The sequence below is a fragment of the Dermochelys coriacea genome, chromosome 6 (assembly GCF_009764565.3).
Source record: "Dermochelys coriacea isolate rDerCor1 chromosome 6, rDerCor1.pri.v4, whole genome shotgun sequence".
NCBI lineage: Eukaryota > Metazoa > Chordata > Testudines > Dermochelyidae > Dermochelys > Dermochelys coriacea.
Genome location: NC_050073.1, coordinates 101,723,006 through 101,795,094, shown reverse-complemented (window position 1 = coordinate 101,795,094; position 72,089 = coordinate 101,723,006). Strand labels below are relative to the sequence as shown.

At 40.8% G+C, this 72,089-nt stretch overlaps 1 long non-coding RNA gene across 1 annotated transcript; it reads right to left on the bottom strand.

Moving 5' to 3' along the window:
- Positions 1-23,225: 23,225 nt before the first annotated feature.
- LOC119856607 lies at positions 23,226-60,950 on the bottom strand. Its single transcript, XR_005293369.2, has 4 exons — positions 60,274-60,950; positions 59,536-59,615; positions 51,062-51,353; positions 23,226-24,051 (listed from the first exon to the last, which is right to left on the bottom strand). It is a non-coding gene; the product is annotated as an uncharacterized LOC119856607 (long non-coding RNA).
- Between the last annotated feature and the right edge of the window lie 11,139 nt (positions 60,951-72,089).

Below are 72,089 nucleotides of genomic sequence, written 5' to 3'. Positions count from 1 at the left end.
AATGAGAGAACACAGATTTCCAGCATGTACACTTGTAATAAGAATGTTAAAGGCTCTCAGGAGATGGGTTTCACTGTACATTAATTTGTACAGAGTGCCAACTTTCCTATATTGTTGGAGAAAGTACCCATAGTAACTCAGAGCTGAGGGTCAAAGTGTGTATGTAGGAAAATGGAGTTATGTAGGAATAGCTGGTTTGAGCTGGACCCAGAACCTCCCTGATGGAATTGGCAAAGAAATGGAGCAAGGCAGGATGAATTAACAGCATGTATTGCAGCAGTATCAGGAATTATAACTATCAGAGATTGGCCTGATCCAAAAAAGCTTGGGTCCAGGACACCCTAAATTTCAGATCCTATGTTTTTGTTCAGCTGATCATGGAGATATGGTTCAACTGTGAGATCCAGATCTGAACAAATTTCAGGAGGGTTTGAATGTGAGGGATTTGTTGGGACTTTTCTCTAGCAACAATGTAAAGACAATGTAGGCCAAGTCTACACTACACTCCTATATCGGTATAACTACATCACTCAGGGGTGTGAAAAATTCACATTTATGAGTGACAAAGTTATACTGACTTAACCCCCCCAAGTAGACAGCACTCTGCTGCTGAGATAGCTACTGCTTCTTGGGGAGATGGATTAACTATGCCAATGGGAGAAGCTCTCCCGTCAGCATAGTAGCATCTTCACTAAAGTGCTGTAGGCACACCACTATAGCACTGTATGTGAAAATAAGCCCGTAGTCTTGTTTTGAATATCTCTCGTATTCATGTAACTGATGTTGACAGAAGTGAGTAGCTCAGTGAAGGAAAATGGTCCAATTAGAAAGCTCTTCTGAATTTAATGACACCACCCAGTGGGTAGCCAATAACTGATCTCCAAGCACAATCACCTGAGTTTGTGTTTATCCCCAGTTGACTTTGAGAAAGAAAGAGGGAGCTACAGAGGGGAGATTAAGAGGGGAGGAAAGAAAGAGAAGAGCAAGAGATATGAAATAAGAGGATTGAAAAAAGAAAGAGGGAGCAAGAGGATATGGGAAGGAGTACCATTGGAGAGAAATAAGGCAGCTGACTTCTTGTAAACACACATAATAAGGTGATCATGTGCCCTTGCAACCTGGGAATGTCCCAGTTATGGAAACGAAAAATTGACGGAAGTTCTCTGTAAAGGACCACATCTCTCCTTCTTTGCCTCAGTTACTTAAAAACTTGCTCTCTGCTCCTTCTGCTGCTGCCTCTTCCTTCTCATTGCTATGTGACCATGATGCAAGGTCATTCTTCAGCCTTCGATAACAAGGGAAGGCTTTGAGAAAAGGAAGGTCTTGCTCTGAAAATGGTCATGTCTGTGATCATTCTGCTTTCCTGACACTTGGAGAATCACAGATGAGGGCCCTGTGGTGAGAATGCTCTATGCCCCTCAGTGTATTACCTCCACAATGCTCCTGTCTCACACAACCATATTGGTGGGTCCTGGATGGAGAGACAATTTCTAAGGGACAGATTATGACAGTTTTACTCCTGAATAATTCCTTACCCCACACATAGTTGCACTGGAATAACTGGGACTACATTTATGTAATAAGGAACTTCTCTGGAAGAAACTGAGGATGAGTACCAGAATACTGGCCTTGTGATAGCAAGTCTCTAATCAGTTACAGGCCTGAAAAATTATTCCAGAGACCTCAAAGTATCTGCTTTGCCTCCTGTAAGTGCAAGCTGCTATTACAGCTATGGATAAATCTTAAGAAACAGCAGTCTAAGGTATTTTACACTGCAAATAAAGGTGTGAGTGTAGCACAGATAGACATACATGTGCTGGCTTTATTCAAGATAGCCCAGGTAACAGTTTTTTTCCTGGAACTTTCTTTCTGGAACTTTTCTTATGGCAGCCACCCATGTGTAGATCACAATGTTAACAGCCTCGCAATTCTGCACAACCACAACCCTGACACTGGACTTTCCAACCTTGAAGTGGTTTGTAACAGACCTATAGCTGTCTGGTATTGCCAGTGTCTACAGGGCAATAGCCATCCACTTCTGCACCGGTATGGCTTCCCTGAATCAAGTGTTCTGGTACTGGGGGATTGGTGCAAGGTCCTCACACTGCTTTCTCATTTGGAAGTTTGCAAGCCACTGCTGGTCATCCCAGGTTTCCAGAACACTGTGATACCACATATGCTGGTTCTCCTGCACCAAAAGCAACAGTCCACCGAAGGACACACCATAGCAATAGCAGCATTCACCATATCTGTACCATGTGTGTTGAATGAATTGTCATTGACCCTCAAGATCAACCATCGTTGATGTGTTATAAAGTTATGCCCAAATTCTATCTCACCTATCACCTGTTTGACTGCATAAACACTTGTCCCACCATCGAGAGCTGGAGCTGAACCACATCATCATCCCATTGCTCAAGGTCTTCCACCCTGTTTGGGATGGGGGAGACATGAACAGGAACTGCCATCACCAAATGTGTGATGAGAGGGCACAGCAAAGTGGTTCCTACGTGATGCATAGAATCCTGGGATAGTGCTCCTGAAATGGTACCACTAATGCAGCATAACAACAGTGGCAGAGTGGACACAGGTATATGTGTGTTCACATTACACTTGTGTCCAGCACAGCATAAGGTGGACACTTGCAGATATCGAGAACATGTGCAAGCACACATACATGGTGTAGTAACTGAGTATGTGCGCCAGTGTAGACACAGCCATAGTGGCAGTATTGGCTGCAGCATGGGCTAGCCCCCTGAGCATGTACCCAGGCTCCTAAATAGACTTGCACTCAGGAGGCTAGCCTGAGCTGAAACCCATGCCACCACACCTAAAACTACTATTGTTACCTATACTAGTTAGATTAAAGCTAGTGCAGGTCTGCCTACCCATGCTACAGTCACTCCTTCACTACAGCGTAGACATACCTAAGGCTACATCTACACTGTGAGCTAGAGATGTGATTCACCTGCTCGCTTACATAAACGCACGCATGAGTATGAATAATAGCGTAGCCAGAACAGCAGAGGCACAGCTGAGCTGTGCTGATTACATACCCACTGGTTTCAGGCGGGTTTGTACTTGGCATAGCTAAGCCATGCCTCTTGCTATCGCAGCCCGAGAACATGGCTACATTGCTATTTATGCTTGCACTAGCTTAACAAGAGCCAGCGCAAACACATGTACACGAGCAGGGGAATCACATCCCTAGCTCATAATATGCATGTAGTATAAGAGGTGTTTAAAAGGAATGTAGTCAGGTATGTAGCCATCACTTTGTAGTATTTAAATTGCTACGTCTCACTACTACCCTCACTTATACCAAGGGTCTGATTCTCTTTTATACATTTCTGGCTGTGTGAAGGGGATTCGAAGTGTGTACAAATGGATTCCACTCCCACTTTGAGTCCCCTTCACAGAGCCAGAATAGGGCCTTAGTGCAAGTGAGAATCGGGCCCTAAATGTTAAAGAACTCATCTTTCTTTGGAAGAGAAGATGGATTATTTTAATATACAGGATTCTGTAAAAGCAAATAAGATGTCCAGCCTGAAATGGTTGACTAATTAGTGGATTGGGCAGAAAGAATTATTCCCATGTAGATTTTAACCTTGTATTGTAATAAAAGTTTTAGATGAAGAAAAGGTTACTTCATGTTGGCTTCTCTGCAATTTTGCTTTGTTCTAATGAAATATTTACCATGCTGTAATTACAGTCCATCACTCAGGCAGAGGTATCCCGGTTAGACATATCATAAATACTATACTATGTCTCAGTGGAGTTTTTGGAAAAAGAATCTGCCTTCAGTAGATAACAATTGTTTGATAATGACCTGTTTTGAGAAGAGCAGCGGGTCTCTGTTTGCTAACTGGATTCATTATCTTTAGAGGTGAGGGCTTAAACTGCAGATCACCACATCAGCTGGCTAATCATTTCTATATTTGGAAAAAGTATACTTTACTGTGCATTGCTGATGAGAGCTTGAAACAAACCACATGGGTCAAATTGCCAAATTACTTCTCAACTTCAGGCACTTGCTAAAACCACTTCCAAGAGATAAAAAGAAACTGTTTCTATGCTAAGCAGAAAAGCTGACTGGGAAAGCATTCAGAGCTAGGTCCTCAATTGGTGTAATTCAACATCGCTCCAGTGAAGTCCATGGAGGTGCACTGATTTACATCAGATGAGGATCTGGACTTCTTTTAAAAAGAAAAAGAAAATAAGGCATTCCATCACTTCATAGTCCAGAAGGGACAGTCATGATCATCTAGTCTGACCTCCTGCATAAAACAGCAAATTAAAGGAGCCCTAGATTTATCCTGGCTTACTGGGATTTGAACTCAAAGCCTTTAACACTCAATGCAGAAGCCATACTTCTAAATCATTAGCTCACCTCCCTGACAATTTTCCATTTTTTCTGCCACAACTGCCCCAGGATTTGAATCCAGGAACCTCTGACACCGCAGGGGCCATAACCTTAGGCCACCTTTGGAGCTTGAATCAATTTTCCATAAGCCTACAGATGATATTTTTATTAAACCACAGCAATTAGATTTCAAAATTCATACTATACCTTAGAAAAGGTCAGAAACCGAAATCATTCCCCGAGAATAGAAGACAATAAAATTTCAAGTTAAAAACTTGTCAGCGTTTCAGATTGGATCAGTTTCAGAATTTTGAAGGTAGTGCCTGGAAAGAGAAGCAGCATTAATAACTACATCAAAATATCTATCGAAAAAGGGAAGTAACCAAGAGCAACTCATGTTATAACAACATTTTGAAGCAAGAGAAGATCAAAGAAATGACCAAATTGGCATTCCCATATATTGAGAATGAAAATAAGGATCAAATAGGGAGGATCCGTTTGGAATGCTGTGATCAGACCTGGTCATCTTTTTAAAGAAAGATTATTATAGCAAGGGAGGCAATATTCCAGAAAGGAACTAAAATAATGCTGCTTCAGCTCATGGTTTTGCTCCTGCTTCAAAAGGAAAGCAATGGCAGATTCACTACTGACTTCAGCAGGACTAAAAGAAAATCCCATGTTTCCAAGGTGCCTTACTATTGAAGTCAATGAGTTGCACCAGTGTGGCTACAGCTAAATTTAGCCCATAGAATTCAGTGGGAGCAAGATGGGGTACTCTCTGAGGGAGACAGTTAGCCAACAACTCCTACAAACTGCCATACAGAGCCAAATTCTTCATCCCCTGAGCATCTAAAACTCTCCCAATACCATAACATTGCTTTGTATGTTCACTACTGGTCAGGATGGCTCTCTCATGGATATCTGCCAGGGGGAGGATGGGAAGACATTTGAGGTGAAGCTACTCAGCTATGTTTGTCATAGCCTTTTCCATCCCATAATACTTCTCACCCTTCCTCATAGGGTTTTGGTCTACTGATTAAACCTGTTTAAAACGAATATAGTATCCCCAAATGAGATGGAGATGAGTGTGTAAGGATATTTATTCCATCAGTTTCCACCTTGCTTCTTAGCAGATGGGCTTTGAACATTTATTGCTCATGTGGTTGAAAAATAACCAGATGGCAAATAATCCTCTGCAGATTCTCTTTTTAATGAGAATTCATGCTCTGTGGAAAGGTTGCTCAGGCTGGCTAGCACCTTATTCCACTAGTAGCACCATTGCGGCAGATTCTGCATGGACTTTGTGTAGCTGTGCAGCAGGGTCTGAGCATGAGGAATCCATGCTTCCACAGCTCACATAAGAGCCTGGCAGAATTGTAACCCAAGGAGGGAGAAAGCAGTGAGATGGCTGTCTCCGTTCCTAAATACTGGCTAGCAGTGCTGAGAAGTCATACAGAAGGGAGTCAGCTGCTCCCCACAAAAGGGATACATTAGTGGGCATGCAGGAGCTCCAAGAGGCATTCTGTTTGCCCAGGGTGCACAATCTAGCCCCCTGAAATTGATGGGAGTGAGTATGAGCAGTGGTATCAAGCCCTTATTAAATACATATAGGACTTGCGGGGTAAACACACTTTCAGTGGTTACATATGTTTGGCACTTCCTGGCACAATCTCTGGATATAAATTCAGTTTACCATATTAGAGGGACCTGAACTGGAATCACAAATGCAAATCTTCTCAAACTTTAAATAAAATCAGATTTAGACTCACAGCTTTTGCCTGTCCTGATGAGAAACCCAGACATCCTAACTTTCACCCAGTTTGTGGATCTGCAAGTTTCAGATCCAGATCAGACTCAATGTGTATTTTTCAAACATTTATTGCAGTATAAGAAGAAAAATTGAAGATATATGTTGCATAGATTTCTTTCAAAAAGCTGGAGAAGTTCTACATAGACGATTGCTGGCCCCATGCTATTTTTATTTTCATTGTTTAATGCAATCATCACAAAACTTCGGTTCATATTCAATGTCTGCCCTCTTAGCCAAAACACAAGGGATTAACCAGAGCTAAAACCACGAGCTACTGCAGCTTGAGTTAAAGAATCAAGCTTCTATAGTTATATGCTGTAGCAATTCATATCCTCTGAAGATTATCACAGGCAGGGGCTAATAATACACCTCCGCCAATGAGCTACACATAACCGATATTTTAGCACACACGTGACAAATCAGGGGGCTTTCTTTATATTATTTTGATACATTGGAGATTTTCTTTCTTTTTTGGGGGTACAAGTAGTAAGCATCGCTTCCAAAGCAGCAGCATCTTGAGACCCATAGTATGAGTTGGAGGATTAAGAGGCAGAAATACTGCAGGCAAAAAAATCATAAAAACATCAAATCCTTGATACTCTAAGTTACTTTAAAACAAAGAAGAGATTGTTTAACAGAGAGTAGTTTTATGCCATAAAAGATTATGGATGGTACATTTTAAAAAGTTGCAGACATAATGAAAAAATGCACAAGGACGATCTGCATTCTGTGAAAATGAAAGATTATGATCAAGGTTCCAAAACAGTAGATAAGAATAGCAGAAGGGAAGCCTGTAACAAGGCTAATGGCTAAACAAATCCAAAGCAGAAAAGGAGATGTGGCAAGCAGCATGGCCACACAAGCTGTTTTGTTCAGGCAAACATGCTGGAAAAGAAACAAGAATCAAAACGCTGGACCTGGCTTTCCTTTTACTTAGGCTAACTTCACACCATTGGATCTCCATTGTATTCAACTGAGTTGCTCCAGGGTGAGGGGATAATCAAGCTCAGCTTGTACATTGGACAAAACTGATATCTGGGGCCCGATTCTCTAGTGTAATGCCATTGGCTTAAATGGATTTAGACTAGTGTAATTAGGCCCTTGAAATGTAGAGAAAGAAGACAATGACAATTCTTAATTGCAGGCATTATGCAGAAAAGGATATTGTTAGAATGGCATGTTAAATTAACTATGAGTTGTCATGAGACATGGGTGCTTAAGTCAACAAGGCACGTGCAGCCCTATTGTCATTCCACTTCAGTGAAATTACAGCAAAGATGAATTTGGCCCACAAATGGAAATAGCTTCTGCACCTGCCATCTATATCACATGCATAAGGTCATAGTCACAGAAACCTGGCATGCCAGATGCTCGTTTGTTATCTTTCATGCACCATGCAGACAAAATATCCCCATTTTCATACATGAGCCTGTCTTTACTAACAGCTATGATTCAAGGCAGAAGGGAATCATGTGAATTACCCCAAGGGGCATAGGTATTTACTCACTTCACCCGGAGCATCAGGTTCTCCATTGCTGGGTGTGGTCATGCAGCTGTTTCCCCTCTGTTTTGTAGCATCCCTCTTCTGTACAGCCACTTCATGTAGTTTGAGTAGTCTGCTTTTTAGCTAAAGCAAAAGACTTCTCATTCCAGAGTAAACAAAAAAATCCAGACATAAAATAACACATCTTTGGCCCTCCTTGGCTAACCCCATTCACCCTGTAGACACAAGGCTGACACTAACAGTCATTTACCTTTTCTGGGCTAAATAATTCCTTTGGTCTCCCCAGTCTGAACAGTTCTATAGCCCTTTCCACTAAGGCCCACCCTGGTCTTTTCCCTGTGGAGGCAGGGGAATTAAGCAGCACTTTTTCTCACCCTTTCTGGTAGCTCTGGCTGGGGGATGTTAACACTCAATTCCCATCCCTAGCCTTATATGCTCCCTTTATCCACAGCCTCTTCCTTCACTCACTTCATTCCTCTCCAGTATTCTTCTATAGCTTGTCTTTCTCTTGACTGCTTTCCTACAACCTTCCCCCCTGGGTTATTTTCTCAGCCCTCTAGCCTAAGAACCCCACTCCAAGTCTTGCCTCACATATGATTTCTCAGACTGAGCAGGTAACTTGCTATAAGAAGTCTTGTCTTTCCCAGCATTCCTTGCTGACCCACACTGCATTTCCCAGAATTCACTTTTCCTGGCAGAACTGGGGCCATGCCTGGCTTGAAGCCACTTTTAAAGGGCTCAAGGTCCCATTACACCTAGCCTCACTTTAAAGTTGATTCAGATAGAGTTTGGATCAGGAACCTCTTATAAACACTTCAGGACTTGGCCCTCGGTGAGCGAGGATACAAGAGTTTGGCAATAGCTTTGTCTGATCCTGAATGTAAGTATCTGAAAATGAATCATTTGGCATCTACAGTGAAATAGATCTGCAGTATCTTTACAATGGAAACCTTGCATTTCACTGGCAGTCAAGCAGGGCTGGCCTTAGGGGTGAGTGATCAGAGCATCCACCCAGAGCACCGTAGTCAGGGGGCGCCATGGTGCAGAGACAAGGAGCTCAGGCTCCCTCTACTGTCTGCAGGGTGTGGCCCAATGTGGCATGAGCGCCCGTCTCCCTTGTCTTGAGCAGAGGCCCCCGATCATCACCCCATCTGGTTTCCCAGTCCAGATCCTAGTTCCGCGTCTGCATTCTGCAAGCCTGTGGGCTCTTTCCCCTCACCCTCTGAGACTGTCCAAGCCTGGGCTGTTCCTCCTTCCATGGGCGGCCTGAATGAAAGTGATGCTACCACTGGGAGTCAACCTTCCACCATCACCACCCACACTAGGTACCTCCAGTGCACTGGAGCATTTGCATTTTAACCTTCCCCAATAACACACCTTGGGACTGGGGAGGGGCACTTGAACATTGGCGATGCTCAGTATTGGGGTGTGGGGAGAGATCTGCCCTTCTGGAGCCCCCACATCACTGCCCCCCTTTGCATCCCCACTCCAGTGTGACTCTATCTGCATTCCTCTGGTTCCCTCCCCACTTTCTGGGGCTCTCAGGTCACCATGCTCCCCTGCTGCCACAGCCCTCTGGTGTCCTCCTGTTGCTGCATCTTTCCTTGTGCTGCTGACCCTCTGGGGCTCTGGCAGAGGAGCTGGATGCTGTGCTGAGTGGGAGAGGTTGGTAGGTGGAGGTGAGGTATGACTCTGCCCCAGAGCCCGCTCACCCGGTCAGACTGTGGAAGACTGCCTGCCATATCATCTTGGCTGTCCTGCTCAATGACCAGATGAGGGGATCCCTGTAGCATTGGTTGGGGGAGTCAAAGTGACTGCTGTGGGATTTCATATGATGCCCATCATCTTAGCATCCAGATGTGAGTCCCTGCAGGTCAGGGCCAGCCCTACAGGTGGATGCCATGGTCAAGAGGCAGGGAGCGGGAGTGGGCCTGGAGTGCAAGGATATGGAAGGGAGCTCAGGGCAATGGAGGGATGAGTGGGGAGGCAGCGGAGGCCAGGGGCACTAAAATACAAGTTCTCCCAAGGTGCTATTATCCCTAAGACCAGCCCTAAGAGAGCAAAGGATACAGATGAAATATATCACCCCACCATTATGTGAGTGGAAAGGTAATGGCCAAAAACATTGGCAGATGAGCCAGTGCTGTTAATTCCAAAGTGGAGCACCTCTCTCTCTCTCTCTTCAAGTTTACATTTGTGATTGCCGCTGGAGAACACCACTGAGCATGAGTGACCAAAGGCTATTTAAAAATAGCCACTGATCATTGAACAGAAGGCAGGCATGCTAGAGAAGATGTTCTTTTCAACATGCATTAAACCATTCTCCTTGGAGCATATTTAAACCACCAGATTTTAGTCCATCTCCAATCCACACTACTTTGCAGGTATTCTTCAGAGGCTCTCTTTGTAAAAAAAGTTATGGATTCTATAACAGGGCTCTACATACAGCAAGGAGAATGAAACAAATATTGCCCTAAATTAACTTAAAACCCCCCCAGAGAACTTAAACAGATGCACATGTAAAAATAATCAAGCACTGCATTAAACTTGGCATTTCACTAAAGAGTTTTTATTTTGCTCATTCTTGTTTCCAAGATTGCTTTGCAGCCCAGTTCTGTAACTCTTATTCATGCTAAATAGCACTTATTAGGAACATAAAACGGGAAGGGATCTCCTGGATTATTGAGTCTAGTCCCCTTCTATCATAGACAATTCAGTCATATAATCCTTTTCATAAGATTATCAAGATCCATTTTAAAACTAGTCAGGTTGTTTACCCCCATCAATCCTATTAGGAGGTTGTTCTTCACTCCTTTGATGGTTAGAAACCTTCTTCTAGTTTCCAATCTGAATTTATTCATGATCAGTTTATACTCATTTGTTCTTGTGCCAAAACTGTTCATCTTAAATAGTTCTTCTTCCTCTCTGGTGTTCATCCCCTTTCCCTTCCCCCTCATGTGTCTTGACACAGCAATCATATCCCCTCTCAGACTTCCTTTTCCTAGGCCAAACAAAGCAACCTTTTTCAGTCTCCTCTTGTGAGATTATTTACACAGATAGTTCCTCTGACTTCATAAGGAGGGCTTCCATGAATGAAGTACTACTCATCATGGCTGAAGATGGCAGCATCCCTTGTGATTAGGTACTTAAGAGTCCCAGACACTCCAACTGGATTTGATCCTAAGTTTTTCTGAGCCTTTCTTGATCAACTGAAATGAAAATAGTTCTTAAAAAAGAAAGAAAGAAAGAAAAAAAGAAACCCCCGCAGGAATCACAAGTAGGCAGCTTTATTGGACAGCATCTTCTTTATAAATTGCTACTAATGTTAGATTAGATTAGTCCTGGACTCCTTAAGCATGAAATCAACTTGATCAGCCGTCACTAGTTTAATGCTGTAAAAACTAAAACTGCCATAAGAGTATGACTGTACCAGAGAGCTACAGCCAATAAGGCCCAGTTGCATCATTGTTCTAAGTAGCTTTATCAAGGACCTTGGAGACCTTATTAAAATTGATAGTGAAATATTTTGCAATGCTTTTCCTCTTGACCAAAGTGTTCACAAAAGGGGAAAAAATGACCTGGGGACTGAACAGCTGTTTTTCTTCAAATAACATTGTGACTCAAGTACAAAATTCAAATAGGTTTGTTATTTATTTGCCAGCAATTCCAAAAGACTGTGGATGCTGATTATAGGCCACATTTTTCATACCTGTGTGTGTATTTTTGTGCCTGTGTCTCACTCATGTCCTTACTGCCATTTTTATTGAGCTAGCTAGATTAAAGCTAGCATGGGTACACCCATACCAGCTGCAAATCACACCCCCAGCTGCAGTGCAGATGTGGCTTAAGAGTAGGGTTGCCACCTGTCTAGGTTTTCCCAGGGTCATCATTTTTTTGAGGTAGCTGTCCTGGGAAATCTGTATGGGTGCTCATCGCACTGTGCCAGCTGCCCAGTTTTATGAGCTCCTAGATACCCCCCAAAAATGGGAGGTGGGGGTATCTTAGAGGTGGCAATTTTTCCTAGGACACAGATACAGAGAAGACAAAAACACCTGGGAAGCCCAAACAGGTGTAAAGAACTTGGAGGGGATTATTTGGTTCTGGTTATTAATTGCATAATAATTAACTTTTGATCCATTTCTTGCAGGCAACACAGAAGAAGCGAGTCTGTAGGAAGGATGTGAATAGTAGGGCCTGCTGAACAGAGATGCAGGGGAGCAGGGAATTTCACACATACAGGGGGCAAAATGGAAGATGACATACAGACAGGATGGGAGAAAGATGACAGGGCCTTAAGGCTGGTGCCACTTGCTGACCAAAGGCATCAGTGGAGGAAATGTAGGAGGATGGGACCTAGATCAGAGTAGTTGGGCTGGACTTTGAAGGCAAATCCAAGACAGTTAACTGCAGATGTCAAAGTGGATCTAATGGTGCAGTGCCAATGGTGAGGAAGATAATTTTAGCGGCTGTGTTTTAGATGAACTCGAAAGGGATGATGTGAGGATCAGGGAAACCAAACGGGAGGAGGCTGCAGTAATGACAAGAGGTGACTGGGACATGGATGAGTGTTTTAGGTCATCTTCTCCCTTTCTCTATATGAGAGAAGCACTCATCAAAAGGTACCAAAGTGCCTGGAAAGCACAGTAAGTGCATCTAGTGCATTACTGAAAATGCAGGACACACTAGCCCTGATCAAGCACAGCAATTAAGCATTTGTTTAATGAAATCAGTGGGACCATTCAGATGCTTCATGTTAAGTATAAATATAAATGTTTTCCTGGATCAGGCCCTATATTGTAAATTCTACCTCCAGTTACAACCATAGAACCTTGTTGACTTCAGTGGAGCTGAGGAATTTGACCCTGTATCTATCCCATCAATGTAATTTAAAAAAAAAATCTTTACAAAGGAAAGTTATTTTAATGAATGAATACATTTATCTTTTGCACAATGTATACACATTCTCCAAAGCAGCTTTTAAACAGCCTTTGGACATACACTCTATATTCTTCTGCTTCTACCGCTCCTTGGGACATAATGGGTTCTAAAAAGCTGATGCTGCTACCAGGAGTCTATACAGTTTGTTCTATGCAGCTTGAGTTGATCAACCTGGAACGTCACGTACTGCACTTTTATATCTGGACTATTTCATTTCTTTGTGAAACATATTTATTGTTTGCAGTGACACATCGACAATAATAGTATTATACTTGACTTGAGGGGCAAAGAGAAGCACAGAAGGAAGAAACCATCTGGTCAAAAAAAATTGCATCTTCTGTCCAGGGGACGAGGACTATAAATAAACACTTACTGATCTGAAAGGATATTTGAAAGTGCTGGTTGGACTCTGTCTTACTGTTAGTCACACATCAGTAAATCTTGCACTAATCCCAGCACAGACTGATGGAGGAACAGTCCACATGTTTATTGATTTTTTTTTCTGTATTTAGTTTCCCAGCATTGGCTCCCTGCACCATGGGTCATTGTTTTCAGGTGCCTTGTAATATTCTGGGAAGGAAGCAAAACACATGTGAGATTCTGTATGGCTTTTTAACTTCTTTGGTTTTGCAGAGATGGGTCAAAGCCAGCACCACATAGCTGAATCCCATCCCCATTAAAATGAGAATTAAAGTCAGTGTTCGGATAACATGGGACCTAGATCTAAAACCTCATGATGCTGGTTTTACAAATCCCAAACCACCCCCAGTTGTGTTCATCCTGGACACTAAGGCTTTAAAACTAATCATGGGCACAAGAATTCAAATGAATAGTCATTCTTATTCTATCTTCATCCTTTGTGACAGGCATCGGATGATATAAACATTCCAGGCTGTATGTCATGCATACAGGACATAATTCATCCCTGAGCACTATGCCGGTTTACCACTGAAGGGGTACTGAAGACCTATTACACCCATAGAAAGCCATATTTTATTGATACTTGGAGAAATCAGGACAGTGAGATCCATTGGCCATTGCCCTCTGTGGAATGGAGATGCTAGAGCCCAGAGACTGGGGCAGCAGCTGCAGAGTGGTCCCGAAGCCTTGGTTTCACAGGGTGCTTTACTCACTGCAGATGGGACCACCTTCTGGCTGTTCTGGGGATTAGCTCTCTTCCAGGGCCGACACCTTTTGTAGTCTCTCCCCTGTTATCCTGTCTCACTCTGCAGCAGCTCCTGGACTGAGAGAGGGGCAGCTTCCTCTCTGTGATTCAGCTCTCTGGCCAGGTCACTCTGGGGGTTTCCCCTTCTGGATATAGAGTCTCACTGGACCTGCTGTCCAGACATGACCACTCTGCCAGTGACTGGTAAGAAAACCCAGGCCCGCCCACTAGTCTGGGTTCCAGACCGGGGGCTGTACAGCATGCAGCCAAGATCTGCTCAATCCCCAATCTTGCTGACATTTCCACTGGGCTGCTTCCTACTCTGCCTCCCACAGGCTTTCTTCCCTCCTTAGGGTACACTCTTCCATCAGGGCCAGGGTCCTAGTCTATCCCCGGGTGGGTGGGTTCCCTCCCTAATGCTGTAGCAACAGACTTCTTCACTGCAGCCATTTCTTCTGCCATCTTCCTGGCTTTATACTAGCCCAGGCACCACCTGCTCAGCTGAGCTCCATCTTCCCATCAGGGGTTGCTTCGCCAACCTAAACCCCTCATGTGTGGCCTATTATGCTAACTGGCCTTTTTTCAGCTACTTTCACCCTTTCCAGGCTGGTGTAGGGAGAACATCCCATCACACGTGGGCAAGTCATATAATCTCTCTGGGCCTGAGTTTCCTCATCTGGAAAATTAGGCTAATAAAAGTTACCCACATCAAAGGGGCATTGTGAGGCTTAATTCACTAATGTTTATAAATCCCTGAGTGCTATGGATGGATGGTGCTAAAGAAATTCAGAGCAGCATTATTACCATACTACATGTCATATTAACAGTGACTCAAACGAAATAGATTTTTATTTTCTCCCTAATCTCTTTGAGAACTCAACGCCAGTCAGAATTGGATTTTACATAAATCTTGTAATGTACTTGCCATTTGTTCACAGACACAGAGAATGACTCCTGAGTGGCAGAGACAGTCTTTAACCCATCCTTTTGACAGAAGTCCCATCTTAAACCTTACATATTTTGTTGTAACTTTTAACACAAACCTCACACATTCAGTAGCTTTCAGTCAATTGCTTAGTGGCATACTGGTTTGCTGAACATTTTAAAATTCTTTATAAATAATGTTTATAGCGAGAAAGTTCCAGATGGCTTTGTGGTTAGAATATCTCAAATCAGAGATAGAAGAGATCTAGGCCAAAGTTTTCTAACATGGGTGACTGAAATTAGGGCTCCTAAATCCATATTTATGCAACTAAATAATAGCAGCCTGTTTTTCAGGGGTATTGAGCAACCACAGGTCCCATTGAAGTTAATGGGATAATACAATATACAAAAATTGTAAAATAGTCTTATTCAACACTGAGACTTGTTAAAATGTACCCAATACAAATTCAAGTTCCCTCAAATATATAATAGATAATAGATAATTCATTCTTTTCACAGAGAACCCAACACAAGCATTTCCGTATTAAAGTGCTTTATTGCAGATGTGAGTGAGAGACCTTCAAAGCTAAAACAGAACTGGCCTTTGGGAAAAAAAAAGGCAACACAATGAAAACTGAAAATGCATACAGGAAATTATAATACACATATTAAAAGTGACAAAGCCACCAATATTAAAAAATATGTGTTCCATTAAGATTGCAAGAACTATAGATGCCAAGTCACACCTAGGCTTCAGTGTAGCAGGGCTGGCCAAGGATGGCTCTGAGGCGCTCAGTCTCAATTTCCCATCTCAGGTAACCCCAGGACTCCGGGCAAGCTTATCCTTTAGGCCATCTATGTGGTTTATTACCAGAACAGAGTTCAAAACCAGAGACACCTGGTACCTCCTGAGAGTGTGGGGCGGGGGGGGGGGGGAAGAATGAAGGCCGCTGACTTCAGCAGTGTTACTGAGCATGCTCAGTCTGTGTGAGCATGCTCAGTAGAAGTCAAGCAGCAAACCTGGGGATGCATGTGACCCTGCATGCCCCCCCCCACATGTCGAATCTGTTCAAAACAGTCCATAATAAAATCCCAAACAGTCCGTCTATCACCCCAATGCAAGTAGTCATTGAAATCCCAAGATATCTCACCACTAGGTGTCCCACATATCGCACACTGGTGCCTTTTGCCAAGCCCAAACTCTGTCAGTCCTCTTCTATCCCCCACTGCCATGACAGCCACCCTAGCCCCTCCAACTGGAGACCAACCTTGCTCTCCCCAGCAGAAACTCCCACAGCCTCTTTGTTGGGGTCATCCTTGCCAGTGGAGCATCCCCCACTCCCTCTGGCCCTCTCACTGTGCCTCTGGGTCCAACTGTCCAGCATGGAGAAGTCAGCAGGTAAGCTCCTCTGCTGCTCCCCTGCCTTCAGCTCCCTCTGGCCCATGGGAGCCACAAGATGGGGAGAAAGTTCTGTGAAAGCAGCTGAGATACCATCCATGTGCAAGGTGGGACCTCCATGCACTGGGGGAATGCTCTGTATATGGTCTGGCTCCAATCTTTTACAGAAGTTATCATTAAGGGCAGGCAATTAGGGCCTGAGCCACAGCTCACTGAACTCAGTGTTTGTCTTTCAGTGATTTCAATGTGTTTTGGATCAGGCCTTGCGTTACCCTTTCTGTCTAGACATTCATTCTCCTTATAAAATAGATTTCTCCTCTGATCAGTATGTACATGTAACTCCCATTAGTGTAAATTGGAGCATACATGAATCTATCAAGAAGAATATGCCTAATTTTGCAAACCTGCAGAATTTCTAGTGAAAATAGTTGTTTCTTCCTTCTTTGAAAGTTTTCCTCCCTCCTACTCCCCAGTTGGAGGGGGCAAAAAACTAAAGGTAATAGCTGTTACTTACCTTTTCAAAGCATATTTATTGTAACTTATTTGTTTGAGCCACTGTTTCCCTATGTTTCCCTCCTTATTTCAAACCTTCTGCACTTCCCACCATCCATGGGACCAGGCAAGGTGGCCAGCAACATGCTCCAGACCGTAGTAAGGGGAATATCAATTTCATGTAACATCCACCTCACATGAAAACCTGCAGAAAGCCATTTCATACTCATGAAAATCAAAGAGATGCAGGGGACCTATAAGGACATAATAAATCCCTTCATGTGCAAAGGCATACAATGTTGGTTTTCAGTTAATATTAAGACGTTGTAGGCTTCAAAAATCACTGTACACCGGTTAATTTTCTTCCATCCTGATAAATGCAAAACTGAAGGCTCTTGTCATTGATGTGATGCTGCTTAACCAACAGTCAGACATAAGACTGTTACCCATCAAGTACCAGGTTCTACTTGGTAGGTAAACCATACAACATATAATTACCATTTTCCTGACCAGAGGTGGATATGCTGCACATTTCTTCTAGTTAGAGGCTTTAGTCATGAATTTTTGTGTATTCATCAACATTCCGTGCTATAAATGTTATCTAGTGAAATGCTGCATAAGGCTGTAGAAATAAAGCATATTATAGCTATATTTTTAAGATGAGATTTTCTAAGGCAATCAATGTTTGCCCAACTCTTTTTCCATTAACATTGATGGTAAAATGCTCGTTGACTTCATTGGGGCCAAAGTTAGTCCCACTCTGAGCGCTTTTGAACAGGCCACCTTTCCTGTTTACAATCCCGGTTAGGGCTTTTACAAAGAAATAAGTTAAACACAATACTGGATTTTCCCATACTGAGGGGCACCCAAATTTTGCTCCACTGAGATCCATCTTGGGAACTTGCTAATTTACGTAAAATGGAGCACAAAGCAGCAACTCTCTTCTTTAATAAGGAGGTGTGGTATGCAGGAACTACAGCTCCCAATATGCAGTGTTCCATCTTTATTTGTATGAATGAAGGGGCATGAGCTGCATTTGAACACCTTGCTAGATATTAATATATTGTTATATAACCAAAGTATTGTCTGTTAGACAGTAATCCAGAGCCTTTCAGTTATATCCCCATACTTATACTGTGTGCTGATAGGGTCTGGAACACATTCTGTTGCTTAAATAAATCATTAAATCCTGATTCTGACTTGGTTACTTATGCAAACAAACATTCTTGCAAACTTTTGCTCATGTCGATGTTTGTGAAAGCAAATAACTTCAAAACAAATTCATGTTTTTTATTTGAAAGATGTAATGAATCTATTTCAGCAGCATTTCCCCAGTTCTAAAAATATTCTATCTGCTAACAAAACCCAATAAATTGAAAATATTAAGGAATATATGGGAAATAATTCTTCATTAAAATTTTTACATGCTGGGATGAAGTGTTCTTCCTAGCTTGATGTGGGACTAGGTCATTAAAACACTATGGCAAGATATACAACATACAGCCATGGGATTTGTATATGGACATTGCAGATAGATGGCTGGCCATACTATAGATGTTATACCTATAAGACTAATACTACATTAACAAATCAAAGGTAATATTCAACAAGTTGAAAATGATTACTATTTGTCTTAATAGGGATACTACTAGTGACAAATGTGACATTGACAACACTAGATACTGAAATCTTCTGTTAACTCAAAAAACAGGTTCAGCACAGACATTAGCAGCATAAGCTTCCCCACACTGGTCCACTTATAGGGAGGAAGAGTGCAGAGTAGTTGAAGTTTCCATGGCTTTTTTCATCCTTGGGTTCTGCTGAGGCTGGCAAAGCTAGTTTCATTTGGGCAGTTGTTGATGTCTCCTTATGATGTGCATGCTGGTCTGGTGTCCCCAAGGAGCATATGTGCAACTAACAGAGCTAGCTAGTCTGATACTTGGATAGTTTTCTATGCTGTAGTAGAATATAGATATTGCATTTGCAGCATAAATAACAATGGTGTAAGCAGAACACCTTGCACTTCTATAGCATCCCCATCCAAGGTTTCCAAAGCACTTTACAAACATTTATTTGTTAGCCTCGGAACACCCAGTGAGAAGGATAAACATTATTATCTGAAGTACAGAGAGGTTAAGTGCTTTGCTAGGGATACAGCGGAAGTATGAATCAGAGCCAGAGCTACACCCCACTCTCTTGATTCTCAGTCCTACACTTATACCCCAAGACCATCCTTCCTCTCTTAGGGCCTGCTTCTGCTGCCGTTGAAATGGTTGGTAAACTTCCATTGACTTGAATGGGGCTGCCGCAGGCCCTTAACATGGAGTATTTGTGAAACAAACTCATCTTCCCCATTCATAAAGGCTGGAAAATATCACCTTTTCATGTCATCTCCATTGCTATTCTAATGTCTAAAATTAGTTTCCTGGAATTGCTCTATGGGGTAGGCAATATTAAATGTTGTAATGCTGACCTAGCGAAGATTGAACAATCAGCAAGACCTGGGAGCAACCCTTAAGGAGATAACAAAAGGGTATTGCCATGGTAAACAGGGCCATTGCTTGTAGATAGTCATCCAAGCCATGGTAAGTAGACTAGAATCTTTAACTTGTTTTCCTGTATTGTTAGAAGAAAAGGAGTACTTGTGGCACCTTAGAGACTAACCAATTTATTTGAGCATGGAAGACCTTGAACAGACTCTACACCTGAACTGCCTATTGGACTATGACCTTTTAAAATTATTCTAGAAAGACTTTTACAAATCAGCAGCCTCACCATCTCTGCTATGAAACTGACGTAAGGACTTTACATATATTTGTATGTATATTGATCTTTTGACCTTTTGCAACTCTTTTCTTTCTTTTCCTGTTATGACTAAAACCTTTCCTTTTAATTACTAAAGTACTGGCAGCAGCGTGATTATTGGGTTAGATCGGAGACTCATGTTAACCTAGGGATCAGTGCCTGGTCTTTTGGGACTGGTGAATCTCACATATGGTGAATCAGATTTTCAGTAACTATTCACTATATTAGAGTTGGCTATCTGGATGGAAGTCAAGGGCTGGAATGCTTAAAGGGGACTGTATTTGGATTCTTGGTGACCAGTGTGGTATTACAGACACTGTTTTGTCATTGTCTTCGTGAATCTAATTATAGAACAAACTACCAATCTGGGGGATTGTCTGCCCTATTCCTTGCAGTTTGCCCTGAGTATAATATTCCCAGTGTGGCCTATCCAGGCAACCGGTCACAAGTGTATTCTACAGTTTCATCAATTCTCATTATTTTATTGTGGGGCTTGTGATATTTGGTGGTTTTCTTAAAGTCCCAGCCCCTGGGGTCTTGTGATTACAAAATCATCTTGCCTTTCCTTTTAAAAAAAAAGTAAGCGTCTAGCCCTCTTGATTGTAAACATGAACCCTAACAGCTCAAAACCCAGATGGCATATAAAAAGAACCCCAAATGTATTAATTTTTACATTATTTTCGTGGGTTTTAAACCAATCTCAAGATTTGCTAGGCCCTGTCTCATGTTGTTTGCACATTTATGGTTGGCACGACTGATTCTATCTTACTAAATCTCCAAGAAGTAGATTCTACAAGTTCTTAGCTTTTGATTTTAAGATAAGCAATCACTATTTAAATACTGCTGGTTCAAATTAGAGGCTCCTTTCTTTTGGGGCTGGCCCTGGGTTTGAGATGCCCTGTGTCAAATAAGATATGTAAGCGCCTCAGACTTTCAGAACCATTCCTGTACATTTTGGGGAGGCACTGGGGAAGGGGTTCAATGCTGCCATATAGAAGATAGGTGTGGTTATCACTGATGGGAGCATCCCAACGTGGGAAAGGGGGCAAACAGATTTCATGGTGGGTAACACAGCTGTGGGAGTTTATGCATGCGTTTTGGGATGGCAGAGCCAATGGAGCAGGGATATGCTGACACATAGCGAAATCAATGGCAGTTTTTGCCTGAGTAGGGCTGGGGCCGATATTGTTTATTCATTAGCTTTTGATTCAGAAAAAAGAAAGAATGCCCATATACACTCTCTGAGCACCTTACCCATTCTTCAAAATGACAAAATCAGGATGCAGCACCAGCTCGATCCAGGTGATATCAAGCTGGTAATAAATACATTAATAATATTTTTTTTGCATTCCCAAAGATCAGCTGTTATCAAAACACTTTACAAGCATGGATGAATTATGCCTTATACTCCCCTAATTGCATAAGTCTCCTTCCTAGTCTGTCCTATTTCTATTCAAACCTCCGCTCGTCCATTGGCCTGTCATAGAATCATAGAATCATAGAATATCAGGGTTGGAAGGGACCCCAGAAGGTCATCTAGTCCAACCCCCTGCTCAAAGCAGGACCAAGTCCCAGTTAAATCATCCTAGCCAGGGCTTTGTCAAGCCTGACCTTAAAAACCTCTAAGGAAGGAGATTCTACCACCTCCCTAGGTAACGCATTCCAGTGTTTCACCACCCTCTTAGTGAAAAAGTTTTTCCTAATATCCAATCTAAACCTCCCCCATTGCAACTTGAGACCATTACTCCTCGTTCTGTCATCTGCTACCATTGAGAACAGTCTAGAGCCATCCTCTTTGAAACCCCCTTTCAGGTAGTTGAAAGCAGCTATCAAATCCCCCCTCATTCTTCTCTTCTGCAGACTAAACAATCCCAGCTCCCTCAGCCTCTCCTCGTAAGTCATGTGCTCTAGACCCCTAATCATTTTTGTTGCCCTTCGCTGTACTCTTTCCAATTTATCCACATCCTTCTTGTAGTGTGGGGCCCAAAACTGGACACAGTACTCCAGATGAGGCCTCACCAGTGTCGAATAGAGGGGAACGATCACGTCCCTCGATCTGCTCGCTATGCCCCTACTTATACATCCCAAAATGCCATTGGCCTTCTTGGCAACAAGGGCACACTGCTGACTCATATCCAGCTTCTCGTCCACTGTCACCCCTAGGTCCTTTTCCGCAGAACTGCTGCCGAGCCATTCGGTCCCTAGTCTGTAGCGGTGCATTGGATTCTTCCATCCTAAGTGCAGGACCCTGCACTTATCCTTATTGAACCTCATTAGATTTCTTTTGGCCCAATCTTCCAATTTGTCTAGGTCCTTCTGTATCCTATCCCTCCCCTCCAGCGTATCTACCACTCCTCCCAGTTTAGTATCATCCGCAAATTTGCTGAGAGTGCAATCCACACCATCCTCCAGATCATTTATGAAGATATTGAACAAAACGGGCCCCAGGACCGACCCCTGGGGCACTCCACTTGACACCGGCTGCCAACTAGACATGGAGCCATTGATCACTACCCGTTGAGCCCGACAATCTAGCCAGCTTTCTACCCACCTTATAGTGCATTCATCCAGCCCATACTTCCTTAACTTGCTGACAAGAATGCTGTGGGAGACCGTGTCAAAAGCTTTGCTAAAGTCAAGAAACACTGTCACTTTATCACTATCACACAATTCTCTCTGCCCTTTCAAATTGTGTTGGCTTTCATTTAATTTTGTTCACTGATCTTTTCCTTCTTCCTAATATGTTTGTAAGTTAGTGCCTGACTTCAGAAGATAGTGAGTACGTCCCTTCTGGGAGGTATTGCTGAGTGTCTTCTGGGGCCAAGCCCTTCTGGTGCAGGGTAAAGTTCTGCCTTCTTAAGGCCAGATTGTGCATCATGAAATCAATGGCAGTTTTATTATTTATTTCAGTGGAGCAGGATCTAGAATTAGGGTCCTAATCCAAAGTCCACTGATGTCAGTGGGAGCCTTTCCACAACTATGGATGGCTTTGGTCTACACCCTAGATGAGCTCACACAACTCCCATTGATTTAAATGTGGTTCCATGTGTCTCTGACAACCCAATTTGGTCCATAATTTAGTAAGAAATTTTCTGTCCAACCAATTAAGGGTCCAATTACATCCTCAGACAGACATGTATGCTGAAGTCAATGGGTGTTGTCCCTGGCCATCTGAGGACAGAAGTGGGATGTAATTTTTAATAACTCAGAGATTCATAAATATTACAGTCAGAAGAGAATGTTATGATCATCTAGTCTGATCTCCTGCAAAACATAGGCCATAGACTTCCACCCAGTGATTCCAGCATCAAGCCCACAACTTCTGGTTAAGTTAAAGCATGTTTTAAAGAAAGGTATAAAAATGTACACCTTCTTTCCAGTCTGAATTTGTCTAGCTTCAGCTTCCAGCCACTGGATCTTGTTATGCCTGTCTGTTCAATTAAAGATCTCTCTACTCTCAAATCTTCTCCCTATGTAGGTACTTATTTAATGGGATGGGGTTTAAAGAACCATATATTTGATGAGTTTTCAACTGTCATGAGAGATACCTTAATATCCTTTTCATTTGTCATTGTTCTATAAATAGAGCCATGTCCCTGCAACCAGTCTATAGAGGTCACCTTATAATGTTTTTCCATCTTCTGTATTAAAAAGCAATGCTTTTTAGCTGACATTCCAACTTCAAGTCAAGCATGATGTGAGTTTGTTCCAGACTACAATGAAATGGCTGCCAACAAAATTAGTATATAATTGCTGAAGAGCATCCCATCCATTGTCAACAAAGGGTACTTCATCAAACAGAACCAGGCTGCATGAATACCAGAGTGTCTCCAAATATTTGGTTCATGCTAAAAATATAGCACATTTATTAAAAATATATATTTATAAACATTGGTATGAACAGACACAAATGTCAAGCAAATGAGAAAGAAAAAATAATAGTCACTTATTTCCCCCAACATTTTGTTGTTTTTAGGCAGATCTTGCTCAACAGAATTGTTTTCCTATGATTGCACCATATGTTCATTCTAAATAAAAAGCCTGTCAGTTTCAATGTAAATAAAATTGAAAAGTCAAGGAGAAAAAAAATTGACCTAATGGACCCAAAATCGGTGCTATGTAGCTATCTTTAAGAGTATACAGTATACATTAGTAATTCTAAATAGTGTTCAGTCTCTTTCTATTGTGTTTGTATCCGAGATTGAGTTCTTCAAAGCTGCTACTTACATAATTGCAGTCATTTCTCTAAAACCAAACCCAAATAAAAAAGGAAAGGAGCAGGACAGAAGAGTTTAGCTTGTTACTGCGTGAAAAAGTCTTGTTAAATTAATCGTGCTTCAGCTTTTGCTGCCTGCAGGCAGAGCTTTTATGATGTGGTAATATAGTACAGAATCAATTCTGATTAAGCAACATGTCAATAGGCTACAATGTTTGTTGTCGCCATGGTTCTCGTGTGCCTTCTGGCTCACAATGTTGTGTAAATGTACACAAAAATGATCACAATGAGGTTCAGAATTGTTCCAATAATCCCAAGCATTGCCAGGATGGTTTCTTCTTTGCTCTCCTTTTCTTGATTGCCTTTATCTTCTTCATTTCCACTAGTGATTACCATCTTGGTGGCCAGTTTCTTTATCCTTCTCCTCAGGCTAACCTAGAATTAGAAAGTGAATTGTTAGTTACAATGACTTGTTTCTAATATAGGAGCCAATCCTGCAGTCCTTACCCCATCATATTTTATAATAAGGGTACATTTTAAAATAGTTTATAAAGGGGCTCACAAATGATTAATAGATGTTTTAATAAATGCTTAATCAATGCTATAGTCCAACACTCAGAAGGTTAGTTATAACTGCCTATAACGGTTTCTACTGATGTGCTTATGACAATTTATAACATATTTTCATGTCTGTATCATGATTATAATGTGTATTAACTTTATAAACTGTTTATAAATGTATCTTTCATATATAGTGTGTCTCCTGACTCAGACAAACTCCCACTGAAGTTCGTGGGAGCTTTGTCTGCATAAGAACAGCAAGGTACAGCCCATGAAGTGGTGGGGAAAGTTGGTTTATACTATAGGACTATGCAGCAAATGGGTAAGAGAAGTAAAACTGAACAGACCTTGTTTCTTTTAAAAGGAAAAACAAAAACATTTTGTTTCCTGACTATAAAGGAAGACAACAGTGACTGCAATAAGCAGAGACAAAATAGCGCCCCATTTTCACTTTTTTCCTTATTCTTAATACAAGATAAAAAGTTACTTGTAGCGCAGTCAACCAAAAAGTATCAGACCCTCCAGTGTGAAGGATTCAGACATTTCTAAGGAGCAGCCTCAGATCCTGTGAGGCTCCTACAGAGGGGAGTCTTCAGTTTGTGCCAGTTCCAGCTTTCCAGCTCTGGAAAGGGCCATTTGTGTGTCTCTGTGTAAGCCCCAAAGTCCCACAAACCTGGAAAGGGCCATTTTGTTCCCCAACACAAAATGACCCAGCAAGATCTAGGTTCAGATTACATGCTACCTGAGCTCCGAGGCTGCACTCTGCAATTCCTCCCCTGGGGGGGGGGGTGTCACAAAGTGGTGAAAATGCCCAATCAGCATATTTTATGGGTGGGCTTTACACAGAACAGAAGGGAGAACATGCACTGTAGATCAACTGTTTCCTGTCTCCTCCCCACAACCACCCACTTAGGGTACACTTCAACACTGCAATTTAACACCTGTGGCTGGCCCATGCCAGCTGACTTGGGCTCATGGGGGTTGGCCTATGGAGCTGTTTAATTGGAGTGTAGGGCTCTGGGACCTTCAGGTGCTCCAGCGTGAGCCCAAACATCTACACTGCAATTAAACAGCTTCATAGCCTGAGCCTGAGCCTGAGCCAGCTGACATGGGCCAGTCGCAGGTGTTTGATTGCTATGTAGACGTACCCTTACTGACCTGATCTCAGTGAGGCTGGTGAATCACACTGAGATAATGCTGAGGAAATGCTGGAGTGTATACAGAGGGGGGGCGAAGGACGAACACCCAGTTAACCACCTGTTGTGGTTTTTACATAGCTCTATCCTCCATGCAGCACAGGAGGGGAAGCATAAGGGTCACACCTTGCAAGCTGAGTGCAGCCTTGAATGACAGGAAGATCTGAGCCTAGGTGGGAGAAAAAGGTAGAAAAGATATGGTATAGAGGGGGCCTTTAAGGAACTGAGGAAGCTGGGCTGCCATGAGAGAGAGAGATTGGCTAGAGAGGATGAGTCTCTACTCTTTGTGATTTCTGTATATTTTCCATACTGTAACTACAGAGTGCGTTCTTAATGAATGCCTATAACAATATTTCAGGTTCAATGCTGGCAGGGCCATGTGAAAGGGGGTAAGCAGCGCCAGTTCCACACACAATTACTTGGCTCTACACACAAACTAGCATTAGCAGACACACATGATAAACACAATGGGCTTAGCATCCCCACATGGTTTCGTGGAAGATGAGAAAGACTGGGTCAAAATCTGGTAGGCATCTGCAGCAAGCACAAGACAGTAACACCGTGCACCTGGACAGAGCAGCGATAGACAATGTTCCACAGTGCTGTGACCCACCTCTGCTTCTGGTAACCTGCCCTAGGGCAGCAGAGATCCCACTTAGCACCTTTTGTGAGTAACTGCTGCTATCCACACTGTGCTGGCTTAACCAGGACTTGGCCCTGAAAGGTCTCAGTAGAATCTTTACAAAAAGCTTTTAAGATAAATTCACCTCAGAATGAATTTGTATCCTCCCATTGTTGTATCATCCCAAACACATATCAGTCTGACACCACATCACAAACCTACACACCAGGCCATCACATAAATATATCATCACACCTCCGAACCCGTGAATCAGTTGGGTTGCCCATCTGCTCAAACACTTTGGTAGCCATGATGCTTTCCCTATAATAAAGTGATGAAATTGGTCCCAGACATAAAATCCATTGCAGGATTTGAGTCTCTGATCAAGATAAAAGCTCCAAACCAAATCAAATAAAATCCCAGGCCTGGAACAAAGGGAAGTTGCAAATCAATATTGGGGATGTCAGGTTGTGGGCCAAAGCCGTATACAGTAGCTACCTATAGTGGGTTCAATTCTGTGACATACTAAGCACCTCCCCCATGGTGTTGAGCACTCTCCATTCCCATTGAGTGCAATCAGTACCTTGCAGGTTCACGCCCATTCTGTCTAGGGCTAGCCAGTGCTGTCCACCCCTCATTTTTAGCAGCACTAAATGCATTAACTTTGAAACAAAAATAATCATAGAAGGTAGTGGTCTTGATCCTGCAGGCTGCTAAGCACTGCTGGCAAAATGACAGAGATCTAGAGTTTCAGAGTAGCAGCCGTGTTAGTCTGTATCTGCAAAAAGAAAAGGAGTACTTGTGGCACATTAGAGACAAACAAATTTATTTGAGCATAAGCTTTCGTGAGCTACAGCTCACTTCATTGGATGCATGCAGTGGAAAATACATTGGGGAGATTTATATACACAGAGAACATGAAACAACAGGTGTTACCATACACACTGTATGGAGAGTGATCAGGTAAGGTGAGCTATTACCAACAAGAGGAAAAAAACCCCAAATCTCCCCACTGTATTTTCCACTGCATGCATCCGATGAAGTGAGCTGTAGCTCACGAAAGCTTATGCTCAAATAAATTTGTCCATCTCTAAGGTGCCACAAGCCCTTTTTTTTTTTTATAAAGAGATCTAGAGTGCCGCTACTCAGCACTCCATGTTTTCTCAATACAGCCCTGATTTCTGCAATGAGCTAATCATGTGCTACGAGGTGTTGAGCGCCTTCAGATCCCTTCAATGTCAATGAAGTTATCCCAGTGGTATTCAGCACTTTGATCAGGCCTCACCTGAGTGGAGTAGTTCAGTACAACATGGAGAAATAAATATGCCACATTCAGCAATAGGAGCTGGGCACTGGGGAGGGGAGAGGAGGGGGGGGGAAATGTGTGCGCAGAGAAAGAATGTGGTCAGGGCATAGGTATTTAAATGTAATCCAGTGCATAGGTCTGTCAGTTACTCTTGCTGCCAGCCAGGAGTTGTTGCTCACTGGAGAGAGCTTATGAGCGGCACTTAGAAGAAAGCGAGAGCAATGGAAGTTTCAATGCAACCGTATCTCTAACAGCCAATAGCAAAACGCCTGCATTATCTGCTGCCCTCATCTTCCTTAGTTTGATTGACTCATGAGTAACAAGCACCCTGTGGCTCAGCACCGCTCTCACACAACCTTCATGCACTCTGCAGGCTCAAACCCGGGGAGTCTGAACTACACACAGTATTCAATGGGCTTAGTATGGGGAGTGCTGAGCATTGCCAGCTTTCACTACTCTTGACAGAAACAGAGAGAGTCTGAGCACCTAACAGGATTGGGTCCTAAATATGACCTTATTAGTACCTGACTTGGCCCAGTCTAGCACTATTGCAGTCAATGGAAGTTTGAACATTGACGTCAATGAGAGCAGAATCAAAATTACTTTTACAACTGTAGGGACTGATCATGCGAGAGGCTGAGCATTCTCATCTCCCCATGTTGTCAGTGGCAGTTGAGATCATTCAATATGGGGCAGGATCAGCCCCTTAATCTTCACCCCTCTAGTAGGCAGAGGGTATAGTTTTGCAGTAGCAAAATATCTGCCCACAGTTTTAGTATAATTTGCCTCATTCCAGACAAGTCTCTCCCTCTGGCTTGCTGTGCTCCTCCTTCTTCTATCCAATTCTTGGCAGCTTCTATAGTTCCTTTGGTGCTGTGATCTCTTTTATACCACGCTGTTTTGTATTTTTGAGAGCCTTACACCACTTCATTCCCTTCAAACATTTTTTTAAAGCTGAGAAGTCTTCACTTTCATTGACCTCATAGCATTGACCAAAGAGGATTTAGAGAATAACTGACAAGGTAGACCAGGAAAGCAGAAAATTCAGACTGAAGATCAGCATGGAGAAGACAAAAATGATGGCAATTGGAAGGCAAGAGGAAGAGGTAAAGGTCAAACTCAGAGACAAAGAATTAGAACAAGTGGAAAAATGTGTGTACCTTAATGGGCTGGTATTGAAGAGTGACAATTGTGAAGATTAGCCTCCTTTGTGCACCTACACATTAGCCACTACTGCATTAGGAAAACTCTGTAGAAGCTGGAAGACTAAAGAAATTTAGATAAAAACAAATATCAGCATATATGAGACAACTCTCATGCTGATACTGCTGTATGGGTCAGCAAGTTGGAATATGAGGAATGCCAAAAAATGATAGATATTGACTGCAGAAATGAACAGGTTGAGGGGAATGCCGAGTTTCAAGATGACAAAAAGAAAAAATGAAGTGATAAGAAAATGGCTAAGGCAAGAAATAATGCTGTTAAGATGATCCAAGAAAGATTACTGCGGTGGTTTGAATGTGTGTCAAGAATGGACCCGGAAAGGATACCACAAATGGTAATACATACCAGAGTGCAAGGAACTAGAAATGAGGATGTATTGACTAGACATGGTGAAAAATTAAAGAGGTCAAAAAGGTTTAAATATTAACAAAGCCGTGAAGCTGGTACAAGACAGAAAATGTTGGAAAGTCTTCATTTGACTCCATCATTGCTGCTGAACTGACGGGCGGCAACCAAAGAAGAAACCTTTACTCAAATAACAATACTGTTTCCCTATCCAAGAATTTATCTGTTGACGTAGTATTCCATTGCATGTACAATAACAACTTGATTATTACATAACAGCCCGGTCATCCAAGTATTACCTCACTCAGAATGAATCTGCTCCCTGCTTCATTTTGTGGGATCCATTATCATTTTAATGTAATCTCTGGGAAAGTGTAATATTCTCTTTATTCTCCTGTGCGCAGGGGAGGAAGGATGAGCCAGTGGTTAGGGCCTTAGTCTGGCACACAGGAACCCATGGCTCAGTTCTCTGCCCTGCCACAGCTGTCCTGTGTGTTCTTAAGCAAGTCACTTTGCCTCTGTGTGTCTCAGTTTCCCATCCATAGACTAGAATAGCAGCACTTCCCCACAAGGATGTTATGAAGATAAATATGGTGAATGCTCAGATACTACAGTAATGGGAGCCCTCAGAGTACCTAAAATGGATAGGTTATCATAGCAGAGTCCAAATCCAATAGTATTGTAACATGGCCGCTAGCACATCTATAGGACTTCCTAGCCACTGGCAACTTCACCGGGCAATGAGGGGTGGAGGGGGGGACACTTAGATCCTCCTCCTTCGATAGCACAGACCAGTTATAACTGAAGTAAAACTGCTCTGTTAACAGTAGTGATTCTATGACACAGAGTAATAATGATTCTGAACAAGAGCAGCAGCAAGTACACACAACCCAACTTACTGCAGTAGGTTTGCCACATCTAAGATCTGGCACACATCCCTAAAGAACTGCCTGCACTAATATGTTTGATGGACTTTGTACACGCTGGCACTTTGATTTGCTCTTGAAAAAGTTTTGGAAGTGACATGACTCATGATTACAAGTCATTATTTATAAGGTCCTCAATTGGATTAAAGGCTTATCCTGAATGCCCTGAACTCCGATGATTCCGGCAGAGCTAAGCATGATCAGTGACTTGTGGGAGATGCTTTGCATGCTGCTGGATCATCCCTATGCTATCATGTATTATCTGAACAACATTTTGAAAAGCCCCCTGGGCCAGATCCTCAGGTGGTATAAATCAGCAGAGCTCCACTGACTTCTATGGAGCTACATCAGTTAACACCCTCTGAGGATCTGGCCCATTATGTTCAATCTAGCTTGAAGATCAGATGCTATAAATTCTGCATGCTTAATCCATAATCACAGACAATCACCAGCAAAATTGTTCTGATATTTAAACTTGTTTACAGTCCCCAGGCTATTAGTTGTGGTGACACATTAAAAGATATGAGAGCTTTCATTTTCTGAAGACAGTTTCACCCTCCAGGGATGAGAAATACACAGCAGAACTGGTTTTGATTAGTAAACTGAAGAGGACACTGAAATCATGCAAAGAGTTCATAAACTGTTGAAGTGTGACACCTTCCTTATCTCACAAAGAAGGGAAGCTCTAGCTGTGCTCAAATTACAAAGCAGGGAAAGAGAGGATTCTAGAGAGTGTAACCCACTTGAACATCAGGAGTTTGAAAAGTCAGATGGAAGTGATTTTTCTAAAGTTCTTTTAATCACATTAGAGACTAACAAATTTATTTGAGCATAAGCTTTCGTGAGTTGAATCCAATGAAGTGAGCTGTCGCTCATAAAAGCTTATGCTCAAATAAATTTGTTAGTCTCTAAGGTGCCACAAGTCCTCCGTTTCTTTTTGCAGATACAGACTAACACGTCTACTACTGTGCTACGTGCTGCTACTCTGAAACCTTTAATCACATTGTCCCTTTAAGGATGAAGTTGGGAGGGAAAGTTGAGTGCCGTGCTCAGCACCAGCCAGTCATTCCCAGTAGCATTAAGAGATACTGTGCTGCCGGAGGTGCTGGTTTTGGAATGAGATGTCAAACAACATCCTTAGCTCCTGTGTTTTGCTAAAGATCCACTAGCACTTTTTGAACAAGTTGCTATGGCAAAGTTCCCACATTCTACCTGCATAGAATCCCTATGCCATTCCCATGGACAGGATATTCTTCACATTCTGGCCTAAACTGCTGAGTTGTACATTGTGTGCTCTTAAACAGTAGTCGTGTTCCTCCCCAGAAGCATGTCAGCGGGGGGTGCAGAGACTCCTGTCTTTGTTCATAAAGATCCTACGGATGCTTTGGGATGAAGAGCATCATATAAACGTGAGGCATCATTAAGACAAAGAGAAAGAAAAGAGGGGAAACAGTGTCAGTTTATGATGGGCTTGAACCAAAATCCCATGCATTTGGGAATGTTTGGATTTGAATTTCATGGCTCAGTCCAAATGCAAGTGAAACTGTGGGACACCTCACAGCGTTTCTGTACCAAGATATTAGCCTCCTTTGGGCAGCTCCGGATCTTTTATGCAGTGCTAGAATGGAATGGAATTCACATCTTCTGAGATTCATAGTCCAGTGTCTTGATCGCAAACTCATCCTTCCTGAGAAATAAAAACCAAAGCATCTCTGCGACAACAACAATTGGATGCTGGAAGATATAGATGTGTACCCTCCTTGTAATATGTGGATGTGATCTTATAAATCAATAAACAGGAACCACAATTTATTTATCTTTGAATAATATTCCTCATTGGTATCCATTCTGGTTATTAAATTAAAACCATTTGGAAAAAACACAAAAATAAAAAACCTTCAAAATTTGTATTTTTGTACTCCAATGCGATATAGTGTTAACCAAAATACTTGAAGGAATTTGATTAGGAAAGGGGGATATGCTAAAGCAACTGCTTCCAGGTCCTCAGATCTCAGCTTATCATACTCATTCTCTGGGGTCTTTCTGGAGTTATCTTTTACAAATAACAGACCATGAGGACTTATAAAAAATGGAATTGCTATGTCTCAGTGAGAGACAGCCCTTCAATTACCAGCAAAGAGTCATATAATTTTTGTCATAGGCAGTCTGAAGAATTGTCCTAATGTCACTATAAATTGTATTTCATACTAACCTGCCATAGAAGACATTTTAAAAAATATTCATAGAAGAACATTTTTGTTTCTATAGAAAGAGCTAAGAATAAATATAAATTTGGAATCCAGTTCTTGACTGGTGTAACTCCCCTGACTTCAAGTTACACCAGGAAATAATTTGGCTCTTAGCGTGACAAACTATTTTTAAATGAAGAAGCACTTTGCAATGGAATTATGAAGCGAGTCTTCCTTTAACAAGCATACTATAATCTGCTTTGTACAAATAGGAAGAATTGTCATCGAAATAACTAGCAACATAACACAACACTTTATAATGCAACTTCTATCTTAGGTACATAGCAATCACCTATTTAGCCTGAAGACTCAGCTTTCAGTTCCACCAGTATCTTTGCTCTTTAAACTAACTATAGCCATGGCTGGTAACGCCTCATGTTATTCAGGTTGACCAACAGTTCCCATTATTAGACCCTGTTTTCAGTTGCTTAAAACTTTGCCAGATTTTAACAGTTTGGGCTTAACTTTTTCATGCAAGGTGTCTGCCTCAGGCTGATTTTTTTAAAAAAAATTTCAGCCAAAATAATTCAGCTATTTCTAAGAACAAGGCTAGGGGAACATATGTTTTGCCCAGGTTAAAAAATTCTTGAGACCTCTTTGAAAAAATCTAATGCCCTCATGCTTTGGAGCAGGGTCAAACTCCCCTGAAATTTGGCTGGGGACATTGCCTTTTTCTGTCCCTGTCAAAATTTGCCCACATTTGGCCAAGTTGAAAAAAATTACAGTTTGCACATGCTCAGTGGAGACTTTGATTTTAGCAGCTAAAATCTCCAAAGATTCTGTCCTGACTGAGCATGCTCAAGCCCCTCACAGCTTCTAGTGATGACTACACTGTACATGTGGCATCCTCAGAAAGCAACTGAGCATGCTTTACCTCCTCACAGCTCCTGACTACCCACACGTCATCACCACACAGAGTGACTGAGCATGCTGGAACAAGATACCTAGGAAGGTTGTGAAATCTGCATCATTGGAGGTTTTTAAGAACAGGTTAGACAAATGCCTGTCAGAGATAATATTTAGTCCTGCCACAGTGCAGGGAACTGGACTAAATGACCTATGGAGGGCCCCCTCCATTTCTACATTTCTATGATTCTATGCTCCATCACATGGCTGTGGGCTGAAGCCAGACTTACCCTCTAATTGCTGATCCCAGCTGCTATGGGTCAGGCATTGAAAATGATAGCATTTCTCCTGTGCTTTCAGTTAGTTCCCCAGCTGGCACCCAGGCAGTGTGGGGGAGGAAGCTATGTGATTTGTATGCAAAGGAGATAAAAGCAGGACCAGGGAGGACACCAAAACTGCACACACTTCTCCACCTGGGAGAGGGAGAGGGAAAGGGAGAGGGAGAGGGAATAAGCAATACCTGACAGACATATATAGTTATGTCATTTTAATGCACTACTGGAAGGCACTCAGATACTACGGCCATGAGCATAAGGTATACGTCCTTAGCTATATAGAAAAGAATAGCTGATTAAGAAAATGGGCGGGAGTGGGAGCCAGTTGGTTGGGGATGGGGAAACACTGAGACTGAATGAGGAACTGAGAGTCTGGGACTAGGAACCAGGAGGGAATGTCAGTGAAGGGAGACATAGCTGACAAGGTCTTGGGGGCGTACTGGTACTAACTAGGCAAAGAGTCTGGAAGAAGTAGCCAGTAACGGGAAACTGGGACAAAGGGGAGAAGTGTACATTGTATAGGGAGCTTAGGCACCTAATTCAGGTCTATGGATTCCTCTAGGTAGCAGGCACCTAAATGTTATGCATTGCAATGCTGAGTCTAAGTCTTCTTTGTAGATCTAACCGGCACGGCAAAGCCCTTTCATATTTGTCTATGGTCCACTATCAGTCCCTTTGCAAATATACAGTTTGTCTAGAGATTTACTAGATTATTTGCAGATGGCTTCCAATAATAATAGTATACATAATGACCTGTTCCATTTTTCTGTCTGCAGTGGCTAGTGTACTATATAAAGAACATATTTTGATGTTTAATGTAGTGCAACATATATATCATATTGCCTCAAGGACATAGTAGGTTGTATCAGTTTAGCTGATGCATCCTGACATACACTAATGTAGTGTCAGTAATTTCAAACAATGCTCATATAAAATGGGAATAAAAGCAAGAATTTACCCATAAAACTAAAAGTATTTTCTTGCTACCTTGCACTAAAGGCACTCTTTTAAGGATTTAGAGAGAAAAATGAAAGTTAAGGTACATTTTCATTTATGGACATTGAGCCAAATTCTGCTGTCAATTACACTTGGATAAATCTGGAATAACACCATAGCTTCTAGCAAAATTACTCTGGATTTACATCAGTGTATCAAAGAGCCCCAAATCCCTGATCTATTATACAGATCTTTCAATAACATATAATAGATTGTTTTTAAAATATCATAGGTAAGAAAAGGGTACTTATCAATTAGGACTTAAAATAGTCAAATTATTTGGGTGACATAAAAATTCAGAGAGGCACAGATACCTCTCTACCCCCATCTTTGGTTAGAGTTTATTGGATTTTAATAGCTACCAGAAGTCCCTTGTGTGTAGGAAGAGCACAAGATCATGGAAAATTGGTGTGGTGAATAGTTTGTAGATAGAAAAGCAGTACTTGTGGCACCTCAGAGACTAACAAATTTATTAGAGCATAAGCTTTCGTGAGCTACAGCTGTAGCTCATGAAAGCTTATGCTCTAATAAATTTGTTAGTCTCTAAGGTGCCACAAGTACTGCTTTTCTTTTTGCGAATACAGACTAACACGGCTGCTACTCTGAAACCTGTCAGTTTGTAGATAGGAACATTTGCAAAATACATTTTTTTAATTATTTGCAACAACTCTTAGCACTTATTTTTCAAAACTGAAAATGTAATGCAGCTAAAAGTAAATTTATACATCTAGGAACAAAGAATGTAGGCCATACTTATAGGATGGGGGACATAATCCTGGGGAACAGTGACTCTGAAAAAGATTTGGGGGGCATGGTGGATAAACAACTGAACATGAGCTCCCACAGTGCGATGTTGTCACCAAAAGGGCTAATGCCATCCTTGGATGCATAAACAGGGGAATCTTGAGTAGTAGAGAGGATATTTTGCTTCCATATTTGGCACTGATGTGACAATCACTAGAATACTGTGTCTAGTTCCAGTATCCACATTCAAAAAGTATGTTGATAAACTGGAGAGGGTTCAGAGAAGAGCCGAGAATGATTAAAACATTCAAAAACCTGCCTAATAGTGATAGACTCAAGGAGCTTGATCTATTTAGCTTAACAAAAAGAAGGTTAAGGGGTGATGTGATTAGTCTATAAGTACCTATATGAGGAACAAATATTTAATAATTGGGTCTTCAATCTAGCAGATAAATGTATAAGATCCAATGGCTGGAAGTTGAAGCTAGAGTAATTCAGAATGAAAATAAGGCATACATTTTTAATGATGACAGCAATTAATTATTGGAACAATTTACCAAAGGTTATGGTGGATTCTCCATCACTGACAATTTTTAAATCAAGATGGGGTGTTTTTTCTAAAAGGTGTGCTCTAGGCATTATTTTGGGGAAGTTCTATGGCCTGTGTTAATACAGGAGGTCAGACTGGATGATCACAATGGTCCCTTTTGGCCTCAGAATCTGTCTGTCAGCAGAGGCTGATGCATAAAATCTTCTCCTTCCAAGATACTCCTGAAGAATTGCCTTCTCTCAAAATAGTTGCTCTATCATATTGTTATCAATGAGGCTGCTGCAGGCTGCCTTGATTCAAGATGCACTCCATCAAAATGGCCATCATCTCCCATTATTTGTAATAGGAATAAAGTAAATCTGCTCTCAAGGAAAATGGGAAATCCCTATGCTCTAAGGAGGTGAATAGAAACAGTGTGAGCAGCCTGTGAATGGGGGCAAAGGATATCTGGGAAAAAGGCAGCTTGTGGCCTCAGTCAGTCCAATGGAGAATGATAGAAGATGGTAGCCATTTCAAAAGAGGGCAGTTCCTCATGGAATTTTCTGTTGTATAACATTATTCTGCAATTTCTACTGAAGGAGAAACTGAGCTATGAAGAAGCATGGGGGGAAATTACCTGTAATCATAGAATAATTCTTCATATATTGCCTATTCACAAGATTTTATGAGTTTTAATTATATGGAAGTTTGAAATGTCTGCTTTAGTCCATTATTAACATCATTTGGGACAAAAAGGATTTGCAATTGAGGATGAAACTTCTTGTAAATTCTCAAAAAAATCATTCATCCTCAGATGAAGTGTTATTATTTTGGAGAGGATTTGCTGATTTTTCCTGCATAAAAGAGGTTGAATCCCTGCTTTAAGTTTGAGCTCATCCTTAACCATATAACTACAACTGATGCCTCCTTAATATGCAGAACCTGAGAAGGGAGAAGGAAGAATATTGCAGTGATGATAGATACTGTGGTACCTGGAGCACAATGTAAGCTAAAGAGACAGTTGTACTGATTAATGTAAGAAAGTGGGGTAATTATACTTTGCTTTTTTCAGTCATAGATCTTACAGTATTTTACAAAGTAGGTAATTATCATTATCACCACAAGTGCATGCAGAAACTGAGACCTATGGCAGGAAAGTTACTTACTCAAGATCACACAGCTTGTCAGTAGCCAGGAATTCAACCCAGTTTTTCTGGCTTCCAGTTCAATGTCCTATCCATTGGACTAGATCTTCAGTTGCTGTAAACTGACCTAGCTCTATTAAAAACAATGGAGCTTCACCAACTTATACCAGCTGAGGATCTGGCACACATGTTTTTAACAAGTCAATCTGCTGCGTCCGTATTTTAATCCAGTGTCCAATGGCAATGCAGGAACATAGGTGGAGAACATGATTTATATTTTTGTTGGCCTCAGTGAAATCTGTACAACAACAGTAGCGTAGATGGAAAACTCATAACATACACCGATGTGGATGAAAACCATGGTTGTGTGTCTAACATACCACACTGAAGAAATTATTCAAGAACAGTTCATCCTACTGAAAATATTTCTCCCATAAGACTGCCAAGGTCAGTGTCTTCTTGGATTATCTGCTACATAAGTGCCAGCCACAGAAGTTAGACCCACCCAAGGGCTGTACACTCTCGGGCAGAAGGTCACTAAACACTCACAGTTGATCTATGGCTCCTGAGACTTGAAGGAGGAGAACAACTGCAAGTATAATGTGCAGGGGATTTTTTTTGCTAGCTGAAATGTATATTATTTTGGTACACAAATAAGTGAATATAACATATTGAAGTGGATTAGAAACTGTGGGCTACCTGAAACTACTTGCTGACGGCTACCTGCTGAAATTACCTGCCTTATCGGATGCAAAGTCTATTTGCTGCAAAAATGCCAGCCGTAGAATATAGCCTAGTCATAGGTGGAGCTAACTGATCATGAATAACTAAGCAGTTTTAGTTCATGTGAGCCATTTACACTGTTAATTGCCTCCTTGGCATCTCCCACTCTTTGTGGGCCTGATCCAAAGTCCAATGACATCAACAGAAAGACTTCCGCTGACTTTGCTTTGGATCAGGCTCTATATGGACCACTCTGGTGCTTAGCAGTAGATTAGGAACCCAGCGTCGGCAAGCGTCATTTTCATGCACTGCACACAGGAGAAACAAAACAGTGAAAATGTAGCAGGTGTTGCAATGTCTTTCCACTTTACAGACATAGGTACTCAGCAGTGGGCCTCTGGCTAGTCAGGAGCACAGGGGTTGTCTCCAAGCCATAGGTAATATCTTTCTTCAGGTATGACTGAGAGGTGCCCCCATCAGGCCCAGGACCCTTTGAGTGATTCTTTCACTTAAAAGTACTTTGTTTTAATGTCTGGCCTCACCTCAGAAAATGTGTGCACATCCAGGGCATTTTAGGCATGGAATACCTCCAGGAATACATCCAGCCAAAATTGGCAACCCTAAAGCCAAGCTGCATGGGGAATTTACACAGTGAGTTATTTTTAACCCCTGACATCAAGAGACATATCATCTCTGTGCCAGAAACCACAGACTGCAGGAGCTAAGGGGTTAAAAGTCTTTATTTGTATAACAACTATATTCATTTCTTGTATTTTTAAAAACCTAAGCTAGAGGGGCTTAACACACCTGACTTTACTTTTTAAATAAAATCTGAGTGCTTCATTCAGCAAACTCCAATTTAAAAATCTCAGCAAGAATGACATTGGGTTGAGGCAGAAAGCACTTTTTCCTGATACAAGCCTGTTGATTGATTTTAACAATGGACGTTTTCTTTCCGTGGATCCAGTATTTATATTCATTTTGTCATTTGGAAACCTATCTAGGGAAACATAACAACATCCTCCTGAACTGTAATTACCGTTGCCTACATTTCATGTGCATGTGTGAAATCGTAGTAGGAGCTATGGAGGTAGCTAGCAGCACTTTCTGGAAGGGAACAGTCTATTCTGTGGAGGGTCTCCTGGAGTTCCAATAACGCTAGAGAGGTCTGTGCAAAAAGCAGCCCTGGCACGGGCTCCCAGGTCGGATTCAGATCATTCCTTTCTCCCAATCTTCAGCCACAATGGTAGAAAAACAGCTCTGATTTACAGAAAGGTAAGGTTGTGCCCCTGATATGCTTGACTATAGCACTATGAAAGAGATGCCTGCTAATGAGGACACCAAAAAGCATATCTTCCAAAGCTCAAGGCTTCTTTTTCTTCCCATCCCCCTAATTCCTTTCTCACTTCTTTGCTCAGTTCTTCTTTTCCAAGAGCAACTCCAAACTAGGTAGAGACATTTGCCCACAGTGCTGCTCAGCTTGGGGTTGGGGACAATATCTGCTCTCATGGCTCATTGGGCTATGGGAACAAAAGGAAGAGAAGCCTGGGATGGTGGGCTTCTGCCTGAACCTACAGTGACTTGCTTCCACTTCCAAAAGCAACTTTCCTTGGCTGATCCTGTAGGCACTTACACATCCCTTAACCAGGACTTCATACCAAAATTACTCCACAAAATCCAAGAAAAGGCTTTGGGATGTTCAGTTCTCAGAGATCTTCAGTACAATTCAAACCCAAACAGGAATGAACCAAGAACCACCCCTTTGAGTAAGGCACACTGGCAAAATTTGCTTCAAACAACCTAGACTACAAGTTTCTTCCATTGAAGCTAGGTGACATCCCTCCCGCTGATGAAGTCATCCGCTTTCTGGAAATGGCTTAACTAGCTGTACAATCCCTGGGGCTCAAGAAAACATTGCTGAAAAGCATATATGTGTTTACCTTTAGTGTGCACATGGATGGTCTTGTGGCTAACACGAGGTTAGGAATCACCAGAGATGCCATCTCTATCATGGACTTCTCTGTCAGGTGTTGAGGCTCATTCTGTTTGTGAAACTGATTGAGACTCTTTGATCTATGTCAGTATGGAAGTGCAAAATATTATGGTTCTGAGAAAGCACTGAGATCTATTGACGAAAAGTGCTATATACGAGCTAGGTATTATATTAATTATTCATTATTATTTCTGTTTAAATGAATTCCCCCAATTACAAATACTCCTGTCCACAGAGTATGCACTGCTGGGGAGATCCTATGCACAAGTGTCAGACATTTTATTCCAGTACCTGATTTTCACCATAGCCAGGTATAATACATGCTCCTTCTCCCTCACTTCTACTAGGTGGCAATTAGTACCAAGAAAATTAGAGATTTGCAGAATACGTGCTCTACAAATACCTCTTTGTAAAAGGCATATTGCCATCTATCAAAAGCCATGCCCCCCTCGCCCTCTCCAACTATATCTCTGTGCTACCTTCATTCTGTTTTCTGTCCTGATTTGTAATTGTTAATTTTTGCTTTTCTGTTTCTTTTAGCTATCAAAACCACAGATTAGAATCCCTCTGGCTGCATCATCCTTCAGCTAAGAAAGATTTACAGCTGTTTTTTTTAGCATTGAACAATATAGTAAATAATGCAAGTGAAACTTACAAAATACGTTGGCTGACCCAGTCTGCAGTTGTTTATAATTGACACAGATGTAAAAATATAGTCATTTTATGGCAGAGAATGAGAAATGCCTCTTTATCAATTCCCTCCCACCCACCCCACAATTGTGGAATGGTGCCTAAAGGAGATGCGTGACTGGGAGCAGGTCTTGTGAGAGGGGAAAGAAAAGAGAAGCATATGGACAATCACTATATACACTTATGGACTGACATAGCATTCCTTGATTACTCACTAACATCAGTGGATATTCTTATATATACACAAGAAATGCCTAATCAGGTCCTTGATACACTGAAGTACGTCTGACACCTGAATCTTTACTAAGGTCCTCAGTGTATAACACATAAAGTTCCAAAAAATTCAGGAACAGGGAGGGAGTTTCAGGCAAAGAAATAAGTTGTAAAGCCACATTCCACAGATATTCTTTTTAGCAATTTTTATGCAGCCCCCCAGCTTAGTGCTGTTTGCTTGTATATAAAGCCAACCAGAAGCCTGATCCAGTTGTTGTTGAAACTAGAGGCAAAGTTCCCATTGACTCCAATGGGAATTGGCTCAGGCCCTAGAAGCAGAAGTCACTCAGATCAGAGATTACACCAAAAACAAGAAATGACTTATTTTTAAATTTAAAAAATAGCCACCAAAATTTTCAGCTTAAATTTATTAGTCCTGTGGAAATGGCCCTAACATTGAATCACTTTGTATGATAGCACAGAGGAGAGTATTGTGTGACAATAGTAAGAGTCATAGAAAGAGTCCCTTTCTTCTAAAATTAAACAAATAACTTCATAAGTATGAAGAAAACAGTAATATCTAGAAAGTTACAATCTCTCCTTCTCTGATTCAGCATACAGCTTCTGCTTAGATCCTTCCCCAGCTCTATCCCTCCACCTACGTTCCTGATTACAGATTAAAGAACCACTACACCTATTCTTGCAGAGACAACAGTGAACATAGTCACAAAAAAGCAGGAAACACATGCCAAGAGAAGCATCACAGTGAATGAATGAGACAAACATTTTCACCAAAAAAAAAAAAAATTAATGTGTAATTCATGCTAAGGATAATGACTGGACATGATATTTATAAAATGTTAATAAACACAGCCAGTGAATCCTGCTGTTGCTTGTCTTGTTGCCTGCCTTTTTAAAAACCTGGTTATTAATTTGCTTAGTTGGATCTTGTATTTTTTATGGAGGTGGCATTTATTTAGACAGTAAGCTCTTCAAGGCAGGGGGTTTTCTTACCATGGTGGGGCTCCAATCTCAGTTGGTGCTAGTGTTATAGAAGTAACTAATAATAATAATTGTGGTTCAGTGTGCTGAGCACAAGACGAGAAGCAACCTGAGTTTTTAATCACAGATCTACCACTGAGTCAGTGGTTATACTTGGGCCAGTCACTCAGTGAAACTCCCACTGAAGTCCAACACAGCAGTTTTAAATCCCTGCATACAGAGCCTGAAGAGGGAATAGCTGGTATCCTAGTCCACAGGCTTCCTGCCCACAGACAGAGAGAAGGTGGGAGATTGAATTCCTTCCCTCAACCTACTTTGTTCTCCACATGAAGCTCAATGGCATGAGTCAGCTAGAGATACATGCTAACTAGTGAAAATCAAAGGCATTATGATTAAAACCTACTTAGAAAGTTCCTTCACACTGGGAACATCATGGCTTGATATGTTACTTTAAACCTGAAGCATTGCAGTGAGTATCAAGTTGTACAGAGTGATTAACTTTTGAGGCAAACCTTTTTGTATAGACAAAAACAGTTATTTGTAGGGACAAGCTGTTTTGACAACATTCTTCTCTAGCAGAAAATAGCAGGCTTCCTCTTATAGCACAAACTCTAACATAAATCTACATACGGTTTTTATTATATACTATGTGAAAGAAATAGCATCGTTGCTTATTTGCACTGCATCTGCTATAGATAAACTAAGGAGTTAGAGCCAGATCCTCAGCTGGTATAAGATGGCATAACTCCACTGAAGCCAACAGAACTATGTCAGTAAACGACATGCAATGGCTTGTCCCCTACTGGAGAAAGAGCCATCAAGTGATGCAGGGCCTGACCCTTTATCATGATACTTAGCATTTTTTACAAGCATTAACCAACTAAGCCTCAGTTTGGGACATGTCAATAAGATTTATTAGCCCCATTCTATAGATGAGGAAACTGACTCACATAGAGGTTGGTAGCCTGACATAAGGACATAACATAAGAACATAAGAATGGCCATATTGGGCCAGACCAAAGGTCCATCCAGCCCAGTATCCCATCTATTGACCGTGGCCAATGCCAGGTGCCCCAGAGGGAGTGAACCTAACAGGTCAAGTGATCAAGTGGTCTCTCTCCTGCCATCCATCTCCACCCTCTGACAAACGGAGGCCTTATCCATCCTGGCTAATAGCCATTAATGGACTTAACCTCCATGAATGTATCCTGTTCTCTTTTAAACCCTGTTATAGTCCTTCACAACCTTCTTAAGCAAGGAGTTCCACAGGTTGACTGACTTTCAGAAATGCTGAGCACCTCAGCTCCTATAAAGGTAACATAAGCAGAGGAGAGACCTGGAATTCATCCTGCTACCTCCAGGTCATGGGAAAGAAAACTATGTGATAGAATTGCAGTTGCAGAATTGCCAAGATCTCTATTCAGTGAATCTGGGACACTGAGACTACAAAAGTGCAGATCCTATGGGCTCTCCCCAATTTATCCTAACTGTGCCAATTCACAGTAGTGTGGAAACCACCAACATGGCACACAGGGTATGGAAGCCTTCACATGCAGGATGGTCTGCCTACAACATACGTAACCCCCTTCCCCCTCCCGCACAATCCCACAATAGGGCTTAAGTGACAGGGGCTTTGCATAGATTCATTGTACCCGGATGAATTTCACTCTAACTGAATCAATCACATACAAGACATCTCTGCTCGTTTCACTGCTCCACTTCTATATTTTCATCATTAAAACGAATAGCAATCATCTACACAAAATATACTGGCCTAAATGCTGTTCTCTGTGCACAGGTGCAACACCACTGAAGTCAATGAGGACTTTAATTAGTCCACTGAATCAAAAAATGCATTATAGAATTAATCACAGGAGGGAAAATTCCCTTTGGGAAAGGAAACCAGCTAATAATACAATGCATAGCCAGATGCAGGATTTTTGGTACCTCATAAGTAGGATCAGATGGGACTGACCAAGTCTACTTCCATAAGCTCAACTGCACTAAGTCACTAACACTATTCATCTTATGGGGTGTTTCCAATGACAAGATATTCTGTAGTTATAACACGTCAAAGATGCAGTTTACTATTTCATATTATGCATTGAAGTAACAATACTTTATAATATGACAGGTTTCAGAGTAGCAGCCATGTTAGTCTGAATCCACAAAAAGAACAGGAGTAGTTGTGGCACCTTAGAGACTAACAAATATATTTGAGCATAAGCTTTCATGGGCTACAGCCCACTTCATCGGATTTATGCAGTGGAAAATATAGTAGGAAGATTTTATATACACAAAGAACATGAAACAATGGGTGTTACCATACACACTATAACAAGAGTGATCAGTTAAGGTGAGCTATTACCAGCAGGAGAGAAAAAAAACCTTTTGTAGTGATAATCAAGGTGGGCCATTTCCAGCAGTTGACAAGAACGTGTGAGGAACAGTAGGGGGGAAAAATAAACATGGGGAAATAGTTTTACTTTGTGTAATGACACATAATGGCTCCAAAGGAGCAGTTACAGTGTACACGGTCAAATGTTTCAGTGTTTAAAGAATGCATCCATCTGTATTAAGCCATATTGCACTTTGATGCAATGCCCACTCTTTAATATGGCATGTCCTAGCCTTGGAAACATCAGTGCATGGAAACAAAATAGAAAGGACAGCAGTGGAATGGATGACCTTTTGGCTACTGTTTTGATCTTCAATATAATGGGATAGGGAACAGGATGTATTATTTTTAGCATCATGGAAGCAACAATATAATAAAGTTGAAGTTGGGTGTTCCATTAAAAGCAACTATTTTTAGTATGTTTTAACAAATGCTCTTAAAATGTGCTCCTGCAGGGAATTTAACTATGTTTGGCTTTGCATCCCAGAGCTACTCTAAAAATTTGAACAAAATCCATTAACTATTTTTTAATTTAGGTACACATGAAAAAAAATACATGAATCAGACTTTAAGATGCAAATGTCAAGACAGTGTATTCCACAAACTTAAACGTGGTTTTGTTTTCAAGCATCAAACTTGGTCCCGATACAATTTTTCATCAGGGACAGTTTCTGATACTTTTACTCTGGGTTAATAGCACTTTACGCCACAAACAGTCCCACTGATTTTTATGGGACAACTTGTGAAATAAGATACTATTGAATATGATTAAAAGTGTCAGAAGTATTAAGAATGCACAATACATCATTTTCTTTACTGACTTAGGCATGCATCAAGTTATAGAGGCATGATTTACATTTACAAAGGTCATGCTGGTGTGGCCCCCTCTCATATCAGACTTATCTATGTGCTTTGTCTTTAAGGAGTAATCCTGGGACAGGTATTTCTCCATCCTGCTCTGTGGTAAAGATTAATTATTTAACTTCTCTGCAATCTTTTATTATCTTTAAAACCTAGTGGTCCACCAACTTTTCTACAGGCCTCCTAACTTCTGATCTTCTTAAATAAGAGCTTATTATTTGTCTCAATTGTCTAGTTGTTATTCAGATTTCTTTTTCTTATCCCACTTAACATCCACCTTGTACCTCAACTGCTCAAGTTTGGTCCTATTTCCATCAGCTGGGCTGAATGTTAATACTTAGTACTTTTATAGAACCTTACATCCAAGGACTTCTGAATATTTGACAAAATTTAACTGGATAGGTCTTTCATAACTCCTGTTAGGATAATTACGGTAAGTATTATTATCTCCATTTTACAGATGGGGAAACTGAGGCAATATTAAGTGACTGGCCCAAGGTGACATGGCATGGCGCTATTCAAGGTGAGACCAAAATACCAGTATCCTTATTTTCAGCCCTGAGCTCCAGGCATTAAACACAGAGAATAATATTTTGGATCATATATCTCTGCTCTGCTATATAATCAGACTCTTAAAAGGAGCATTCTGGATTCAGACATTCCTTTATATTCTCTTCCACAGTAAACTAATTAGGAATGGCAAAAGAGTGTGATTGTCCTGTCAGTGCAGGTTTCCATACCTCTACTTAACACTTCTCAGGAACAAAATACTCACATACATTCAATGCGTGTGATTTCCAGCTAGAAAGTTACTTTTAATTAACTTGCCCCCTCCTAATTCATTCATGTCTAGTTAATGCAGATAAGAATAACATTCTCCATCTTCTGGAGCTGAGTCACACATGGAGCTGTATCCCCGTTCACTCAGGTGAGCACATGCATTTATGCTTTCAGGGATATATGGCTGTGGAATTATTTCCAAAGCTCTGACATATTTACAGAGAACTTTTCCTGCCACATAAAATATTTTTATTGCATGGTATTAAGACAACAAAGTGGTTCTTCTTCGGTCTCTGATGTATTTTTGCCATCAAGTTGTTTTTAGTCACACCATTTATTTTTTTCCTTTTGATAAAGGAAAAAAAATCTGAAAGATTACCTTGGATAGAGGAGTATCACTGGAGTTATTAAAAAATCTCTTATTTGCCATATTATCTGTGCCACCATTTTGTGCACAAGTACTGTATTAATAATGTCCTGTACAAATTCCTGATAATAAATGGGCAGTCTTTTAATTTCACAACTGGATGTTTCTCTTCTCTCTCACCTCCCTTAGTCCTTGTCCTCCCCACTCCATGCTGATAAAGCCCACATAGGATTTTTCTATTTTCAAATTCTCCACGGAATCTAGGACCTAACTCCCATATATAGTAAATCAATTACAGAACTAGTGTTTATATTTAAAAGGAATGCTTTAGGAGAGATCTAAATAACTGGGAGATATTTATTCCAACACTAAAAGTATATATCAGCAAATCCCTTTCATATCTGATACCTAAAAAAGCCACTGAAATTAGTAATCTAAAAGTCTGAATGCAAATCGTTGAGAGAAAAATTAATGAAAGAAGGGATGGTCTTGTGATGTTATTTCCTTTCTCTCACCCTTTGTTTATCTCGTCTATTTAAGACTGTAAATTCTTTGCTGTAGGGACTGTTTCTTACTGTGTGTTTGTAGAGCTCCTAGCATGATGGGATCCTACACTTGATTGAAGACTCTAGGCACTACTATAATAAAAATAATTAATGGTAACAATAATGTCTGTCTCCCACAGACCTAAAATAGATATTGACTGCTTTTCAGTATCATTAATATTACTTTAATGCAGATGATGTACTTGGTGGTGTACAGTGCAAAAAACTAAAGATAGTCCTTCCCTGCAAAAAAAATCTTTGTCCTGATTTGGGACAAACACATGTCAAAATATCATAATTTATGGTGGGATGAAAATTACAGTTTTCTAATCCAGAGGTTGGGATAACTTTGCATGCATCTTTTTTCCTGTTCAAAAGTAAGTCATAGCCTCATTATTTTTTGTCAGCTTTGTGGAGGGACTTGAATGAGGACTATGGGGGTGACCTGGTCTGGGAAAGGCATTCCATACATAGAAGTCGTATAAGTGTTGTATTATTAAGAATAGTCCTCTTGAATATAACAGATGCAGTAAGTGCACAAAATAGTTCCAACTAGGGTGACCAGTCAGCAAGTGTGAAAAATCGGGACAGGGGGTAGGGATAATAGGAGCCTATGTAAGAAAAAGACCCCAAAATTGGGATTGTCCCTATAAAATCAGGACATCTAGTTCCAACATATGAGATCATCTCATTAATGCAGGGTCCAATTCTGCAAGCTTACATCCAATGAGTAGCCCATGGAATCAGTTACATGCATAGGGACTAACTGAAGTTGTCTTTGCAGAATCAGACCCATATTGTTTAAGATTCTAGATTTCATCAACTTTAGAATACATAGTGAGATGGTAAGCTAAATACAGTTCCTGTGCAACTACCTTACAGTAAATGGATGAAATGGCAGGGTAGACTGTGTGTTCTAAATCTCAGTAACAAACACAAACTGATATCAGAACTTCAGAAAAAATGACAATGAAGATTTTGGTATTATGTACAAAAGCTTCTGTGTCAAAGTAGTGCATGTCCTTACAACTACAAATACAATATGATCAAACCTCACCTTGTTAATTATATGTATTATCGTTATTTTAGGAATAAAAAAATAGTCCTGCTAAAGTGTTGACATTTGGTATACAATACATTTTAAAGGTTGATTTCCGCATATAGTCTAACATTTGATTTTGCCCCCAAATTTTTACAGCATAACTGAATACCAACTTTTTATTGTACTCTTTGTATTCTGGAAATGTCCCACTCCTTCCTAGTTAGAACCAAGTAATAATTGTTTGTTTTATAATAATTATACTAGCAGTACATATTCCTGTAAGCATGTAAAATAAAATGTGAAAAAGTATATGCTTGTTTATTTTGTGTGTGTCAATGCACATACTTATTCTGTATGCAACTATAATTATAATTGTTATATTTCCATACCCTACAGATAAAATATATGCAAGGGTCTAGTGAACAGCTAATTATTAAACATAAATAAGAAACTAATACATTTAACCTACTGGAAAACATGTAGAACCTACTTATGTTTAATAGTACCATGTTCTTATTCAGATCTCAGGAACACCTTTTAATAGGTGTACTTTTTCTTAATGGATTGCAGTGGAAATCTTCAATATCTAATATCTTCAATAGTGTCATGACAATAAATAAGGCAGTTAATGATTCAAATCAGAAAGCTTTTTTGCTCATAATTTTAAACCAATAATAACAGTAAATTTTATTGAATACAATCAATACTTCATTGAAAAAAAAGTTGAAAATCTTTGAAAAATCTGTTTTTAACTTGTTTTACTTCTTCTAATTATATGGTAAAGAAGGATTTATGTGGGCAAAAGAAAGAATGACTTTGTTAAGAACTGAAACACAAATTATGCCCAAAGCTTAATAATTCTGTTGTGTGACAAACAAAGAGGCTGATATTACAAAACCTTTACTGATTTCTTTCACAAGTTGTCCCATTGATTACAACTGAATTGCTGACATGAGTAAGGATTTGTAAGATTAGACCTATACTTAGAGTCCAATCCTGCAACTTTTGTTCATGTGAGTATTTAGTGGGACTACTTGTGTAAATAAGAACTTCTTGCAAGAGTGAGGATTGCAAGACAGAGTATAGCCGTTGCAACAACGAGGAGTCCTTGTGGTACCTTAGAGACTAACAAATTTATTTGGGCATAAGCTTTCGTGGGCTAAAACCCATTTCATCTGATGTTTTAGCCCATGAAAGCTTATGCCCAAATAAATTTGTCTAAGGTGCCAAGAGGACTCCTTGTTGTTTTTGCTGACACAGACTGTCAAGGTTCCTTCCCCACTCTGAACTCTAGGGTACAGGTGTGGGGACCTGCATGAAAAACCCCCTATGCTTATTTTTACCAGCTTAGGTTAAAACTTCCCCAAGGTACAAACTATTTTACCTTTTGTTCCTGGACTTTATTGCTGCAACCACCAAGCGTCTAACAAATATAACTGGGAAGAGCCTGCTTGGAAACGTCTTTCCCCCCAAATTCCCCCCAAGACCTACACCCTCTTTCCTGGGGAAGGCTTGATAAAAATCCTCACCAATTTGCATAGGTGAGCACAGACTCAAATGCTTGGATCTTAAGAACAATGAAAAAGCAATCAGGTTCTTAAAAGAAGAATTTTAATTAAAGAAAAAGTAAAAGAATCACTACTGTAAAATCAGGATGGTAAATACCTTACAGGGTTAAGGCTGTACCTCTAGGCTAAACCTTAAGTTACAAAAAGACACAAAAACCGGAATATACATTCCATTCAGCATAACTTATTTTATCAGAAACAGAATCTAACGCATATCTAACTAGATTGCTTATTAATTGTTTACAGGAGTTCTGACCTGCATTCCTGCTCTGGTCCCAGCAAAAGCAACACAAAGCCAAAGAGAACCCTTTGTCTCCCCCCACCCCCCCCCCCGCTCGTTCCAGCTTTGAAAGTATCTTGTCTCCTCAGTGGTCATTTTGGTCAGGTGCCAGCGAGGTTGTCTTAGCTTCTTAACCCTTTACAGGTGAAAGGGTTTTTCCTCTGACCAGGAGGAATTTAAAGGTGTTTACCCTTCCCTTTATATTTATGACACAGACTAACATGGCTACCACTCTGAAACCTATAGCAATTGCATTTTTCCAGTTTTAAATGATTTCTTAGTTATGACCCTATCCACTTAATTGTATGTGTATATTTGGGGCCCAAGCCTTGATTCTGCAATCAATGCAAGTTCTCTTGAGTACTGTCAGACTTCAGGAATGTGCTCTGATGATCTGGGCTACCTCCAGTTGTGAATATTTGAATGAGTGATAGTCACAGGGTCTCTCTGAAACAGACCTTGTAAAATTCTTCATCATAAAAGAGTGAGGTGTGTTAAGATCTGCCTTAAAATTTGATCCCAAATGAAGAAGGGAGAATTTCCTCTGTACTGGTGAGACTTGGCAAATCTGTCAGATTTTTAAGTCTTCAGCCTTGTTCTTAACTATCCAGGCATCACTTGGCCTAGGGTCCAATCTGACCTGGCCTGGCTCTTTGGAGCCTTTCTGACTTTTAGAGCTGTTAGGAAACCATCACCCTCCATTGCAGTTTATATTGTTGAATCACATGAAATCTGCCAAGCACATCCACTAATGGTCTGATCCTATTTGTTTTTTTGCCATTGATTTAAACAAGAGCAGTGTGAGATCTTTTTACAGTGCACTTCTCAAGATGTGGCCACTCCGTCTTTCCCAAACCTCAGTGGCCAACCAGTGTGAAGAAGGACTGAGCATGTTCCCTACTCACACAACATCCTTCAGGAAAATAACATGCCCCTGAGTACTTTCACCTCTTAATCTTGTCCTGATTTTCAGAACGAAGATCCAAGAGAATTGTGTTTTGTGAAGAATTGAACTGCACTTCCCTTCCCAGGGATTGTGATTTCTGCTCTGTTTGGTGATTTCCTGACTGTAGCATTATTAGCAGGTCAAATACCTGATTAGTAGCACCACCATGCAGTCCTCTAACACCTTTCACCTAAGGATCTCAAAGCACTTTACAATTGTAGATGAACAAAGCCTCATAACAGCCTCGTAAGAAGCAATGTTCCCATTTGCAATCACCATGGACAATCTCATTAACACATGACAAAAATAATTTCCTATGAAACAATTTGCACATAAAGCTTTTCTATGAATTAATTTTTCAACGGTAATTTTATAGGATGAGTCAAATAGCTTATTTCTAACCTTCTGAAATGTGTAAAAGCACAGCATTTCCACACAGCCCATATGTTAAGAGTGTGCATAATTGTGCACTTTACATTTCTTTGCCTACAGGGAACAAAATGAGGAGAATCTATCATCTCTACAATCTTGCATTTAAAAAATGGCATTTGTTTCAAAACCCTGCTATAGCTTTTACTTTCTTAACTAATACTTGTTAGAAACTGGTCATATGTTTGGTTTTTTTTCTTTTAACCTTGTTTTTGTCTTCTAGCTGTCAGTACTGTATGGTCAAACAGCTCAAGTACTGGAAAGATATGGCCTATTTCACTCTGCACAAACACCCCTATACCCCTGGAAAAATGTCAAGAAAGACTCTTAAATGGCAACTGTAGTCTGCAAATTTTTACAAACAAATTTCTTGAAACCCATCTCAATGCACAATTGACAGCCCCCCCCCCCCCACACACAGACATAAGAAAGAAAATGTCAGTGAGAACTGCAGTAGTGATCAGGATCCCTAGTCCTGAAAACCACCAGGTTATAAAACATTCTTTTGATTGTTTTTCCCCCCCTTTTGTTTTTAACTCTCAGTATATCAAGAGCATTATTGGTACGGAAGGAAAAGGCCTTACCATGCAGTGCATCAGGAGGAAAAGAAAAGCAGAGAGCATGCTGCAGAGATTAAGCTCAGCATGGCATACAGATATCTTTTGGAATTGAAGAAGATTGTCCAACCCATTCTTCTTAATAAAGCGGACAAGTTTTCTCTAGGCTTGAATTTTTCACCAGAAGTCAGATCCTTAAAGTGCATTATATTCTCTTCTTCGGGAGATGTATTTCCTCCAGTTAAGTTTCAGCGCAGCAATGCCATTTCCAATCAGCTCTGAGAAGTTCTTCATTCCCAGATACGTGGTGTCAGAGGGACTCCAAAGAAAATCAAAGAAAGAAAGGGGAAGGGGGAGGGAAAGAAAGAAAAACACCTTACTGAAGCCCTGAAATTACTATGCAAAGAAAAAATAATGTATCCCTCTCTATATATATGTTCACAGTAAGCAATATGATCTATTTGATCTAATCATGTAGGGAGAGCTGGTTACGGTATAATAAACCAAACCAATCAAAACTAAACTTTCCTGATTCCCACATGGTGCATATTCATTATTGCTGCACTACCAAACAACCCTTGTAATCTTAAGGAAACTTTGAAACCATCTTACCAAGACATCAGCCATCCGTTTTCTTTCCCAACTAGTGTTAGAAATTCTAGATTAGCTTTGGAGAACCCTTGGCAAAAATAAGTAAGTAAATAAAGGAATACATTAAGTATAAAAGCAAAGACCCTAAAGAAGAGGAGAGTTTAAGAGATATTGTGTCTGAAGTTCCATGGGTATGCATACACTAAATCACTGTAGGGAACAGGGTGACCAGATAGCAAGTGTAAAAAATCGGGACAGGGTGGGAGTAATAGGTGCCTATATAAGAAAGAGCCCCCAAAATCAGGACTGTCTCTATAAAATCAGGACATCTGGTCACCCTAGTAGGGAAAGGAGAATGGATAAAGGACAATGGCTAAGGGAAGAAGGGGCGGGGGGGGGAGTTGAGTGGGATCCTGAACAACCCTGAGCCTCCCACCTTCTCGTTGGCAGCAGCTTGGGCTTCCCCTGTACCTTCTGCAGAGCATATTAATTGATTCTAGTTGCTGAGCAACTAATTCTGGGGAGTCACACTGACACCTTCACCACAGCCTCAGCAGTAGCAGCACTGAGAAGAGGAAGATCCAGAGGGTATGGTTTCTGACTCCCTCCTACCTCCACCTCTCCGCAACTGTATGTTCAGTTTCCCTGCAGGAAACCTTGGCAAATTTTTGCACTGGAAAGGAAAAAGCCCACATTAATGCAGAGGGGAGGGGATGTGGGTTGCCCTCCTCCCTTTCATGCTGCACTGACAGGACTCAGCTGAATAGCCCTGCTTCATGTTGACAATGCTGCTGTTGTAAAAGGGAATTCCTCTGGCTCTACAATCCCAAGGGAGGCTGCAGTGGACAGGGTACTCTAGGTCAGGAGGGCTGGCTTGGCAAAGGAAAACCGATCCATGCACAGGGAGAAATGGATGAACTGGGGTGCGAGGGACAAAGGAGTAGCTAAATTACAGCACTCCACTGAAAAGCGAAGCTGAATTAACGCTCTGGCTCCATATGCATTTTGCAAAACATGTAGTTAAAGCAATGAGCAACTTTTGTAATTATAGTTGCATGCAGGTTTGAAATACACTATACTAATGACCATCCACCAAGCAGTGACTGCTGTGGCCATCCTCTTGCAATCACATTCATTGGGCAGTATTGTAATGTCCAATCACAGCTACCGTATGGTACATTTACACCACTCTTCCCAAATACAGAGACAGACAGAGTCTCTGACCAGAAGAGCTTGTAAATTAAGATAGAGTTTTCAGTTATCTGGATGTATTTCCAACAGTATGCATTTCAGAGCTATACAACTTAATTCCGTCACTGGTTTATTCGATCTTCTGGTTAATTTGATCAAAATTTCATGAGCTAACTCACTTGTAGTTTTTAAAACAGCACAAATGCTTTCCCAATAATTTTTGAGCATTAAATCAGCAATACTGGATAATTCAATGACGAGCTATAGAAAGTTGCCATTTAGTGGTCATTCCGGCAGCTGCTCCTTTGGAGGAATTACCATTGTTTTCAATGTGGCTGCAGGATTGGGTCCTTAATAAGGAAGGCCAAAATTTGGCATGAGACCGAAGGCACAGCAATACTAGGGTGACAAATACTACACAAATAATCAGAGGCAATTAGACAGAGCCTGATTAGAGCCCATTGAAATCATGGGAGTCTTTCCATTGACTTCAATGACCTTTAGATTAGGGCCACATAGACCAATGAAGAACCATGCAATGATTTAAAAAAATGGCTACAAACAAATGTGTTGAACAGTCAAACTGGATAAAGTCTGAGGTCCTTACTCATGCCTTACTTAAGTAAACTTCCACTGTCTGAGTAAGGACTGAGAAAACGTGAAATAGCCTCATGACTTGGCCCACTCTTACAGGCATTATAAGCCCCATCAAATCCTAAACCAGATGTGTTACATGTGATGGTTATCAAAGATATAAACTAGATCAACTATTTATTTCAGTTAAAGTGCCACCATTAGGAAGAGCAGGGTCTTAAGTACTATGTGAACATGCAGCCACATAAATGGACACATAAAACTCCCTTTTGAAAATCTACCACATATATCCTGTTTTGTGGTGCATAAAGCACTGACTACTTGGTGGAGGAGGGGACAAGGCCACACTATGAAGAACAGTGAGGTTTGTGCTAGTGGACTGGGGGAGGTGGATCCTCCGTTATGTTGGGCCTTGATGTATTACTTTGGGAGTTTTTCCATGCCTCTTAGCATTCTCTCTGCCTCTCTCTGAGCCCCCTCTGCTTCAGCTTTTGAAATGGGGGTAATCAGAACTGAACACAGTGTTACACCTAAGGGTAAGTGATTTATATAATCAATTCCATGTTATTAATTTGTCACCTCTTCTTTTGGCATCTCAATTTCTGATAATGCCTCATCTTTATTACCAGATAAGAGTAAGTCTGACAGCATAGATATTCTGTGGTGGTGACTGATGCAAATAATTCATTAACTTTTTCTGAAACTTCTATATGTTCTTAAATTGCTCCCTGGCCTTTACCCGCTGGATATATATACTCACATCAATGAAAGTGCTACAGTGCTATAGGGCAGGGGCTTTCCATGTACTGTCCAAGGTTCTCTTTCTGGTAATCCAAAAGTTCATAAGAACATACAGAAAGTGTAGTGGGAAAGGAAGCAGGGTTGCTAGCATGTGCATATAAGAGTGCATGTGTATGTATTGAGAAGGGAAAGGAGGTTTCATGAGACAATACTTCTCCTACAAAATGATCCACAGAATGGAAGAGCATGAGAACCAGGGAAAACCACTAGAATCATTGCCAGACAGGGATGCTATCGTGCTGATCCTGCTTAGCATGCCACTTGCTTTTCTGAAAGAAACTGAAAGTTTATACAGAAGGAGGAGAGGAGACAATGGAGAAGTGATGGCACAGCGTGAGAGAAAAAAGGAAACTGATTTTTATTGTGAGCTTGTATAATGATTTATAAAGTTCCATAGAAAACCTCATGCTAAAGTCTCAAAACTACAGACTGGGCAAATAGTATATTGTCAGGTTAAAAAAATATAGAAATGTATAAGGAGGAGGAGAAAACATGTGCCCAGGGGTCTGGGAAATTCCTAAAGATTTCAACCCAGGGAACAGACACAGCTGGGGAGATCTCCCTGACTATTCTGTGCACATAAATCATTGAGCTTGCATGAAAGTAACTCAATATATACAGGTTTCAGAGTAGCAGCCGTGTTAGTCTGTATTCGCAAAAAGAAAAGGAGTACTTGTGGCACCTTAGAGACTAACAAATTTATTAGAGCATAAGCTTTCGTGAGCTACAGCTCACTTCATCGGATGCATTTCCAATGAAGTGAGCTGTAGCTCACGAAAGCTTATGCTCTAATAAATTTGTTAGTCTCTAAGGTGCCACAAGTACTCCTTTTCTTTTCAATATATACAGAGTATATAATAATTCTTGGCAATAGCTATTAGTTATCAGTCATGATTTTTCTATTATCATGTCATCACATATTTGTTACCCAGTTACACTATGTATTTATCTGTTTTTATTGCAGGCAGTGAGCCCTTTGGGAAGAATGCCAATATGCTGCTGGTATTTCAATATATCTTACACTGGATTTTATTTCTATACCATGAAATCCATTCTTTTTATAGCTAGGTTCAAGTGGAATGTATGCTACCTCTCTGCACAGAGGCAAATTTAATCAAAAGTGCAAAGGAAGGGCAGCAGAAGGAAAAAGCAATACAATGAAACAACTATAAAAGTAAACAAGACAACAACTGGTGATTCCAACTGGGCACACTAGAATCAGAAGACTTCAGATTATTAGAAAAAACCTCAGTGAGAAAAGACAAGAGGTGTTAATGTCTGTATAACATTTAGAAAATGCAAAGCACTACAGATAAAATTTAACCCTATGTAAGGGGCCAGTACAACCATCTAAGTTCCATTTCAGCCCTCAAAAAAAGTGCTGCATAGGTCTTGAATGTCACTGGATATAAATGCTATGTATTATTATGCATTGAGAAGCTCTGGTAAAGTATATGCTTCACTTCCTGTTCCACTTTCTTTTAGTTTATCTTTCCCCGCACTTTCTATCCTTTCAATATCATCATCACTACCCCCTTACTTTTGTTCTAACTGTTATCATTACTGGGTCCCCATCCACAGAGAGGTATAATTTCACTCCAGATTTCTTCCAAACAGCATGCCAGTGGCATTCATGCATAATATGATTCAAGTGGCAGGAGAAAGCTGAGCATAGTAATCCCTAGCCACTCCTCCAATTTCATCCACTTCCCTGCCACATTCTTGCTTGACCCTACCAGCAGTTCCTAGAATACCAAAAAAATCAAACTTCATTCTATTATCAAATTGAAATACATTAAAGTGACCATTTCATCACCACTTGTAAATTACAGTCTTGCCAAAATAGTTGTCGTCATTTTTCACTCCCTGATTTTCCTGTTTAAAAACAATCTCATTTGTAGAATATTTGAAAAGATGTGTAGTGTGCATGGAAATCATTAGGTATTAAATAATATGTGCAATTTACTATACATGTTGAATTTTAATGAAGAGTATGTGAAATAAGTAATACATACATCAGAAGAAGTTGTCTGGAAATGTTTCTAACTCTGACCTTTCAATAATCCCATATCTCTATTACTATTCTGTCTATTGCAGTAAAACCAACCAAGATGATTTTTTTGCCTTTTTAGTTTAAATACTGTTTAAGATATTTGAGTTTCAGTGATTTCATCTCCAGATCGCAATCAGCAATTAACAGGACAATCTCTAACCATGTGAAAAAGTTAAGTTTTTTTAAAAATCTTCAGAATATATTGAAAAAATGGACATGTATAATCATATTTACCTGTGTAATACACTGTTTTCACAACAATCTAAAGAATATCTGACTTTCTTTGGAATATATGTTCAATAAAATATTACACTATACCTTTAAATTTAACAAAAAAGATTTTTACAAAGCAAGTACCATTACAAATAAATGAGCACATTATTATTGTATTCTTTTTATCTGTATCTGCATTTCATATGGTAACAGGTGAGATTCTTCTTTCACTTATGCCAGTGCACAACAAGATTAATGTAGTTACATCAGGGAAAAACTGGTGCAAGTTAGAGGAGAATCAGGCTGGTAAAATGCAAAGCATTATGAATTGGTTGTAGTTTCCGCGTCTACTTTTAGATCCATGCTCTTGTTTCCTTCAAGTAAATGCTATTGCACTGGAACTTGAAAAGTAACTTGTATAATAAAAGGCTTAAAAAAAAAGGTCTCCAGCTCATGACTGTAAATTGATGGATTTACTTTTACCTTTGTCACTTTAATCTAAAATATAGTTGTAATGGGTCTGATTCTAATCTTACTTACACTGACTTTACACTGGTGTAATTCCATTGACTTTAGTGAACTCATTCCGGATTTACACTGGAGTAACTGGAAGCAGAACCAGGCTTCTTGGACCAATTCTACTCTCACTTAAACTAGTATAAAACTGCAATTTTCCCATTGCTTTAATGAAGATACTTCAGATTTGCACTGGTGCAATAGAGAGCACAATTTAGCGTATTATACAGTAACTGTATCCCAGCACACAGATATCAGAATATCTAAATAGTGTTACAGGCACATTGCATGCAGTTAATATATATAATAAATGTTTTCTTCTTTGAAAAGAAAATCCTTGTTTCAAAAACACTTCCAAACCACATCAGTGGAATACTGCTAACACCTCAATTTCAATTCCAGCAGATTTAAAAGTGACATATTGTGCTAACATGCAATTTATTATAACAAGAGAAAGACGAATTTTATCTTTCTAGGTCAGCAGCGCCGAATCAAACTTCTGAATCAAAAGGAGGAATCTGACACTGCTTTCATTGAAGCAGCAAAACTCCATTTGACTTCTAGATTTGGGCCCTCTTTTGTTATTAGTTATATTCTTTTTCATACCAAAGTGGTTGGCATGTTACACCAAATAAAGAAAGAGCAAGTAATGCATTTCATGTTGCTTACATAAAATGGTCCAATTTTTATGTTAAAATACAATAGGAGTTTAAGATACCATTCTTTGAATGGCCTAAGAAATGTAATGATGTATTTGCACATTCTCTATTTATAGCTGAAGCTCATCAGAAAAAATAATAATTTTCTGTACAGCTGTGTAATAAGACAGGACATGCAATGCATGAATACACTGAATCTCAAGGGTGTTCCTCTTCCTGAAATCCTTTTCTACAGAAGCATATTCACAGTAGGCAAAGAAAAGCTCTCAAGTAACCTAAGCAGAGCAACAGTTATTGCTGCTGAGTGCACATTATTTCTGAATTGGCAATATACCTATTGGGCAAAAACATTACAGTTAGGTTAAAGAAGGATTAGACAGGCATCAGCTAAATTAGTCCTATTAAAGTTTAGTTACGCTCTCTCGTGTGTATTAAATGATATTACTGCTTAATAACACAAGCATAAAAGACAAGCAAAAAAGTGTTTCTTTTTCATATTCATTTATAAGCAATAGCAGCCTTTTGAAAAAAAAGGGGAAATTTCCTTCACTGGGGTATCCCCCAAGTATTGGGATAATTAAAAAAAATATATATCATTCACTCAAGTGGAATTTTCATTGATAAACTGGGACCTCAATACTAGTACTTTTGGTTGCTGTTTTATAAATTCTTTGCAGGGCTGAATACCTCATGTTAGCCAAGGTACTCCGTAAAGATTATTAAACACTATGAATAAAGGGGTACGTATATTGCAGGAAAATGTTACTAGAAAAAAAGTGCACTTTGAGAGATTTGGTATAAGATAATTTTTTTAAAGTATCTGTTCTCATCATTGCTATTAAAAGTACTATTCCTTTCCAAAATTCCCTTTTCAAGACCAAAAAAAAACCCCAAACCCTCCACAGCTCTAGTCTATTTCTTTTGCTTCATAAAAGCAAGCCTCATCAAGCAATTAGTTAATGCCTGCAGAATTGTTTTCTGCCAAGAGTGGAGGCACCCTTATGAGCATTCCTCTGCTGAAAGACATCAGAACAAATTCTCCATCACTAAACTTTATAGCAAATACACTTGAATTGTTGTGAAAATTGACTTGAGTCCTTTGTTTGTCTCTTCTGAGACCATGCTGTTTATCAGTCCACTGGTGAATATTTGCAAAGATTTACAAATGAATAATGAGCAGGGATTCACAGTGGCCCACTCAGAGTCAACAATCAAACAAAAATCACTCCCATGACAATTAATGTTTTCCTTTCTCTTTTAAAAGGACAAGAAAGAAGAAAAAAAATACACACCTATTTTCTGAATATTCTCTTTTGCCTCCTTCTTTTCAGTCTGAGTCCTTTAGTGTCTCTCTGTCTTTAATTATTTAACCACAGTATATGCACATCTGAAATTCCTTCTGTTTTAATATCTCAATCCCTTTAATGGATTAATCTGCAGTTGAGATTTTAATGAGAGCTATTTCTCATGCTCTTATGCTAAATTATTATACAGGGGAGAAAGTGATAATAGTCCTGTCTTCTGTCAATTATACATCTAATTATTCATAGATTTTTATGTATAATTGTTCTCTGCCAACATGCTTGGTTTTAATTATCATAGGCAAATTGGAAAACACAGTTTAAATTAATTGCTTTCTGCAAGCAAGCATAATTACTGCCTTCTAAAAAGTATGAATATTAATAATGCAACCCAATACTACCTTGTTTAGTAGACCCTCCTGCAAAAAGAAATCCATCTTTAGACATTCCCCATTAATAACAATAATTGCTTTAAAAGCTAGCAAATATTCTCAGATGAAAGTGAAACCATGTTAATTAAGAGAAAACTTGCCAAGCAATTGATTTACAGTCAAAAAGATATATATTTTAAACATAACATACCTTTTCTGTTAAAAGCCAAGAAACTGTATGTCCCACCTTTAGAAAAGCTTCAGTGACAATATTTAAAGAGAAGAGCTAACCTTCCAAGGAAGAAGAAAAAAGAATCATCTTTCTTGGTTACATTCCCAATAAAGGGCTAGGAAACCCCTTGCTCACTACAATATTTCTGCAAGCTGAAACATAATACAAGATGCAGAACTTCTGTCAAATTTAAAGTGACAATAAAGTTCAGTTTAGAAAACAGTTTACTCAGAAGAGCTAGTCAATCAAAAGCACCTGAAGAGAAGTTTAACAGAAAGCCACATCTACATAGGTTATTAATTCTATTAAATGTATTAACATTGTTTTAATCAGAGTAACAAACCGTGTAGTAAACAGCTAGGAAGGTCCAATCTACAAGCAGAAATGTGATGAAAAAAGATTTAGGCACAGGTTCTTCACTAGCTAACACTACTTCAAGTACAACTACTCATTATAATATACAAAAGCACGCAGGTCTTTAATACCTTTCTTAATTAGGAGTTTCTTTTAATATTCTTGAATATGGAAGACAATAATATAGCAAAATAAATTTTACAACCTATAGGGAGTGGATTTATAACCTGACCAACAGAAGATGACAACATGTAAAGTACTGCTGCATATTTAAGCATTCAAATAATACACAGACTGCGTCCATATCAGATACATATTTCCACTCAAATTTCACACACTAAAACAGAAGCCTCTAAAACGTACCTATTTGTCTTATAGGAGATTAAAACATTTCAGACAGCAAAGTTTTCAGGGCTTTCCTCTCATGGCAGTCAGCTACTGGAATTTAGCTTACATGGAAATAATTACATTCTTCCATCTCTTATCTTCTTCTGTAGATGAGAGCTGTTGATGATGCCTGGAGCCTTGTTAGAATACTATTGTAATCCATTCAAGCTTCTGGAGATTGCTCAGGTAACCAAGACAAAATACGTATATCGTCATCAGGCTCAGGAGCAGCTTGGCATTTTCCTTGCAGTTTGTCTCTTCTTTTTTCAATACTTCATTTTAAAAATACTTCAAAACTGGATGTAGTACAGGCTTTGCTATTTATACAGCACGTTGCACTGCTTAACTTGAACAGAAAGAAGAGAGTAAATGAAAGTGAATGCTACAGAAATGAAAATGCTTTTACATGGTTAGCCTTTCCCAAATGACAGGGTTATCATTTTAGGAGCAGAAGGCAGTTTAAAAAGAGGATTCAAATGGTTAGAGAAGCAGTAAGGAATGAAGAAGATACAAGTAGCAGCCCAAGAAGCAGCAGGCAAGGATGGTGTCTTGTGATTGCTTTGAGTTAATACTCCTCAGGGGGAGATGAAAAAAAAAGTACAAATACAGCAAAATCTGTTTTATAAAGTAAAAATCTGTTGGATCCACTAGGCTCTTCTGGCAAAGTACAATATGTGTACTTACTCAGTTAATTCTAGCATTATAGCCAGTGTGCAAAGAACTCTATTAAATTATCAGCTTTGCTCTTGTTGCAAATACCAGAGGTAGAAAAAGAGAGAAGGAAAATTCAAGCTTTATATAAGATACTGGGCTTGATCCTGCTCCCACCAAAGTCAATGAGAGTTTGGTCACCACCTTGCAATATAAAGGGGATTACAGCATTTTTTAAGACTATTGAATAGAAAGGTTTGAATGGATCTAAATTACACATGCCTGATTTCCTATAACATCAGCAGTATATGGGCCAGGTGGAGCGAGGTGCTGCGCACTCTCTACTGCCACCAAAGGCAATGAGATTGCAGGAAGCACTGCATCTCAGAAGTTTGAATCCTTAATTTACCCTCCAGTTAACATACATTCCTAAATCTAGTTATAGTGCCAAAATAAAGCTATGGCTGAGGAAAACTTTTCCTATGAGCACCTGTTATCAGGTGCTTATAACGATCAGAAAAAAATTATCTTTGGGGCTGAAATGTCCCATGGTTGTTCTCACCCTAAAGACAAGGGGTTCGTTTTTTTTTCTAAAGTTTGGTAAAATTCCACTTGGCTAATTGTAAGTCATCCAAACATGACAAAAAGATGACCTTTTCATGCTTTAAAAAATTATTCAGGTGCCTTTTTCAACCACGGATAACCCCACAAACCTGACTTCCATATCACCCTTTTAGTGTTGTTTTCCAAAATCTGCCTGTCAAAGTTCCTTCCCCACTCTGAACTCTAGGGTACAGATGTGGGGACCTGCATGAAAAAACCCCTACGCTTATTTTTACCAGCTTAGGTTAAAACTTCCCCAAGGTACAAACTATTTTACCTTTTGCCCTTGGACTTTATTGCTGCCACCACCAAGCATCTAACAGATATATAACAGGGAAAGAGCCCGCTTGGAAACGTCTTTCCCCCCAAATCCTCCCAAACCCTACACCCCCTTTCCTCGGGAAGGCTTGATAAAAATCCTCACCAATTTGCATAGGTGAACACAGACCCAAACGCTTGGATCTTAAGAACAAGGAAAAAGCAATCAGGTTCTTAAAAGAAGAATTTTAATTGAAGAAAAAGTAAAAGAATCACCTCTGTAAAATCAGGATGGTAAATACCGTACAGGGTAATCAGATTCAAAACATACAGAATCCCTCTAGGCAAAACCTTAAGTTACAAAAAGGCACAAAAACCGGAATATACATTCCATTCAGCACAACTTATTTTATCAGCCATTTAAACAAAACAGAATCTAACGCGTATCTAGCTAGATTCCTTATTAACCCTTTACAGGAATTCTGACCTGCATTCCTGCTCTGATCTCGGCAAAAGCAACACACAGATGGGGAGAAACAAAGGTTCTGTCTCCCCTCCAGCTTTGAAAGTATCTTGTCTCCTCACTGGTCATTTTGGTCAGGTGCCAGCGAGGTTATCCTAGCTTCTTAACCCTTTACAGGTGAAAGGGTTTTTCCTCTGGCCAGGAGGGATTTAAAGGTGTTTACCCTTCCCTTTATATTTATGACACTGCCAAATGGAGAGTTGCGGAGCTAATCATCCCTTGCCCATCACAAAACATTATGTTGGTTCCACAAGTTTAGTGGGGACAAGACTGGGTGGAACCACGCTAAGGGACAGACGCTGTATCCAGCAGCATCTCTGGGGAAGTAGCAGAAAATTGGTTACCAATTAAAACATACATGAATGCTCACCAAGTCGGCTTTAACTACGCTCACTGGATGTTGCTGAGTTCTTTTGAAAATGTGGCCATAAGGGTCTGTAGCGAGGGAGTGTGGCCTCCCTCCGAGATTGACAGGGAGGAACCATCCCCCACCCCCAGGTGGATGGGGCCCGGAAGGCCACGCCCACCCTGCTTGAAGTGTTCGGACAGGACAGGAAGTACAAAAGGCGGGCCCTGCAGCACAGTTGGGCTAGAGCTGTGGAGGGAGACAGATACTTCTCCCCTGCTGCTGGAGCAAGAGGCCAAGGAGGACTACTGCTGCCTGGAGTGCTCACCCCAGATTCCAGAGCTGCTTGGACTACCATTGGCGGAGTACCCTGGTGTAACAGAGGACATCCTGGGATCCAAGTACACTCCAAGGGGAGGACAGGGATAGCTGATTCTAGTCCATCTGCATTGCTGCCTGAATCCGGTTTCAGTGTGTTGCGGCTAGATTCCCTGCTGACCCAGGGGTGGAACACCCTGCTATCGTTAGAGCCCTGGGCTGGGACCCGGTGGAGTAGGTTGGGTCTTGGCTTCCCCTAGCCTCCTGCTGCCAACCCCACCCTTGGGGCAGCAGCCTCCACACCCAAGGCCAGGAGGCCTGTGTTAGTGTACTGTCTACCAGGGCTATGACATTACACCATAGACTAGTTTCTGCTCTGCCCTGCTTGAGAGCCAGAATCCCTTAAACTGTTTGGTGATCTGCCCCGTGTGAGGGCCTGGGCCCCTAGACAACTACCACTTGGCCCTGCCTGAGGGTCAGAGCCCCCTAGACTGGTTGGGACTCCATCCTGCCTGAGGCCTTGAGCCCAGAGACTGATTATTGCCCAGCCCAGCTCAGATGGCCTGGTTGACAGAGACAGGTAATTCCCCCATTCAGATTGACTTTCTAGGAATGGGCCAGTGAGTATGGCCTCCCTCTGAGATTGGAGTATGGAGGGATGGCCACACATTCTTACAGGGTCACAATGATAGCTGTAGGTGCTGAGCACTTTGGATAATCTGGCTGTGATGGTTGGTTTTAAGCAATTGAAACTCTGGTCTTAAAAGCCTGATCCAAATCCCATCAAAGTCAACTTCCTGGTTTTGGAACAGGACCTCTGTTAGCTAGCTCCTGTGTCATCATACAGTACTAAGACACACCAAACTGCCCATTGCTGCCCCAAAATACATGCATCAGCACTCCTCCTTTATCCCTCTCCCTGCTTTGCCTCACCTTTCCAGGACCACAGGGAAATGCCTTATTTCCATACAACCCCCTGCAAACTCTTCAGGGACAGAGTCTCTCCAATGGCACTAAACCTTGCAAAACCTGAGAAGTTTGAACTCAGCGTTTGATTCTTTAGCTCTTTCGTACATTTTTTTCATGGCAGGGCTTGATATGGCCCTAAACACTCAATGCAAACACCATATACAGAAAAAAAAATGTGACCATTTCAATAAGTGTAGTTGTGATAGAGTATGGAAAACAATACACATTTTACAGCTGTGTTCTGTATAAATATGCACATCAGATATAGCTAATCCCATAAATATGCACATCAGATATAGCTAATCCCATAGTCCTTCCTAAGGCAACCCACATTGACAGCAGTGGGGTTTGGCCTGAGGAAGAATTAAATGTTGGGTTTAGACTGCAAGTTTCTTGATCTGTACCTATTCAACTTATATCCCTTCCATGGTGCTTGGAGGAAAAATCAGCAGGAGGAAAAAATCACTTTTGCAGTGGTAATCAGGGTGGCCCATTTCAAATAGATGACAAGAAGGTGTGAGTAACAGTAGGGGGGGAAATAAGCATGGGGAAATAGTTTTTAGTTTGTGTAATGATCCATCCACTCCCAGTCTTTATTCAGGCCTAATTTGATGGTGTCCAGTTTGCAAATTAATTCTAGTTCTGCAGTTTCTCATTGGAGTCTGTTTTTGAAGGGTTTTTTTTGTTGAATTGCCACTTTTAAGTCTGTAATTGAGTGTCCAGGGAGGTTGAAGTGTTCTCCGACTGGTTTTTGAATGTTACAATTCTTGACGTCTGATTTGTGTCCATTTAGTATTTTGTGTAGAGACTATCCAGTTTGGCCAATGTACATGGCAAAGGGGCATTGCTGGCACATGATGACATATCACATTGTTCGATGTGCAGGTGAATGAGCCCCTGATGATGTGGCTGATGTGACTAGGTCCTATGATGGTGTCCCTTGAATAGATATGTGGACAGAGTTGGCAACAGGGTTTGTTGCAAGAATAAGTTCCTGGGTTAGTATTTTTGTTGTGTGGTTGCTGGTGAGTATTTGCTTCAGGTTGCGGGGCTGTCTGTAAGCAAGGACTGGCCTGTCTCCCAATATCTGTGAGAGTAAGGGATCATCCTTCAGGATAGGTTATAGATCCTTGATGATCCACTGGAAAGGTTTTAGCTGGGGGCTGAAGGTGACAGCTAGTGGTGTTCTATTACTTTCTTTATTGGGCCTATCCTGTAGTAGGTGACTTCTAGGTACTCTTCTGGCTCTGTCAATCTGTTTCTTCACTTCAGCAGGTGGGTATTGTAGTTTTAAGAACGCTTGATAGAGATCTTATAGGTGTTTGTCTCTGTCGGAGGGATTGGAGCAAATGCAGTTGTACCTTAGAGCTTGGCTGTAGACAATGGATTGTGTGATATGGTCTGGATGAAAGCTGGAGGCATGTAGGTAAGTATAGTGGTCAGCTGGTTTCCTGAATAGGGTGATGTTTATGTGACCATCGTTTACTAGCACTGTAGTGTCCAGGAAGTGGATCTCTTGTGTGGACTGGTCCAGGCTGAGGTTGATGGTGGGATGAAATTGTTGAAATCCTGGTGGAATTTCCATGGGTCCAGGTGACTAAGATGTCATCAATGTAGCGCAAGTAGTGTAGGGGTGTTAGGGGACGAGAGCTACAGAAGTGGTGGTCTATGTCAGCCATAAAAATGTTGGCATATCTTTTCACGTACTCTGTGTATATATATCTTCCTACTGTATGTTCCACTCCATGCATCTGATGAAGTGAGTTTTAGCCCACGAAAGCTTATGCTCAAATAAATGTTAGTTTCTAAGATGCCATAAGTACTCCTCGTTGTTTTTGCTGATACAGACTAACACAGCTATCACTCTGAAACCAGTGAGCAACTTGTACATATAAATTCAGTAATAGTTTGGCTATGCATTAAAAACAGACTAAGAGGTTTCAGCACCCAAGGGAAGGCTCAAATATACTTTTTCTGGGTGCTTGAGGTGCTGCTATCCCACTTCCTCTGGAAATTGTACTGTCAGGAAAGTGGTGGAGCAGGTTTGTGGACCCTATGGGTCAAATCTTGGCCCAGGTGAAGTCAATAGCAAAACTCCCAGTGACTTTCGTGGGGCTAGGATCTCACCATGCATACGCAACAAGGAGATAAGTCCACACAGAAAGTAACTGCCAATGACCCAGGAAACAATGATCATAGGTTACTCTGCATAAGTTAATGTTTACTTTCTGAGCATTAACTTATGTGCTTATTTAGAATCTATTACACCTTGCTCTGCTGGATAATGATGGCACAGACAATAGTTATCCCCCCCACTACACCCCCACAAAACATGCAGAGCTGCATCTATGTAGACTTCACTACTTAGGTTCATCTCCCTTCCCTCAGGAGATTTTTGGCCATGTACCAAGTTTCCTGCTCTTTTCATTCCTCTCCATGCCTAAAAAAATGGAAGGGATGGCCTACCCTTATATTATAATATGACTAAATATCACAAAAGACTAGGTGCTAAGTTCTGTCTTCACATACACGCACGTGAGTCCCACTGACGTCAATAGCAGCTGTACATGCTTGTCCGAAGGCAGGATTTGGCCCATTTTAACTCCATTATTTGGAAGGTTCAGGATCAATTTAAAGAACATTTAGAACAAGAAGCAAATAGTAACATGGTACACCGGATTTTTCATGTACTACCCTTTATGAAAGGTAAAAAGATTTTGATCTCTAGCCAGTCAGATATGTTGTTGGTAATGGGAAGACCCTGCACCTGATCTGGATAAGCAGTTAGCTCTGAAATTAAATACAAATTATTGTACATTATGGAAAGAGAACCTTTTAAATCAACTTCCCTAGCAATGTTACTGGGGGAAAAAAAACAAACCAACCCTGTAGCGTTGCAATGTAAAGTGATCAATACAGTTCCATTCTTAACACAAATTTTGATCCTTAAATATGTTTGTGATGGCCTCTGTTTTTCAAAAAGACTAGTGATTTTGGGTGCTTCCATTTTTGGGTGTCCAACTTGAGAACTCTTAAAGAGGTCTGATTTTCAGAGGGTGGCATTCAGTGTTTTTTGAAAGTCAGGCCCCTTTAAGTTGTCTCAGGTTGGGCAGTGAAAAAGATGAGATACCCCAAATCACTAGCTCTAGGAATTGTCACCATGACTTAACCATCAACTACTTGATGTTTCCACACTACAAAATGGACATCATCGCCAATCAGTCCACTGATTCCTAAATAGAAGTGCTTGCCTTGTATTTCACATCTTGAAGAAATGCCATCTAGTATATGGGACAAAATGCCTCAGGGTTTATATGTACACATTCTCTCAGTTCAAATCTACAGAGCATATGTCCCAAAGGTAGAGTATTAATAACCCTACGTGACCTAGAGCTTTCCACAAGACTATGTGTCATTTCAAATATTGACTTTATAAAATGGAATTTGTTCCAAGTGTTGTTTTCACATTGGAAAGTGAAACTCTCCATATGAAATACTCCTGGGTACCTTAGGGTCTTATCCTGTAAAGTGCTTAGAGCCTCATGAGAAGTGCTGAGCATCCTCAACTCCCACTGAAGTCAATGGGAGTGGGAAGCATCCAGCACCTTGCAAAACTGGCCTCTTAGCACACAGTTTGATGGACTACTATGTTGTTTAGATTTTCACACATTTAGCATGAAAATGGCTTTGACAGGAAAGGATCAATTTTAGACATTACATTCATCTCCCTGGGCACCAGAGACTTTCAAATATATTTTTTTTTTTCTGGTGTCATTCTGAAAGGATTATAGCCAAGCCAAATTTTTTCATCTGTCTTGGTTATTTGCTTATACTAAATTTAGTAGCCAATTTCCTTTGCAAAATTTACTGAAATGGCAAAATAGTTCTGTGATCCGAAATGAAGTGCTTAAAAACAAAGACTATTGACCGGTACCACTGTCTAGTGTGTAAAATGTAATATGAAGAGACAATAAACAAGGAATATTACTAAGGAGTGAAAACAGCTGTTTATAATGATTATTGTTTATATACTATACTATATTGTTACCATTATTTTTAACACTGAATATAAACCCAGATGCAATATGGCCGTTTCTAATCCAGATTAAATTGGGTAATTTAATTCCCTGTGCCTACAGAAGATCATCTACTGAAGAATGACTGTATTTCAGATTTTAAAAAATGGCTGTTACCATTTGATTATCTGGAGATGCAAGCATACTTATTTATCCTTTTCTTCCCCCCCCCCGCCCCGCCCTTAAGGTCAATACATAAAATGTTTCCTATAAATCAGTAAATAAAATGTGTCTAGAGCAGATGCATGCTCCCTATCTTGTTAGTTGTAGTCTAGATAAACTAGAGCTATTTAATTCTTTTAGGGTCTGATCAAAGCCCACTGTAGACAATGGCCATCTTTCCATTTACAGAATGGGATTTGGATCAGGTCCTTAATCTTTTCTTAGAAGTATAAAGCCTGCTCATCACTTTTTGCTCTCACCCCCTCAGATTCTTTTCGTCTTTCATGTAATGAGGTGCTCCGAAATGAATGCACTACTCCAAGTCCCAAACAGTCTCTCTATGACTCTGATCCAGCTGTACCTGGCATATAGGAGACTGAAGACACTGACTTTTAAGGAAAGATTAAAAGGGCAAGTATAACTATTGTGCCCAGAATACCCAACCAAGATCAGGAGAGTGGATGATCCGGAACCTGCTATTTTTTTTTGTAGTCCACCAGCAAACAAAAGTAACTCCATCAAAATGCTATGCCTGCATTCCTTCAATAGCTTTCAAACAGTGCTTCAACCAAGTGCTTGCTAGAAATTAGGCTTGTGATGAATGGGAAATACTATACTAATACTATAATAGGTTCATCGAGCAAGATTTTTAAATTTGATGCTGATCTCTTCTGTGAACTCTGACCTTTTGTGAACTATACATGCTTCAACATGTCTCATGCCAAGAACCCTGAGCTGCATCTCCTCTCCAAAGATCAATCAGAAATTTGAGAATTCCCAGCTCTTCTGCAGGAGGAGCTTTCTGAAGTGCTCAATGAGTTTGTAGCCAGGTAAGAGAAAGACAGGTGGATAAAAAAGGAAGAGCTATCGGAAGGGAAGGGTAGAGGAGGAAGGGAGATGATCAAAGATAGGTCACCAGGCAAAGAGAAGTAGCTGAGGAAAGGTAGAAGGAGAAGCAGAAGTGTCAGAAGAGAATGAAAAGCCAAAAGAGGGAAGATAGAATAGAAAATATAGACAAGGGGAGAGGCAGAGCATAAAGAGTGTAACCTAGAATGAAATTATATTATATGGGGAAAGACAGAGATGAAACTACAGCCCCTAGCACAATAGGGTGGTCCATGACTAGGGCCCCTGGGCCTAACAGTAATAATCAATAATATTTATAATAATAAATGTGAATGAAGGGGACAATATAAGGAGAAAACAAAAAGGAAAAGAAGATGTGGGCCATGGTAAAGCACATGAAAGGAGTGAGGATGAGAAGATGATGGGGAAGAGGTAATGGGGTAGTGACAGTAATCTTAGTTAATCCTTGCATAATGACAGGTTTCAGAATAGCAGCTGTGTTAGTCTGTATTCTCAAAAAGAAAAGGAGTACTTGTGGCACCTTAGAGACTAACAAATTTATTTGAGCATAAGCTTTCGTGAGCTACAGCTCACTTCATCGGATGCTCATGAAAGCTTATGCTCAAATAAATTTGTTAGTCTCTAAGGTGCCCCAAGTACTCCCTCAGGGAACAGATGGCCAGGATCCCCTGGGGGACTAACATGAAAGGGAAGGGAGTCCAGGAGAGCTGGCTGTATTTCAAGGAATCCCTGTTGAGGTTACAGGGACAAACCATCCCGATGAGTCGAAAGAATAGTAAATATGGCAGGCGACCAGCTTGGCTTAATGGTGAAATCCTAGCGGATCTTAAACATAAAAAAGAAGCTTACAAGAAGTGGAAGGTTGGACATATGACCAGGGAAGAGTATAAAAATATTGCTCGGGCATGTAGGAAAGATATCAGGAGGGCCAAATCGCACCTGGAGCTGCAGCTAGCAAGAGATGTCAAGAGTAACAAGAAGGGTTTCTTCAGGTATGTTGGCAACAAGAAGAAAGTCAAGGAAAGTGTGGGCCCCTTACTGAATGAGGGAGGCAAGCTAGTGACAGAGGATGTGGAAAAAGCTAATGTACTCAATGCTTTTTTTGCCTCTGTTTTCACTAACAAGGTCAGCTCCCAGACTGCTGTGCTGGGCAACACAAAACGGGGAAGAGATGGCCAGCCCTCTGTAGAGATAGAGGTGGTTAGGGACTATTTAGAAAAGCTGGACGTGCACAAGTCCATGGGGCCGGACGAATTGCATCCGAGAGTGCTGAAGGAATTGGCGGCTGTGATTGCAGAGCCCTTGGCCATTATCTTTGAAAACTCGTGGCGAACGGGGGAAGTCCCGGATGACTGGAAAAAGGCTAATGTAGTGCCCATCTTTAAAAAAGGGAAGAAGGAGGATCCTGGGAACTACAGGCCGGTCAGCCTCACCTCAGTCCCTGGAAAAATCATGGAGCAGGTCCTCAAAGAATCAATCCTGAAGCACTTAGAGGAGAGGAAAGTGATCAGGAACAGTCAGCATGGATTCACCAAGGGAAGGTCATGCCTGACTAATCTAATCGCCTTTATGATGAGATTACTGGTTCTGTGGATGAAGGGAAAGCAGTGGATGTATTGTTTCTTGACTTTAGCAAAGCTTTTGACACGGTCTCCCACAGCATTCTTGTCAGCAAGTTAAGGAAGTATGGGCTGGATGAATGCACTATAAGGTGGGTAGAAAGCTGGCTAGATTGTCGGGCTCAACGGGTAGTGATCAATGGCTCCATGTCTAGTTGGCAGCCGGTGTCAAGTGGAGTGCCCCAGGGGTCGGTCCTGGGGCCCGTTTTGTTCAATATCTTCATAAATGACCTGGAGGATGGTGTGGATTGCACTCTCAGCAAATTTGCGGATGATACTAAACTGGGAGGAGTGGTAGATACGCTGGAGGGGAGGGATAGGATACAGAAGGACCTAGACAAATTGGAGGATTGGGCCAAAAGAAATCTAATGAGGTTCAATAAGGATAAATGCAGGGTCCTGCACTTAGGATGGAAGAATCCAATGCACCGCTACAGACTAGGGACCGAATGGCTCGGCAGCAGTTCTGCGGAAAAGGACCTAGGGGTGACAGTGGACGAGAAGCTGGATATGAGTCAGCAGTGTGCCCTTGTTGCCAAGAAGGCCAATGGCATTTTGGGATGTATAAGTAGGGGCATAGCGAGCAGATCGAGGGACGTGATCGTTCCCCTCTATTCGACACTGGTGAGGCCTCATCTGGAGTACTGTGTCCAGTTTTGGGCCCCACACTACAGGAAGGATGTGGATAAATTGGAAAGAGTACAGCGAAGGGCAACAAAAATGATTAGGGGTCTAGAGCACATGACTTATGAGGAGAGGCTGAGGGAGCTGGGATTGTTTAGTCTGCAGAAGAGAAGAATGAGGGGGGATTTGATAGCTGCTTTCAACTACCTGAAAGGGGGTTTCAAAGAGGATGGCTCTAGACTGTTCTCAATGGTAGCAGATGACAGAACGAGGAGTAATGGTCTCAAGTTGCAATGGGGGAGGTTTAGATTGGATATTAGGAAAAACTTTTTCACTAAGAGGGTGGTGAAACACTGGAATGCGTTACCTAGGGAGGTGGTAGAATCTCCTTCCTTAGAGGTTTTTAAGGTCAGGCTTGACAAAGCCCTGGCTGGGATGATTTAACTGGGACTTGGTCCTGCTTTGAGCAGGGGGTTGGACTAGATGACCTTCTGGGGTCCCTTCCAACCCTGATATTCTATGATTCTACTCCTTTTCTTTTTAGTTAACCCCCTGTCTACATTTATGAATGTCATACTCAGAGGGTTTATTGGTGATTATTCTATATGGCTGGACTTCCCCACAAAATAATCTCTTAGAAAGCAAGGTCTGTTTAATGTTTCCCATATTTGTGTTTTATTGTCCCTCCTATGTTTATATTTGTAAAAAAGTCAGTCTTACAGAGATCACTCTTTTATTATAGTAATCCATGCCTATTCCTTGTAATACTGAAAATC